The sequence below is a fragment of the Gopherus evgoodei genome, unplaced genomic scaffold, assembly GCF_007399415.2.
Source record: "Gopherus evgoodei ecotype Sinaloan lineage unplaced genomic scaffold, rGopEvg1_v1.p scaffold_35_arrow_ctg1, whole genome shotgun sequence".
Classification (NCBI taxonomy): domain Eukaryota; kingdom Metazoa; phylum Chordata; order Testudines; family Testudinidae; genus Gopherus; species Gopherus evgoodei.
This window is the reverse complement of record NW_022060027.1, coordinates 4,459,007-4,518,655: the sequence shown is the minus strand read 5'-3', so window position 1 is coordinate 4,518,655 and position 59,649 is coordinate 4,459,007. Positions and strand designations below refer to the sequence as shown.

The window sequence follows — 59,649 nt, the reverse complement described above, 5'->3', positions numbered from 1 at the left end:
GGAACATGGAGCAGCTGGGAAACTGATGCAACATCAGCATGGCTGGCTGGGGGGGCGCTTTCCCCAGGTAGGGGGAGGGGGCCTCCCATCCGGCCCCAGGGAGGGGACTGGCAGGTTTGGAGGTGGGAATGAGGCACGGAGCATTTTCTCTGGGGAAGGGGGGAACCAGGACTCCTGGGTTCTCTCCCTGGCTGGTGGTTAGAGCAGGGAAAGGCTGAGCACCAGGACTCCTGGGTTCTCTCCCTAGCTTGGGGAAGGGAGTGTAGTCTGGTGGTTAGAGCAGGGAGAGGCTGAGAGCCAGGACTCCTGGGTTCTCTCCCTGACTCAGGGAGGGGAGTGGGATCTGGTGGTTAGAGCAGGGAGAGGATGGGAGGCAGGACTCCTGGGTTCTCTCCCTGACTCAGGGAGGGGAGTGGGGTCTGGTGGTTAGAGCAGGGAGAGGCTGGGAGCCAGGACTCCTGGGTTCTCTCCCTGACTCAGGGAGGGGAGTGGGGTCTGGTGGTTAGAGCAGGGAGAGGCTGGGAGCCAGGACTCCTGGGTTCTCTCCCTGACTCAGGGAGGGGAGTGGGGTCTGGTGGTTAGAGCAGGGAGAGGCTGAGAGCCAGGACTCCTGGTTTCTCTCCTCAGCTCTGGGAGGGGAGTGGGGTCTGTTGGTTGGAGCAGCGGGGAGTTGGGCACCCGGACTGCTGGGTTCTCTCCTGCCTGCTGAGTGGGGGTTACAGTTCAGACACTAGGACAGTTCCACCTTATCTCAGTATCTTTCCTGCCTTCCACTGACGCTGCGTCCAGTAGACAGTCGCTAGGCAGGGGAATGTTAGTGTAGTCAAGGAAGTTGGCATAGGTGGGGCTGGTAATGGGGCCTGGCCTGTGTCACGCATGGCGCTCGGCGCTGGCCCTGGGAGCCAGGACAGGCTAGGGGAGGGGAGCAGGGTCTAGTGGTAAGTGCAGGGGCAAGGGCTGGGAGCTAGGACTCCTGGGTTCTGTCCCTGGCTCTTGGAAGGGAGCGGGGTCTAGTGGTAAGCGCGGGGGCAGGGGCTGGGAGCCAGGACTCCTGGGTTCTGTCCCTGGCTCTTGGAAGGGAGCGGGGTCTAGTGGTAAGCGCGGGGGCAGGGGCTGGGAGCCAGGACTCCTGGGTTCTGTCCCTGGCTCTTGGAAGGGAGTGGGGTCTAGTGGTAAGCGCGGGGGCAGGGGCTGGGAGCCAGGACTCCTGGGTTCTGTCCCTGGCTCTTGGAAGGGAGCGGGGTCTAGTGGTAAGCAGCGGGGGCAGGGGCTGGGAGCCAGGACTCCTGGGTTCTGTCCCTGGCTCTTGGAAGGGAGTGGGGTCTAGTGGTAAGCACGGGGGCAGGGGCTGGGAGCCAGGACTCCTGGGTTCTGTCCCTGGCTCTTGGAAGGGAGTGGGGTCTAGTGGTAAGCACGGGGGCAGGGGCTGGGAGCCAGGACTCCTGGGTTCTTTCCCTGGCTCTGGGCAAGGCCAATCAGCAAATTGCTCATTCACCATGAACACCCTTTGCCCCCTGCTGGAGGCCTGGGGTTTAGAGCCATAAAAAGCCACCGCCTTTCCCATCAGCCCTTGCAGCTCCCTTTACAGTCCCGGGCAAGTGGCCAGGTTGGGAGGGGCTGGAGCCCAGAGCAGAAAAGCCTCCTTGCGGGCCGGCTCAGGGCAGGTAATCCCTGATCAGTGCAGCAGGATCGGCCCCGGCAGCCTGCTCCCAGCAGGTCAGGCCCCATCCCCTGCCCCCTGAGCCAGCCAGTCCCTGCCCTGGGGCCGGGTGGGAGCCAGCGCCCCCTAGAGGAGACAGGCCCCTGCCCCATTCCCTGCCCCCCTGAGCCAGCCAGTCCCTGCCCTGGGGCCAGGTGGGAGCCGGCGCCCCCTAGAGGGGACAGGCCCCTGCCCCATTCCCTGCCCCCCTGAGCCAGCCAGTCCCTGCCCTGGGGCCGGGTGGGAGCCGGCGCCCCCTAGAGGAGACAGGCCCCTGCCCCATTCCCTGCCCCCCTGAGCCAGCCAGTCCCTGCCCTGGGGCCAGGTGGGAGCCGGCGCCCTCTAGAGGGGACAGGCCCCTGCCCCATTCCCTGCCCCCCTGAGCCAGCCAGTCCCTGCCCTGGGGCCAGGTGGGAGCCGGCGCCCCCTAGAGGGGACAGGCCCCTGCCCCATTCCCTGCCCCCCTGAGCCAGCCAGTCCCTGCCCTGGGGCCGGGTGGGAGCCAGCGCCCCCTAGAGGAGACAGGCCCCTGCCCCATTCCCTGCCCCCCTGAGCCAGCCAGTCCCTGCCCTGGGGCCAGGTGGGAGCCGGCGCCCTCTAGAGGAGACAGGCTCCTGCCCCATTCCCTGCCCCCCTGAGCCAGCCAGTCCCTGCCCTGGGGCCGGGTGGGAGCCAGCGCCCCCTAGAGGAGACAGGCTCCTGCCCCATTCCCTGCCCCCCTGAGCCAGCCAGTCCCTGCCCTGGGGCCAGGTGGGAGCTGGCGCCCCCTAGAGGAGACAGGCCCCTGCCCCATTCCCTGCCCCCCTGAGCCAGCCAGTCCCTGCCCTGGGGCCAGATGGGAGCCAGTGCCCCCTAGAGGGGAAAGGCGCCTGCCCCATCCCCTGCCCCCCCGAGCCAGCCAGTCCCTGCCCTGGGGCTGGGTGGGAGCCGGCGCCCCCTAGAGGGGACAGGCCCCTGCCCCATTCCCTGCCCCCCTAAACCAGCCAGTCACTGCCCTGGGGCCGGATGGGAGCTGGCACCCCCTAGAGGGGAAAGGCGCCGGGCCCCATTCTCTGCCCCCTGAGCCAGCCAGTCCCTGCCCTGGGGCTGGGTGGGAGCCGGCGCCCCCTAGAGGGGAAGGTCCTGTGCCCCATTCCGGATTCCCCCCCTCCAGAAGGGGAAAGGCCCCACCCCCTGTGCTAACTCTCTCTCTGCCTTGCAGACCAGACTCTGGTGACGCAATGGAGGGACGGGGCCCATCCACTGGGAAAGCTTTTGCTGCCCCCCAAGCTGACCATGCAGGGGGAGCCCCGCACACGGGAACCGATGGGCCGGGGGCGACAGAGCCAGCCCTCACGCTCAGCTCCCCCTGCCGCTTCTTCTTGGAGGGCGGTTGCCGCTTTGGTGCCCGTTGCTGGAACCTCCACCCCGGCGCCCCACCCGGCACCCCCCAGCCGTCCCCTGAGCCCGGCAGCAAGAAACCCTCCAGCAAGAAGCCCCCCATGAAGACAGCAGGGGACGTCATCTCCCGCATCCTCTGGGACCGCCAGCTGCTGCCCAGCGAGTTCACCGTGGGCCATCTAGACCGCTTCTCCGGCGTGCGGGAAGACGCCTTCACGGCCTTCTGCTGGGAGGACCTGGCCTCGGTCGGGCCAGAGGTACTGGCCATACCTCAGCACAGGATCCAGTACTTCAAATATCGCGACCGCGTGGTGTGGGACAAAGCCAGCCGGCTGGACGACGTCTTCGGCTCCACCGGCGGTGGCCGGACCATCCTGGAGGTGATGGAGGAAGAGGCCAGGCACCAGCAGGCCGTGGGAATGGGGGACGGCAGAGCCGGGGTGCTGGAGGAGGTTGTAGCTCTAGAGAATGAAGAGGAGGAGGAAGATGATGAAGCTGAGCCTGGAGATCAGAGCCACCCCCCAGCAGCCTCCCGCCCCACCCATTTCGTGGCCGTGCGCATCACCAGCCCGGAGCTGCGGGATTCGGTGGCCCGGCTCCAGGCGGCCCTAAGCCAGGCCGACCCTACCTTGGCCGAGTTCTGCGCCCCACTGGCTACCCTCCACCTCACCCTCTGCCTCCTCCGGCTGGACGGCGCTGGTGAGATGCAGGCGGCCGTCACTGCCCTGCGGGAGCTGCAGGCCGAGCACCGGCGCCTCCTGCCACCCGCCCCGCTCCTGCACTTCTGGGGCCTGGACACTTTCCAGCGCCGGGTGCTGTATGCTGCTCCTGCGCCCAGCCCGGAGCTGGCGGGGCTCGCCCATGCCCTGGAGCGGGGATTTGCCTGCAAGGGTCTGACCGTCGTCCCGCTCCTGGCCGATGATTGTTTCCATCTCACCGTGGCCAAAATCCCGGTGGGTGAGGAGCCGAAGCTGAGCCTGCCCCCGGAGGCCCCCGGGGAGGAGCTGGGGACCCAGGCCGTGGAATCGCTGTGTCTGTGCCAGGTGGGTGGGGGCAGACGAACCGACGGGTTTTACAGCACCCTTGTGGAGCTGGATCTGTACTGAGGGGGTGCCCCACGCCAGTCCCCAAATCCCAGCTCAGATCCTCTCAGCTGGTTGGGGGGGGGGGGAAGGCTGGGAGCTAGGACACCTGGGTTCTTTCCTCACTGCTGGGAGCGGAACGGGGCTTAGTAATTATGGGGCAGGCAGGGCTGGGAGTCAGGACTTCTGGGTTCTAGCCACAGCTCTGACAAGGGACAGGAGTTGAGTGGTTAGAGCAGGGATGTAGGGAGCCAGGACTCCTAGGTTCTAGCCGCAGCTCTCGGAGAGGAGCAGGGTTGAGTGGTTAGAGCAGGGGCATCTGGGAGCCAGGACCCCTGGGTTCTAGCCCCAGGCTCTGCTCCCCAATTCACCTTGCCCTCCATGCATATAATCCCCTTCTCTGGTATCTTCCAACTTTCCTGAACCCAGAGTCATTCAACCAAGCGGCAGCCACCGGGGAGGGTATTCCCAGCTGAGATGCAGGGCCCGGCTCATCGTACAACCTGCCTAGGGGCTGTTAGTCCTTTGCCAGCTGCCTCTCCCCCTGGCAATCCAGGGTGCCAGGCTCCTTCCGAGCAAGCTCAGCTAACGCAGGCAGAGGGTCCAGGCTGGGTCTGTTCCCCTCACCCCTGGGGGTTTGCCCACGGTGCTGGGTAGAATTTGATGCTCTTGGATCATTTTGCCCCAAACTGCGGCTGTTTCTTTTTAAGCAATTTTCTCTACAATCAACAGCAATTTTCACAGCTCCATTATACCCAAGCTGGTAACAGCCCAGGACAACCTGTACCAAGGAACTAACCCTTCTCAAGCAGCTTTCTCTTTGCCTCTCTCAATTCAAAGTGCTGTAGCTAGAAATGGTCTTTCATCAACATGTGCAGATGGCAAAAACTGGCATCCACAGTTGGGTCCCAATAAAAACATCTCACCCCTTCCAGGCTCTTGCTACGGATACGAACCCGCTGATCTGCAGGCTTTGCTGGTGCTAACAGAGGACTAGATTATCTGCTCTCGCTGGAGTGGGAATTAATTCACAGCAGGGGTTGGGACTTGGCTTCTCCAGTTCAGACTCGATGAACAACCAAGTGAGAGGTATATAGACACCTAAAGATGCAGAGGCCAGCAGCATTCACTAAACTAGCTTAGCAAAATGAGGGTGTGATTAAATTGGAATGTTCTTAAGGTTTCCTCTGAATACTGTGTGGGTACCTCAGTTTCCCCTATGCATTTCTTAAGTATCTAGGTGGTAGGAAAAGGGGGTGCGATTGTTGCAGAGCCCTAGAGGGCAGGCATGATGGTGTCTGCACAGAGAATGGACGATACCCTGTCTCCTGGCAACTGATGGCCTGGGCCCCCACCTCTGCAAAGGTGCCAACTGGAGGTGTTGGAGAATCAGAGATCAGGTGACCTCTTGGCTGCAGGAGACACAAAGGCCAGAGGAGGGGCTGGAGGGGTCTGGGCTCCCCATGGACCTGACTGAGGGGTCCTGTTCTCTGTACCTACAAGCTTTGTTTGGGACTGGGTTCCTGTCATCTAATAAATCTTCTGTTTTACTGGCCGGCTGAGAGTCCCGGTGAATCACAGGAAATGGGGGGTGCAGGGCCCTGACTCCCCCTCACTCCATGACAGACGGTTAAGCAAGTCCGGCACCTAGGGCCACTTTATGGCATATCAGGCATCTGCCTGCATCTTTCAGCATCTAAATCCCTTTGGAAATGTGGCCCCGAGTGATTTGCCCAATGTCACAGGCACTAGGGGCAAACGCCAGCATCCCAAGTCCCCCATGGGAGCCCCTGATCCAGCCTCAAAAGAGAGACAGGGGCCTGAGGCATTTCTTCCTACGTTTGTCGTTTTTATTAATGTTCAATTTCGAGAAAAATACTCCTCAAAAAAGGAAAAAGTTTCTGGAAAGAAAAAAAAGAGCATTTGAAATCCAGCTATTCATGCTGTCGAGTGCACATCAGAAAGTTACATATGTCCAACAAAACGGAAGGAAGGGGGAAGGCTTGGGAGGAGAATGAGACGCTAAAGAGACTATAGGAAGAAAGGGAAAAAAACTGAAAATAAAAAGACGATTAAACTGAGGGCGGGGAAAGGGGAGGGAATGGATCATTACCGAGTTACCTGTAAAGAAACTGAGGAAATAGGGGGAAAATAAATAAAATAAAAATCAACTAAAAACTGAGCATAGACAAAAAAACTCCAGGACATAGAAACGGTGAAACAGACGTGATTGGAAGATTTGCTGGCGACCGGTTGAATCCATTAGCGGAGGGATGACCAATTCCCGGCAGCTGCGTGGTCTGCATCACCCCAATTTCACTCTCTGCAGCAGGTTCCCCCAATTCTTACAATGTCTCTAAGCAACAGTCTCTGAGGTGGGGGGTGGGGGAGCCGATTGGGGCTCGACCTTTCGGCTTTTGTTCTCCGCCACTGCTCTTTCGGCTGCTTTCTCTTTTTGCCCAGATGTGCCTTTTGGCTTTCTTTCGAAGGCTGGCCAAAAAGCTCAGAAGCAGGGGTAAGAGAGAAAGAGAAAACTGAGACAATGTTAGTTTCAGATCAAGGTGGAAATATACACAATATCCAAAGGATCTACTCTTAAAAAACAAAAACAAAAAACAACCCCCCAACAATGTCAACAAAAGAAAACTCACACCCCGACCTGCTAAAGTTTATAATTAAAAAAAGTAGAAAAGATACTTTACAAAATACAATGGATTTATCTCCTTATTTACATCGGGGGGGGGGGGGGGGGGGGAGCTGTACAGCGTATCCTGAAGAAATATACACAGAGAAATCACATTTCCAAGAAAGGATCAGCATTGCACAGAGGAAATGGTTTCCTTGGCTTTTAAAGTGCCAGGAGGATCTAGACTCGAGTTCTGGAAAACATTTCCAGCCCGGCCGGCTCTAGACGTTTGCTTCCTGTTGCTAGGGTGGTTTAACTAGGCAGCCCAGCTAAGCTCTGGGTTTCTTTCCTTCCGGAGTTCACTTCGGATTGCTCCGGGCGGGAGGAAAGGAAAGTGTGTTGTGTTTCGTAGTTGATTCCTCCCGACACTCTTTGCACAGATCGCTGGGGGTAGGGGCGGTTCTTCGACGCAGCACACGCCCCGCCCGTGTTCGAAGACTGAGGCGGTGCGGGCTGGCACGGCCGAAGCGGTCACACTAGGTGAGGGCATTTGGCTGCGGAGGACAGGCTGACCCTCCCCACCCCAGCGCCCCCGGAGAACCAACGATCCGCTGGCAAAAGACTAAAGAAAAGCGTTAACATTGCGTGGGCCCCTGCCCGGCACGCCATGGAGGAGCTGTCCAGCGGCTGGCTGGCCGGCTTACCCTCGTCCGTCTGCGGGGGTGCGTGGGGGCAAGGGGCATTGCCCTGGTGGCTGGCCTGTGGCACACACCGAGCCACCATTACCCTTTGGTTGCGAATAGAGGGGTTTGGGGAGGGGAGTGTGTTAGAAGTTGGCCAGGACTGCTAAGCTCTGCCTGCAGTCAATCTTGGTTGCGTCGGTGCCCGTGTACACCAGGGACAGAGCGGCTAGGAAGAGCTGGCACTCCTCCGCAGCCTCGAAGGCCAGCTCGGACTGAACGTAGGAGACGGGGAGCACCGGGCGGAAACTGAAGGAAACAAAACGAAACAAATAAACAAAACCCACCAAGGAACGGGGGGGAAAAACGCAGCAGGAGGCAGGTTAGGACAAGCACAGACTGAACCACCACCTAACGGATCTCGGCCCCAGGGATGTAGCCAGTACACCCCTCCCCCTCATCATGCCCTGCCTCCCAGGTCTGATCCCAAGGGACTTGCCCCCCTCCCTCAACATCCTGCCCCATTAGATCTGACCCCACACCACCATTCCCCCCGGACCTGAGCCACAAACAGCCAGCCCCCACCTCCCCCCCCCAGTATCTGATCCCCCCACCCTTCCCAGACCTGACCCCCAGGCAGCACCCCACAACAGAGATCAGAGCCAAACAGGTAACTGCCTGCCCCAGACCGCTAGCTTCCACCCATCACCACCATCAGTTCAGTAGCCTGCACCCCCCACAGCAACTATCCGCATCCCAGGTCAGGCGGTGGGTAGCAGATACCTCCTTCCCCTCACACCCCATCTTCAGCCCCATGTCCTTAAGGAGCAATACGAGGTCCCTGGTTTTGAGAACAGGGAAGGCAGCTGCCGTGGGACACGATCTGACTGCTAGAATCTCCCTGTGTGGCCAGAAGACTCTCCTACAGTGGCCTCTTAGGCCACTCCCAACCCTCCCCACTCCTCTGGCCTCCCTCTCTAGCCTTGTTCCCCCGCCAGCAAGAATTTGCCTCCTCCACTGCTTTAGGCAGCAGCCTGGCCCCTCTGAATCTCAGCGAGGGCAGCCGAGTCTCCTCCGCTCTGGGAGGGAACCACCAGCGCTTTCCGAATCAGAACGGAGAAGGTTTCAGGAATCTGACCTCCACCAAAATGACACCATCCAGCACAACGGGATCCCCCCCCCTCCCCCAGTCCTGTCTGGGGGTTACGGCACTAGGACACCTGGATCTGCCACCCTTCGGCAAGGTGCCAATGTTGATCTTCCACAAATTAAGCCCCCCATGCCCGGAAGATTCGCTGCTGGGCTGCAATCCCCTGCCTCAGCACAAACCAGGACGGTCCCAGCTCCCTGCTTTGAGCCAAGGGCTGCCCCGCATCTGGGCATGGAGCAGAGACAAGTCCCCGGAGTGGGCCCCACTGCACACTGGCTACGTTCTACTTACCTGCTGGAGGGAGACGGCTGCTCAGGACCAGAGGGGCTGGTTAAAATTATGGACAACCCCCTCACCCCTCCCCCATACCCCTGAGCTAGGTCACCCCCCTACCAGCGTGGGATCCTTCCTAACCCCTGCCCTGTCTGGCCAATCGGACACAGCCGTACAGACGACCGGAGGAGAGGGAGAGAGGTGACTGGATGCACCCACATCTCTACCCTGATTGAGACAGGAGGTGCCTCCGGAGGCCAGCGCTCAGCCAGGGAGGGGGCACCTCGGCCCAGCCAGCAGGCAGGGGCTGAGGTTAGCGGGCAGCGCGCCCTCCCGGTCTGACATACGTTTTGATCATGGCTTTGAGCGCCGCTTTCCTCTCCCGCTCGGCGAACTTGTCGATGAGGTAGCCGGACATACAGGGCGCCTGGCGGTAGAGCCCAAAGAAACGGTGGTAGTTGGACAGGGCCCAGGCAGCGCGCAGGGCCAGTGCATGGGCCACGCAGGGGTCTGCCTTCAGCTCCTTGGTCAGGTAGGCCAGCTCCGTGGTGATGTCTGCAGGGGAGGGGAGGCAGGCGGTTATGGCGGCTGGCCACAGGCCCGTTCCCAGCCCTGGGGTTGCTGCAGAGCAGGTGTGGTCTCCTGGCACCGGCTGGGAGGCTCCCCATCTCCGATGGCCATTTTCATTGGTGTCCCTGGGACTCTATGGCTCGGAATCCCTGGGGAGTCCGCCAAGGCTCACCATAGAGCACCAGACTGAAGCAGGGTGAAGGGAGAGTGGCAGGTATGCAGGCAGCCACTCTAGGCACAGATCTGCAGCCCGGGGGGGACCCCACGCGAGGGCTGGGCAGCCCCGCTCTGTGGCTAAGGGCCGAGCTGGGAGAGGGATGACTCCCCTCTAGGGCAGGAGCTCTATGGTTAGGGAACGTGGGGCCAGCTGGCAAGGAGGCTCTGCGTATTCACACTGCGTGACCCTTCCCCTCCCGTTCCCGGCCTGCCCGGCTCGCTCACCGCCCGAGTTCTTGGTGAAGATGTAATAGAGGATGCGGTAGGCGGTGAACTCCCCCACGTTGCCCGGCAGGTTCTCCGCATAGAGAGACTTGAGCTGGGTCTGGCACTGGTTGAATTCCTCATGATCTCCCTGGGGAGAGACGGGAATTCCTGTCAGCGGGGCCCGAGTCACCCAAGGCCCATTATTGAGGGATTGGGGAGAGAACCCAGGAGTCCTGGCTCCCAGCTCCTCCTGCTCTAACCACTAGGCACCGCTCCCCTCCCAAAGTCAGGGATAGAACCGAGGAATCCAACTGGCTGCTCAAACTGACTTGTCCTTTTCTGCCCCCCTTAAACCCAGCCCATTCCACATTGCCCCCAACGCTCAGGTTTTATCTCAGCGGACAGACATCCACCCCACCTGCCCCCCAACAGCTACCCCCCCAACGATGGAGCGAGCAAGCAAGCAGGCGACAACCCAGACGCCCACCCCTCCTCACCTTCTCCAGTGCTATCCGGGCGTGGGTTTCGTACACCTCCACCGTGAACTCTGTGCGGATGCCCTGAACCTGCATGGAGCGGGGGAGAGGAGTTACTCCAGACACAAGCAGGGATCCCCATGGGACGCTGCCACCTTAAGAGCTCTGACTAGCTGCTCCCCCAGGGGTGCCAACAGGGCAGGCCAGCGAGGTGGGCAGCTGCAGGGAACGAGGACACGTTAACCCCATGGCCCAGGACTCAGCATGGGGGATCCGAGGGCCGGGAGGAAGAGGTTGTACACACCGAATATAGTGATACAGTAACACATGAAGCCACCTGTCTAGGAAGGGGGAATTCCTCTCCCGACTCAAGACAGGAAGTTGTTTGTAGCTGCCACCGATTTTGAATGAGGTCAAACAGCAAGTGAAGTACGGGTAGAGAGAGAACCCAGCAGTCCTGGCTGCCAGCCCTCTCTGTCTAACCACTGGACCCCACTCCCCTCCCAGAGCTGGGGAGAGAACCCAGGAGTCCTGGCACCCAGCTCTCACCCCTCTAACCACTGGACATCACTCCCCTCCCAGAGCTGGGGAGAGAACCCAGGAGTCCCAAGTCGCACCATGTCTAGCCCTTTAGGGCTTCTCTACATGGAGAAGTTAACCAACACGGCTATAGTAGGAGAATGACCCAGTGTGACTGGAGTCATGACTCTGTGTCCAAAGCGGCTCGTTTCCCCGTGCAGAGGGGCCCTTGGAGGAAGGGCCTCTCCCAAACCCATTTTTGCAGCTCAGCTCTCCATGGACCCCTCCTGGGAGAGCGGCGGCAGCTCACCGTGAGGTCCTGCCGGATGGATTTCATCTGCTCGCAAGCAAAGGCGTAATCCTGCTTCTCCTTCCAGTGCGATTTCACCATGGACAGGGATTTCTTCAGCACCTGGGGACGCAGAGCGCCTGGGTGAGTGGGGGATGCGAAAACGGCGACACCCAGGGGACAGCAGCACCCTCACCAGACAGGACAGCGTTAAGAGTCCCGGCTGTGACGGGGAGCGGCGCCTCAGCTCCCAGCCCCAGCGCTTCACGGGACAGCAGGTCGCGAAGCCAGGCTGGCCTGTGGGCTGGCTGATCGCTGCTTTGGAGGGGTGCGCCTTTGGGGGTGATGACCATAGTGCCAGGGGCTGCCCAGACCCCAACCCGAGATCAGCCCCTCATGCCCAGACCCCAACCCGAGATCAGCCCCTCATGCCCAGACCCCAACCAAGCTCCAGGGCTCACCCTCACCCAGCTTCCATATGTGGAGTGCTGCCTAGGCAGAGTCCCCACACTGGACTACAGCACAGATAAAGCCTGGGAGCAGAAACTGAGGCAGGAAACAGGGAAGTGACTTGCTCCCCCCAAGCATCCTGGACACCAGTCTGGTGCTTGGCCCACTAGCGCCCGACGGCACCAGCAGAGTACTGGGCCTGCCAGCTTTCATGTGGCACAAAGCATTAGCTCCTTGCCTTGCCTGTTCACCAGACACCCTCAGAGCTGCGATCTCAGCTGGGACACATCCTCGCTTCCCAGCATTATGGTCCCCCACCCCCCCACCAATCCCATCTGGGGCCCCGGGGCACTCCAGTAACCCCAGCGGAGGCTGCCCGCACTCACCGAGACAGGCCGAACGGTGGAGGGGTCTGGGGCGCATGTGAGCCGCAGGTAGTGCTTGGTGATCTCCTGACAGGTGCCCATAATCTTCAGCTCATTCCAGTCCAGGCTCTCCGAGCCGGCAGGGTCCAAGCTATTGACAGACAGGATGAGGGGCTCCAGGCGCAGCTTCTTGGAGTGGCCGTGCTGGAAGCGGGCCGCCCGCCGCTGTTTCTTGAACTCCTTCTCGGGGTCCTCGTAGTCCATGGCGTTCCGCCGGCGGTTGCGCTTGGAGGGGCCCTGGTCATGCCTGAAAGGGACATGGCCGGGAGGCTCGGCTCAGCAGCCAAGTGGAGGGGGCAGCAGATTTGCCCAGGGTCACACGGCAAGGGTGAGAGAGGAACTGGGATGGAACCCAGGAGTCCTGGCTCCCACCCCGCAACCACTAGAGCCCACCCCACTGCCGGGTAGAGAACCCAGGAGTCCTGGCTCCCACTCTGTCCTCGCTCCAACCCACTAGCCCCCATTCCCCACTGAGAACCCAGGAGTCCTGGCTCCCCACCTGCACTCAAACTCGGCTTCTCTGCACAGCAAAGCCATGGACTGACCTGAAGCTAAGCCAGGCTGGTCCCGAACCCAAGAGCCCCCCACCTAACCACTTCCTGGCTGGCGTGCCCAAGACCGGGATGCGGCAGGGTTACCTTTTACCCCTCTGCATCCTCATGCGGCCCCGGTCCATGTGGCCCCCTCGGCCGCGGTTTTTCGGCGTGCTCCTGCGGCTAGCCAGGCGGCAGTCGGTGCCGGAGAAGGAGCTGTCGGAGTCCGAATGGGAATCGCTGCCCGAAAGATGCAGGGTTAGAGCCCGATGCCAGCCCTGCCCCCTTCCCCCAAAGAGCCTGCCCACAGCAATCCTGGGGTCCCCTCCACTCCTCCCCCAAGAACCAGCCCAGGGCTGTTCCCCAACTGTCCCCGCCACCCCCAAGTCTCCTGCGTGTGTGTATGGGGGGGGGGTGTGAGAGCTCCCCCTGAGGAGAAGATGCACAGGCAGTTCTTCCCACTCTCAGAGCAATGGGCTCAGGCTCTCGGCAGACTCAGGCAGATGTTTCCCATGTTGTCTCCCCACCCACCAGGGCAGCAGGTTAATTTAGCTTTTCGGTGTCCTGGAGGGGCCCGAGGGGCTGAGCCACGGTGGTGTCAGGGATACCAGCTTGGCTACACCTCTTGGTCTGATCCAAGGAAAGGCTGGGGTGGGGAATACCAGGCTAGACAGGCCCAGGGGCCTGATATGGGGGAGTGGGGAAAGAGACACCTCAGGCAGGACAGGCCCCGGGGTCTGATCCTGTCTCTGATCACATCACGCCCTCGGGGTCTAGCTAGAGCATCTGAGGGGCTCAGCCCTCATGTATCTCGGTGTTGGTGAGACTCCCCGAGGACTGGCTGGGCCCCCACACAGCCCCGGCCCCACAGCTCCCCTACCTGCGCCGGAAGTGGCGGCTGGGCGAGCAAGAGGACGAGCGGGAGCGGGAGCCGGCACTGGAGGATGAGCTGTTCTCCTTCATGAAGACGTTGCGATTCCCGAATTTGGTGGGGAAGCTGTTCCCTCGGGCCCGGCTGGCCCCGCCACCCCCACCGCGCTGGGACTGGGAGCCCACTGCGCCGCCCCCACTGTTGCCCCTCTGCTGCTGCTGCGACAGGCTGGCGGGCATGGGGCCCCGGGGAGTGTGAAGCGAAGACACCTCCCAGCGCTTCTTCTTGGGGCTCTCAGCCATGCTGTCCCTGCCCAGCCTGGAAGGGAGAGCGCACGTTACGAGAGGTGCCGCTAGGGGGCCAGAGCTCAGCTACCTGCCTCTTGCGGGGCGCAGATCACCCCTGTTTTACAACAGTGCCTACTCCTGACAGTATCTGGAGAACACAGGAGTTCTGGCTCCCAGCCTGCCCTGCTCTGACCACTACATCCCATGCTCCTCCAAGAGCTGGGGATAGAACCCAGGAGTCCTGGCTCCCAGCCCTGCTCTGTTCTGCCCCCCGACCCTCACCCCACTGGCACAGTGGCTCACCCCGGCAGCGGCTCCCTGCTCCAGTCGATGGTGTAGGCCGTGCCATCTTGCAGCCTGGCTTGCAGCACCTCTTTCAGCAGCTTCTCCGTCCGGTCCTTGTCCTCCTCCGACTCGCAAGCGGTGAAGCAGCGCTGGACGTACTCCTTCATGTCCTGGGGCCAGTCCTCTGGTTTGCCAGCGGATGAGCTGTGGGGAAAAGGACCAGAACAGAAGCTAGATATTAGAGACCCATGATGAGCCACTGAAGCAGGATTTGGGATAGGAGATAAACTCCTGCAGTCCAGGGCATAGACCCGCCCTGAGCTGATGGGACTTATAGATCCCAAGATGGAGTAAACATCTGGATCAGGCCAGATGTTTCCAGAAGATATGGGTGTGACATGATGCCCCACATTCTTCACTGAGATATGGTCACGATATGAATATGGCATAACTAAGATGTGTTTTATGCAGCATGGGTCATGTGAGGGATCGGAAAAGTTCTGATTTGCTGAACAGGATTATCCAATTTGTATGCATGAATCACGTCTGTATCTGAAGTTAGGAATACCGACTATGTAACAATTACAACTGTGTGTACACCCAGGGAACACCCACCAGACAGTATGCAAACAGCCTGGATGGGCCCTTAGGAAGGATAATAGGACTTTTAAGATACTAATCTCCTGTCTTCCAGTTTCCTGGGAGGCTGCATTGACATTACAGGGTCAGGTGATCACGTCACCTGGTACTAGGCACCATCTTGGACTTCTAGTGTTTTTCCATTAAGAGGGGGTGGGTTCTTCTCCACTGCCTCCCCGCCCAAGGAGGGAGACTGCTGAAAACACCTGAAGAAACGAAGGACCTAAGCTGGGGGGAGGGAGGGCAGGGGCTGAGCCCAGGCGAGAAAGGTCTGGCCTGTAAAAGGAATCCCTGGAGATTTAAGGTGCAAGCAGCGCAGTTTACCTTCAAGAAACTGTGCAACCTGCTTGAAACAACATCTACAGTGAGAAATTATTATTTGTAGCCAGGATTCTTTAGTGTATTAAGCTTAGTTTACTGAGCAAATAAAACAAAACACGCCATCTGCTTTGTTCTGTTTGCTCTCTCTTAGAATCACTTACAATTTACCTTTTTCAGTTAATACACTTTTTTGCTTATTCTGAACCCTGGTTTGTGCAATTCATAACTGGGGAGGGGTTAAAAAGCTGTGCAGATCTTCCTCCATGTTGAGGACACGAGCGAATTGCATGAGCTTACGCTGTATAGATCTCAACATAGCACAAGACAATATAATTTGGGGTTTACACTCCACAGGGTCTGTGCACCAGAGTGCTGGGCAATCCCCCGAGCTGTCTTCCCACACACAGTTGATTGCAGAGTGTGTGATTCTACAGCTGAGTGTGTCCCTACCTGTGTGTGTGTGTGCATGCGAGAAGCAGGACAGGGTGAGGGAGCCCACGCTGGTTGAATGGGTGGGCTCAGTGGGACCCCAGTACGGGGGTCCAACCAGTCACAATGGGAAGTATTAACGCTGCTGGACAAAGCACTGGAAAGCCCCCAACTGGAGTCCCGTGTCCAATTTCGGGCACCCCTGGGTCTTTCCAAAGCCAGGAGGCACCGTTGTGATCATCTAGTCTGATCTCTTTAACACGGGCCGGAGAACTCCCTGGAAATAATTCAAGGAAGAGGAAACCAAGCCAGATGGACAGAGAAGGGTGCTAGGACAATCGGGGGCAGAGAGCTGATCTTATGAGAATATTTTGCCCATGGAGAGTTTAGGGGCACAGCTGGGACTCTAACTCAGCTGTCGCTCCCAGCCCTGCGTCACTTCCCCCTTTGTAGACCATCCCACCTCCCTTAGGGGCTGAGTGGGACTGATGGAGTGGCAGGGGAGCGAGACACGTACCCTTGGTTGTGATGTTTCTCCGAGTTCTGCTGCGACCCGAAGTTGCCATGCTGGTCCGAGGCCCCAAAGTTCTGGTTTGTTAGCACGAAGGGGCGTTTCTGGATATTGAATTTCAGTCCGCCGGCTCCAGGGGCTTCTGCTGAGACAAGAGAGAAGTTTACCGGATGGCTCAAAGCAGGAAGTGAATTCTGAGTTTATTAAATCCTTGGATTTGAGGGACTCACTTGAGATCAAGCACCCAAATTAGATACACGGGACCCCAACATCTGTCGGACTTGATTTAAGCCAATCCACCATCTCTCTAATTTTACTTGGACACAATCTCCTTCACTTCCTGTCCTGAACTGCTGTCGCCTAGCTGTGCTGATGCTAAAACCCTTGTATAAACAGCCCTATGTCCCATCCCAGAGGTGGCTTCACCTCCGCATCAGGCGAGGGACTCCTGTCCTGTGCCCCACTACCGAGGTGGCTGCATCTCAACACCAGGACAAGCATCTCTGTATAGTCAGTCCCATGCCCCACCCCAGATGTGGCTGCATCCAAACACAGGGCAAGCAATGCTGAGTTCTCACAGGAGGGGAGGGGAGGGGAGTGCTTCTGGAGAGAATGCAGAAGGTTAACACACTTGATGCCCCTTAGAGGAAAGTCTCCATTGCAGAGCATGCCCCCACGAGGTGGGAAGGAGGATTAGTTGTTTTGACAGACTGGGAATGAGCACAAAGCGCTGATAAGCTCTGAAGAGCTGTGTACGCAGCTCTGTGTTTATTACGTCTCTGTTTATGATCCCACGAGCTCATTTACGAGTCGAGAGATGCTCTTCCTCTTCCCCTGGGCTCTGAAAGTTACGCTGGGCCCCAACTCTCACGTCCACCACCAGTGGACAGGACAGGTCAGTGACAGGAACCTCATCAACAGCTGGGATGCTGCGTGAGCCAAAATATAGTCCCGCTCGCAATGCCAGAGTGGGACTGGCTCTGTGCTGCCAATGGGGTGAGTGACTGACCTGTGAGACCCACTCCAGTTCATCCAGCCACTCAGCTGAGGAGAGCCCAGGAGACCCGACCACCATCTCCCCAATCCTGCTTTAACCCCTAAGAGCTGCCCAGAGCTGGGAACAGAATCCAGAAGTCTTACCTCCCCATCCTAACCACTAGAACGCGCTCCCCCAGGATGGCTGGGTTCTGTTCCTGCCTCCCTGCCCCCTCCCCCAGACCCAGGGAAAGAACCCAGGAATACTGGCTCCCAGCCTCCCATGCTCTAATCCCTTAGTATTCCACTCCCCTCCCAGAGCTAGGGACAGACCCCAGGAGTCCTGGCTCCCAGACCCCCTGCTCTAATCCTTTGACCCCCTCCCCCAGCCTGGTACCCAGGAACAGCCATTGGCACCCAGGGCCAAGACTCACGTTTCATGCGGTTCCACAGCTGCTGCCCCTTCTTGGGCTTGGGTCCCTCTGAGTAGGCGTGCTGGCTATAGGAGGCGCCGGAGTTCTGCTGCAGGTGCTGGCCCCCGGACGAGCCGCCCTGCTGCTGGCCCATGGCGCCCCCGGGGTGGTTGCCATGCTGTGGAGGAGGCTGCGGGGGGTTGGAGGTGGCCATCTGCTGCTGTTGGCTGGGGTAGGCCATGGCTTCCTCCATGCCAGGGACCGGGGGCTGGAGGGGAGAGAGAGAGACTCTCAGTGGAGGGTGGCACACGACTGCCCGGCACAGGTGTCAAGGCCCGGTGAGAAGCAGATTATGGGTAGAGGTGTAGACAACTGGCCCATCCCCCTCCCAGATACACCAGTGTAGCCCCATGGCCTTCACGGGGGGTGGGGGGGAGGGAGAGAATGGGACGACTGGGCAAACAGCCATTTTCAGCTCGTTGTCTTAAGAACTGGAGAGCAGCCAAGGGTTATAGAGGCTTAAGAGGAAAGGTCTATACTTCAGTTTCTTGCCTGTTGTCATACAACCAGCAGGTGGCAGCCCTGACACCCAGTCCCTGTGCTCTACCTTACCCCACTCCCAGAGCTGGGGAGAGAACCCAGGAGTCCTGGCTAACAGCCCCCTCTCCCCCCAACCACTGGACCCCATTCTCCTCCCAGAGCAGGGAAGAGAATCCAGGAGTCCTGGCTCCCAGCCCCTGCCTCGCTCTAACCACTAGACCCCACTCTCCTACCAGAGCTGGGGAGAGAACCAAGGAGTCCTGGCTCCCAGCCCTCATCTCTAACTAGACAACACTCCCACCAAGAGTTTCAAACAGAATCCAGTCACTTCTCACTCCCAGTCCCTCCTGTTCCAACTCCCAGGGAACATGGCACCTCTGAGCCAAGGACTGAACCTAGGTGCTCCATGTTCTAACCACTAGACCACAATCCTGACATGACTTTTGGTCCAAAAGGCCGGGCAGCATGACCTCTGAGCACTCTGCAAGGGCTGGGACATTGGGACCTACCTGGTTCACGTTCCCTTGGTGCTGGCCTGGACCTTGTGGCTGCTGGGCCGCCGAAGAGGAATACGACCCCGTGACCCCGTATTGGTTGGGGAAGCTGTAGCCTGGGTAGACGTTCTGCAGAGAAGAGCCCAGCCCCACAGTCTCAGGACACAGCACTTAGCCAGCATTTGTAAAACACTTGCCAACTCCCCCCCCCCTCCCCACACACATGCCCCGCCCCCCGCAAAAGACATTAAAGCCTCCCTGCACGTCCCAACGTCAGCTCCCACCGCCTCTCATGAGCTCATGCGCTGGGGCTACAATCCAGGGCTCCTAAGAGATCACAGACACACATCAGGGGATAAACTGCTCACCATTGGGTAACAGTAATTATAGGGGTATCCGAAGCTGTACGGCTGGTACCACTGGTAATATTGCTGCTGCTGCTGCATAGCGTTTGGGTCTCCTTGCTGGGAGGCATACTGCAGAGAAACATACGAGATCATCAGGAAAGGCTGTCTGTTACAGAAGTGGATGGGTAGGGTTCTGTAGCCTGCTTTGTGCAGGGGGTCGGACTAGATGATCACATTGGTCCCTTCTGACCCTAGAATCTATAAGGCAATGTCTAGGGAGCGCAGACTGGACCCCACTAGCCTCGTGCAGTGGCCATGGTTAGTCTTCTGTCGGCTATCCCAGGGTGCACTGCACCGGGTACCAGACCTCTGGATACGAGCTGCTGCTGCGGCAGCAGGGGATGGCAACCCAGATTTTTCCCAGCATGCACTGATGCCCAATAAGATAGTGTTGTGTGTGTGCGCACACACAACACTGTCGACAGAAGACTCCATCTAAACCCAGCGTGTGGACACAACCCAACCAGGTCAGATGACAGACTGGAAGCTCACTGGGGGCTTTTTGTTCTGGGGTTGTTCAGGAGCTCACACGACGGGACCCCGATTCATGGCTGTGGCTCCCGAGAGCGGCAGCCACGCAGATAAAGAAGAGTGAATGTGTCCAATCAGCAAGGTACAATATGTAGTCATCTCAAGTGGTTTGAGGTGATTTGTGGTAATAGACGGGGGCCCAGCAGCGCTTGGAGACAGTCGCTGCTCTAGAGAGTTTAATGATCTAAATGGACAAGACAGGCAGAGGAAGAGGACTGGAGGGTGATTTCCCCAGGTTCACCCAGCAAAGCCAGGTCTCCCAAGTTCCAGTCCTGTGCTCTATTGACCAGGTTACGCTGTCAGCTCAAGTCACATAACAAACTAAGTGAAACAGCAGGGAAATGAATCCTTTGATCCTTCTCTTGGGAGCTGGGGTGGGGCAAGATCTCCCGGCACGCTGGCTCCCAGGAGACCAGAATCCCACGAAAAAGCAGGGGGCCTGTTACCTGTGTGTTAGCCAGTCCGTTGCTGGAGCCCTTGCTGGTCCCAGAGGCGGCATTGGCTTTGCTGATACTAGCCAGCGCCTGCCTGGCTTTCTCCCACTCAGGGTTCTCGTGCGCCTGCCCCTCCATGGTGTTTTCCCGGGCCGCGCTGTTCCCTAGATTGTACTGGGGAGCCCTGGACGTGTCAAGAGAAAGTCAAAAGTTACGCTTGGAGCCTGGGAATCCCTCTGCCCTGGCTGCACAGGTACGGGTCAGCCCCATGCAGTGGAGGGTAAAGCAAGCTGCAGTTTTAGCTAAGAGTAGAAGGGAGGCAGGAGTGCCACCAAGAGGACAAATATAGTGATTCTCTTGGCAGTCACTCTACTGCACACACCTCATAACTCTGCTGCTGTGCCCTCCGCCTCCACTCTAGGGGCTCCTGCTCACACATGGTAACTAATGAGGACACACTATGATGCTTATCTGCCCCTGCTTCCCGCTGTAGTATCTAAGCACTTTGCAATCTTAATGTATTAATCCCCACAGCAGCTGCACGAGGCTGGGCAGGGCTATCACTCCCATGCTACAGAGGGGAAACTGAGGCAGAGAGGCTAGCAGGGAAAGAAACCCGAATCATTAGGTCCATCTTGCTCTGGGAGTCGTGCCTCCATAACCCCCCACAGCCAAACATGATTTGGCCACTAGGAATTGGACTGATACATTCATTTCACACAGATCACCAAACTGCTAGAGGGGAGCAGCCTTCACTCATGGGATCCGGAGTCAAACTTAGATGTGTCTAGCTCTGTCCCTTACTGCCAGTGCCTGCCGTGAAAGAGGCGCATACGCTCAGATAGCCACACCAGACTCAATGGGACTATTGCACTAGATGGCCGGGAGCGACTTTATGATGACACAAACAAGCTTTCGTCTTCACAGGTAAGTTAGAGGGCAACATTACAGGGTGTTATACCTCTGCCCTTCCCACCTGCATTTTGCTCATTAATCCACCTGCTGCCACAACTACTTCTATGCATCAAACCTCTGAGTGACTTCAAAGAGTTGTCAATTTAGTCTTTTAAAACAATAAAAAAGGAAATCATGCTTCCCACTTCAAAATGACACGGCTTACTTTCAGTTGTCCAATATCTGGCAAGCCCCAGGGCTTAGAAAACACCCAGCTAAACCATGAAGAAAACTATACAGTCATCTTGCTTGGCCAGGGAGGGGATATTTTAGGAAGCTGAGAAGAATGCCCCTAAACTGGTCAGATTTCATACCAATGTTGTATCTCCTTTTGCTTATAATGAAGGCGCTAAGAGGTTTTATGGCAGACATTCATGTCTTGTCTACCCAGTTCTTTCCTGGAAGACTCCATGGTTGACTGGATAAAAATCAAAGATTATTTTTACAAAATCAGATTTTGATTATTTAAATTTTAATAGGATTTACTTTTTAAAAATAAACCTGTTTAAAAGGAAATCTGAATTTAATACGGGCTATGTTAGGCCTAAAGTAATTAAAAAATAAAACTGCTGAATCCATGAGCTTCTACCAAAAACCTTTGAGTTAAAGGCTGCTTTTCTATACAAAGAAAGAATCTGTGGAAAAACATCTGACTTTTGACAGCAAACTTTATATATGGCACCCCAGTAATAACTAAGCAATATCTCATTCACCTTTTTCCAACATATTAAAAATGTACAATTAACAATCTGACACTATAAAGCTATATAATTGTTTAAATAAGTGTCTACAGATATACTGCACGCCCAAAGATAGCAAAACGATGTACCACATTGACTACATTTTAATGGTTCTATCAACCAATGAGAATGCACCTTTCATCAGAAACTAACTGAAGAACAAATGGAAAAGTTGATTTAAATGGATGGTTTAAATGCAGGCTTTCCACCTGGTGATTCAAATCATGACTGATATCTATCCATCCGGCTGGAGAACTGGCAGGACTATGACATCACAGGTACCAAGGTGACATGAGGAAAGTTAAGGCTTTGCAGGATTCTAAGCCAAGGGCTGGGGAAGATTGTCAGACTCTTTTTCCAACACTGATTTAACTCAAACCTGATTGTTAGGAGAAAAAAAACTCTGAATCTTTATCCAACGCCCCATCCTCTTGGCTTCATAAAAAGGGTTTTGACCCACATCATGATGCAGCACAAGACCCAGTGGCTAGAGGTTAAAGCCAAACAAATTAGAAATGAGTCACAAACATGTAACCGTAAGGGTCAGTGGCCAATGGAAAAACTTCCACAGGTTGTGCTGAATTGAATTCTCCATCTCTTGATGGTATCAAATCAAGCCTGGATGCCTTTCTGGAAGATGCTTTCTGGAAGATGCTTGTTTAGTTAAATGCAAGTTATTGGGGTCAGTACAATGGGAATTATGAGAAATGCTATGCCCTGTTAAACAGGAGGTCAGGCTAGATGATTTAATGTTCCTCCCGACCTTAAAAGTTTGCTAAGCTATGGCTCGCTTGCCTACCACATAAACCTCCCCCTCAAATACAGGTAAATCCCAACAAACAGTTAACAGTAAGAGATTTCTTTATACATCACAAAATAAGAAAAAAGAAACACCCTCAGTTTTCCTCCTACCCCCCGACAACTTTTAAAACCCACAACACCTTGGTATGCAGCAAAACGGGTCACATCTAGTTTTGAGGCCTTTAAAAAAGGAACTGAAAATGTGTGTCATTTCCACTCCAGGAAGGTCCCATCCTGCAGTGAGCTCAGCGTGGGCCCTTCCAATGAAGTGGACAGGGGACTCATTCGGCCAAGTGGTTTTGCCTGCGGAGAATTCATTGCAGGACTGGAGCTCAGAACTTTACAGTGCTGAACCCAGCCATGCAAATCACGAATGTTACACTTAATACCAACGTCTGCCAAACAACATTAGCCTATTTGACTAACACGAATTTGACAGGTTCTCATACTAAGGCAATCTGCTTTGGGCTATATTTCTAAGCCTTTCACTTAATGTTTTGACAGAGAAACCACCCCCTAAAATAATGTGAAATCCACAGACCTCTTAAAAGGTTTTACTGCGGCTCTTTAGTGATGAGCTCCTTAATTTGCTTCTGGCTTCCTTGGTCACTCGGACTGGCTCTTTCAGATTTGTGCTCAGAATTTTTATCCTCACACCCTCAGTACTAACAAACATTTCAACTTACTGAAGCATTTAAAGGGGTTCACCTATCTGCTCTAGTCATACTTGACATAACAAAGATGCAGAAGACTTGTTCAGACACACAAGCCAGACCACTTTGATACTGGTATAATTAAAACCGGTGCATTAATCTTCCCTGGCGTGGATGCAGTTATCAAGGTGTTTATAGTGGTATAGCTCATTCCCACATGACGGAAATCAACTTTACTGGTATACCTTTATACTGGTGTAGCTGCATCCACACAGGCATAACTATTTCAGCAATATCAATTGTATCCCTAACTGAAACAGCTATACTGTACCAGCAAAAAAAACCCAAATGAACTGTGGCTTAACTCACCAGTGCTCCCCCCAACATTTCTTCCCCCCCATTTTCAAAAGCCATGAGAAAAGATGGGCTTTTCTATAGTGCAACAGAAAAAGAGCCTCAACAAGGTCAGAGTCCCATACAGCACATGCCAACTCTTGCCTTAAAAGAGTCGACATGCTCTTCCAAGTCATTTTAAAATTATAGCCACACAAGATGAGGATGATCCTGTGCACAGTTACTAGCTCTTGCTTCAGAAGGAGCACAGTCAGCCACTGTGTCCGGCTCGCTACAATGCACAGAGAACAAGGACCCATTCCAGTCCCTTCTGAGTCACTAGCTTATGCTCTGAAATAAAAGATTCCTTTGTAGCTATTTGGTGACAAGACAATCCAGCCCGGCTAAGTGACTAGGGCATGTGGCAGCCTGGGAGAATAAGCGGCGCTTAGTTTGCTTTGGCCCATAAATCCAGGCTTCTGTCAAATGAAGACAGTCAGGGTTAGAGACATTTCACTGCTTCCTCTACTCCCCTTCCCCACAAAAACGTCAATGCAGCAGCATATTACAGAGCAACCTCTGCTGTTCCCACCCAAGCACCCAGCATGCAATGATCACCATTCAGAGGCGCGCTGGTCGCCTATGTTGGTCGCCATCGTTCAGTCGCTGGAGGGGGGGTTATGGATGTCGCTCCCCGGCCCGGCTCCGTAGACAGCACGCAGCCCCCGGGGGCGCGCCCCTCTCGCAGTGCCGGGGGGCAGCGCAGACGGTCGCAGCAGCCTCACGCCTGCGCCCCCTTGGGCAGGAACCCGGGGGCGCTCCCCGTCTCTCTGCAGGGGCAGCAGGGGGGCCCGCTCGGGGGCAGGAACTCAGGGCGCCCAGCCCCACTGTCCAGGGCAGCAAACCGCTCCCGCTTCAGGCACCTTCTTAGGAGTGCAGACCCCCCCCCGGCCTACCCCTCTCTCTGCCCCCCCACCCCCGCCTTGCGCTCAGCCCCTGGCCACGGGGCCCGACCAGGCCTCCAGCCCGATTCCCCTACACCCCGCCCTGCCCCCCACCCCCGATCCCTGCCTGCCCCCGCGGCCCCCCAGGCCACAGCCCCTCGCTAGGGCGTCAGCCCCCCCTGCGCCTCTAGGCCTCAGGCCCCGCCGCGGCCCCAAGGGCCCTGCCCCGCCGGCTCCCCGAGGCCCCCCCGCTAGGCCGCGGGCTCCGCTCCAGGCCCGGCCGAGTCCCGCGGGGCGCGCACTGCGCTGCGGGGGCGGGGCGGGGGGTGTCTCGCGCGCCGCGCTGGCTCCGTCCCGCGCTCTCAAGATGGCGGCGGCCTCCCTGGTTCGTTCTTTTTTTTTTTTTTTTTTTTTCCCTCCCGCTCGCGTCCTTCCGGGGCGCCTCGCGCGGCACGTAGCGTGACGCACGCAGACCAGAGCGAACGAAGCTCGACGGCGGCGGGATGACGTCACGACGCAGGGCCCTCCGCCCTCGTCTTTCCTCTCCGTCCGACCAATCGGGAGAGAGGAGCTCGGCTTGGAATGGCGAACGGGGATGGGAGGCGGGGCGCGTCGGGAACAGCCAATGAGGGCAAAGAAGGTGGGTGCCAGGGGAGGGATGGTGGCTTAGGCGGGACACATCCCTTCAAAGGCGGAAGCAATAGAATGTGGGAGGGGCTCCGACCTAGGAGATGCCTGGGTTCTCTCCCTGGCTTTGGGAGAGGAGTTCAGGGTGGTGGTTAGAGCGGGGGCTGGGAGCCAGGACTCCTGGGTTCTCCCCCCCTCCCTCCCAGCGCTAGAAGGGGAGTGGGGTCTAGTGGTTAGAGTGGGGGCTGGGAGCCAGGACTCCTGGGTTCTCCCCCCAGCGCTAGAAGGGGAGTGGGGTCTAGTGGTTAGAGTGAGAGGGCTGGGAGCCAGGACTCCTGGGTTCTCCCCCCAGCGCTAGAAGGGGAGTGGGGTCTAGTGGTTAGAGTGAGAGGGCTGGGAGCCAGGACTCCTGGGTTTTTTCCCCAGCTCTGCAACAATCACCAAGTCCACTATACAATAAGCAGATGTTGGTTTGGTTCTTTTTAATTGCTCATCATGTGGTAAAGGTGGTGGGTTTGGGGGGGTTCTTCCACGTTTTGTTTTTTGGTTGTCATCCTCGCTCACTCTCTGCCGTGCGCATGCATAGGGTTCTGGGGGAGCTTAAAAGCCTCTAAAAAACCTCCCTTGGTTGGCCCCTGAGGCAGGGAGGCAGAATTGTGTTTATAAACAGAGGGATTAAGATAAGAAAGGGCTGTTCTGATGTTTCCTAAAGTTAAATGATCTGTTCCAAGCTTGGTGAACTGCAAAAACTGAGTCACCCAAATGATAGAACAGGGGTCGGCCCGTCAGAGTAACCCGCTGGCCGGCCAAGAGACATTTTTGTTCACGCAGCAGGCACGGCCCCCCACAGCTGCTAGTGGCTGCGGTTTGCTGTTCCCGGCCAATGGAAGCTGCGGGAAGCCGCGGCCAGCACGACCCTGCGGCCTGCTCCCCCTCATGCAGTTCCCATTGGCCGGGAACAGCGAACCGCGGCCACTGGGAGCTGCGGGGAGGCCATGCCTGCGGATGGTCAACGTAAACAAAATGTCTCGTGGCCGGCCAACAGATTGCCCTGACCGGCCATGTGCTGAAGGTTGCCGATCCCTGTGATAGAAAGTAATTGTAGATTTTTCTACAATTGTTTCAATTGTTAGACAAAGGAAATGCAGTAGATCTCATCTACCTGGGTGTCAGTGAGGCATTTGGCACAGTTCCACATGAGAAATGATTAGTTAAATAGAAGAAGAGGGGGATTAATATGAGAAGTGAAAGGTGGATAAGGAAGGGGTTGAAGGGGAGCCAACAATGGGTCACCTGAAAGGTGAACTGTCAGGCTGGAGGGAGGTTACTAGTGGAGTTCCTCAGGGATCGGTTTTGGGACCAGTTTTACATTTTTCTTACTGACCTTGGCACAAAAAGGTGGGCGTGTGCTAATAAAATTTGCGGATGACACAAAGTTGGGAGTATTGCCAATACGGAGGAGGACCGGAATATTATACAAGAAGATCTGGACGACCTTGTAAACTGGAGACCCCCTCATACCCAGAGAGAGTGAATGTGAAAGGATGGGAAGGGAAGTTGGGAGTAATATTAAATAGGGCTCCTGGGTGCTTTCTGTGGTTCTGGGAGGGCAGTTGGGGCAGGGAGCCAGGACTCCTGGGTGCTGTCCCTGGCTCTGGAGGAGGGGAGTGGGGTCTCGTGGTAAGGGCTGGGAGCCAGGACTCCTGGGTCCTCTCCCTTGCTCTGGAGGAGGGGAGTGGGGTCGAGTGATGAGGGCAGTGGGGGCTAGGAGCCAGGACTCCTGGGTTCTCTCTCTGACTCTAGAGGAGGGGAGTGGGGTCCCATGGTGAGGGCTGAGAGCCAGGACTCCTGGGTTCTCTCCCTTGCTTTGGAGGGGAGTGCAGTCTAGTGGTGAGGGCAGTGGGGGCTGGGAGCCAGGACTCCTGGGTTCTCTTCCCAGCTCTGGGAGGCATGTGGGGGTTAGAGTAAGGGGCTGGAAGCTAGGACTCCTGGGTTCTATCCCTGGCTCTGGGAGGGAGGTGGGAGCCACGACTCCTACGTGTGATGGTGGCTGACCTGCTGCCAGCATTTCCCAAAGCTTTGGGCCTCAGCTGAGCACTGACAAATCCATCCACTCCTGGGGTGCTCGGCTACTAACACTGCATTTAGACTTGATGCAAGTTGCTGCCGGCATTAATCTCCCTTCGAATTTCTTTCTCCCCATAGTTTTTGTTTCCTGGCTGTAATAAAACGTTTGCTCAGGATCTGTGACAGGGATCACACACACACACCCCCCGCCCATCGCCAAGGCTGGTGAAACATGGACATCACAACGCAAAGACATTGCTAATTGCCCCGCGAAGAGGCTACCCGCAAACCCGCTCGTCCCAGCCGCTTGAAATTCTGGAAGGAACTAAAACCAGCTGCCGAGAATGTTTTTCTCTGGCCAGGTCTACGCTACAGACCGATACCGGTATAACTACATTGCTCGGGGAGGGTGTGTGAAAAATCCACACCCCGGAGCGACGCAGTTACGCCCACCTAACCCCCGCTATGGGGCCAGAGCGAGTGGCCTCCCAGAGGGGGCTCATGGAGGCAGCCAGGCGGGCTGGAGGCTCAGAGGTGCAGCCCCAGGAGGTGGTGGGGCCTGAGGGCCTAACCCCAGAGAGTGAGTCTGACTCTCGGGGGGGCTGTCACACCAAAGGACTCCCAGGGGCCATAGGAAGCTGAACGAGAAAGGGGCCTAGAGCTCGGAGGGTTGGCCAGGACTCCTGGGTTCTATCCCGGCTCTGGGAGGGGAAGGGGTGGGAGCTAGGGCTCCTGGGTGTGATAGTGGCCAAGCAGATGCCAGCTTCCCCCTGCCCCCCACCATGGGCTATGGAGTGTTAACAGCAGGGACCAGCCTCCACGTGCTCCCACCCAAAGGGTGGCCCCCACTGGGGGCAGAGGGGCATTCAGATTCAGGGGCCCCTTCAGCCTCAATTCTGGGGCCCCGTTTGTGTCAGTCATGATATGGATTGGCCTCACGGGGCAGCGGCTGAACTCATTTAACCTGGGGCCGGGTGGGAGCAGCGCCCCCTAGAGGAGAAAGGCCCCATTCCCTGCCCCCCTGAGCCAGCCAGTCCCTGCCCTGGGGCTGGATGGGAGCCGGCGCCCCCTAGAGGGGACAGGCCCCATGCCCCATTCCCCACCCCCGAGCCAGCCAGTCCCTGCCCTGGGGCCGGATGGGAGCCAGTGCCCCCTAGAGGGGAAAGGCCCCATGCCCCATTCCCTGCCCCCCTGAGCCAGCCAGTCCCTGCCCTGGGGCCAGGTGGGAGCCAGCGCCCCCTAGAGGGGAAAGGCCCCATGCCCCATTGCCCACCCCGAGCCAGCCAGTCCCTGCCCTGAGGCTGGATGGGAGCCAGGCCCCCTAGAGAAGAGGCAAATCAAAGCGTGCACGCAGCTCCCTGTAAAATAAAATTTCCCTTTTATTTCTCGTTCCGCTGGATTGAAGGCTCGTTAGTGGCCGAGGCTCTAATTGGGACGGCAGGCGGGGTCCTCCCCCGAGCTCGTGCCAGTCACCTCTCTCCTCTGCCTACAGGTCTCTGCTCTACAGCCTGGGGGCCGACCCCTGCAGCAGGGGGGTTAGATGTTAATTGGGGCTGGTGCCCGGGGCTGGCCGGGCCCCGTGTTGCTGCTGGGCTCACTTGTCTGGTTGGCCACTGCTCTCTCTTCTGGTCCACTCGTTCGCTCTCTCGTTCCCTCCTTTTCGGCTATGCTTTTTCACTCCTTCGGTCCTTTACTCTTCCTCGTCCCAACCCCTCTCCTGTTCCTCCGTTCGCTCCTTTTCCATCTTTTTTCCCGCCTGCTTTCGCTCTGTTTTTTTCACACTTCATTCCTTCACTCTGTCTCTTTCACTCTCCCTTTCAGTTCAGGCTTTGATTTCTTTTCTTTCATTCTCCTTTGTTCTTTTCCCACTCATCCATCCGTTCATTCTCTCCTTCCACCTTTCGCTTCCTTCTGGCCTTTCATTCTTTCCCTCCTCCTTCTTTCACTGTTTTTTCACACTTTTTCCTTCCCTCTTTCTCTCTTCATTCTTTTTTCCCCACACATTCCTTCTCCTTAATTTATTCTTTCAACTCTTTTTGCTCATTCATTCATTCGTTCATTCATTCTTTTTAATTTCTCCATTCTTCCCCCCATCCATTCACTCTACACTTTCACTTCTTCTTTCCTTCCCTTTCACTCTCATGCTCCTTCCCTCCTCTGTTCATCCTTTCTGCTCTCACGCTCATACTTCCACTCCTCCATTCATCCTTTGTGCTCTCTCACGCTCATTCTTCCACTCCTCCATTCATCCTTCTGCTGTCCCCATTTTCTCCCCCCTGGGATTCTTATGGGGAAACCCTCCTCCTTCATCCCACCCTCCCTTCTCAGGGGCACAGACCCCTGGCATCAAACCCAGATAGACGGAGGGATGGGTCAGCAGGGGGTGGCCGGGGGGGGGGCAGCCCCGGTCTCTCTCCTTCCCCCCGTTTGGTTCTGTCGGGCCCAGCAGCACTCGGCCGTGGGGGGCAGCCGGTCCATGTGTTAGTCAGGGGTGGGGGCCGTGGGTCAGATTCTAGGTCAGGAAGTCCATTCGGTATCGGGGGCCCGGTTCCTCTTGGCTGGCGCCGACATAAGATGCCTGCATGCTGGGTGAGTACTGGGGGGTTGGGAGAGATGGGAGAGATGAGAGACAGGTGGGTGGGATAGACTGGAGGGGACGACGTGATGCTCTGTACCTCAAAGCAGCCTCCTGGGACCCCAGCGTTCACCCTGGGTTGGGATTAGGATGTTTGGTATCATCATCTGAAGGCCTGTCCTGTTGGGCTGCGTGTCTTACCATTGTGCGGCAAGTTACAAAGTTTTGCTCTCTGTGTGCGACTGATAATGTGTTGTGAGATGGGGAGGTTGGGGACCCTATCCCTGCCCATCCTGCTAACAGGAGCGGCACCAGGATTTCTGGCGCCTTAGGCAGAATTCGGGGGGCGGCATTTTGTGCGCTCCCTACGGGGCTCGCGGGAGCTTCCGGTTCCATTCCCATTGCGCCGTCGAAGAAGGACCCTCTGCCGAAATGCCGCAGGTGACAGCGGCCGTCATTGAGCTGCTCAATTGCCTGCTGCTGTTTTCCAGAGCACGTCGGCAGAAGGTCCTTCTTCGGCGGCGCCATGGGAGCGGAACAGGAAGCTCCCATGCGCCCCGTGCGGAGTGCACAAAATGCCACCCCCCGAATACTGGCGCCCTAGGCGACCGCCTGGAGTCGCCTAATGGAAGCGCCGGCCCTGCCTGCTAATAGCCATTGATGGGACCGATCCTCCAGCAACTTATCTAGTTCTTTTCTGAACTGCTCGACCAATGGGGGCTGCCTGACCCGTGCGGATCTTTCTAGCAGCTGGAAGCAAGTATGAAAAAGGGACCAGGACGTCCTCACTTGGCCTCTCTCCTCCCCCATCTCCACACCCAGAAAATGGTCCGGAAGACAAAAGCTTTGAGCTAGAAAGACTGGTCCCAGGCTGGAAGGGAACCCGGCCTGCGTCGGGAGGAGCTGCGAGCTGCCTGTTAGAGGGAGAGGTTGTTCGATTCAAATCTTGCTCAGACGGTTACACTGAGACGCGTTTCTAGTTTTATTTCTTAGGTAACTGACTCCGCTGCCGAGAGTCACTGACTCTCCGTCTTGCTGGAGTTAATAAACCTGATTGATGTTTTACCCAAACCAGCATGGATCCACTCCCCCTTTTGCCGGAACGGCAAACTAACTAATTAGCTTGCACCGTCCGAGGGAGTGCCAAGCAGTGGAAGACGGAGTATTTCTGGGGTGCCAGGCTGGGGCAACTGGCTGGGGTCCCTCTCTGAGAGGTTCAGGGAGCCGTCATGCTGTGTTGTTGGGATGTGGGGGGCTGCACATGCTGCTGGCTGAGTAATCGCTGCACCTACAGGGGGTTTGCAGCTCGTCACCGGGGTGATACTGAGACACCCCAGGCCAGTGAGTTAAGGGGGCACGGCGGTCCCACAGTGCCAGGTTGTGATCCTCCCTGCCTTAGGAGTGGGGGCACAGGCTGGGAAGGGGGGAGACTTACCGAGGGGGGCGGGGAGTGCCGGTCGAGGAGGGGCACGCTATCATATCGAGGACTGCCACTGAACGAACCGCTTTGATTCCTGCCGAGGAGAGCGAGACGGGTGCTAGCGGGGGGGGGCTCCTGCCCCCCATCTCCAAGAGCCAGGCCCCCGAACTGGAGTATATGTGACATCACTGTACCCACATCTCCCCACCCCCACCCTGAGTCTCTGCTCGGTCGTCGAACCCAGGGCTGCCCACTGGTGATGGGGGCGGGGGGCAGAGAGAAACAGCTGGATGTCTTGGTTTAATTGGAGGTGAAGTGGGGCGGGAATCTATTTAAGATTCCCAGGCCAGCCGGGATACCAGGGCCCATGGCTTTGACCCAAGGCAGCAGCCGGGATACCGGGCTAGAGGGGCCCATGGCTCTGAACCAGGGCAGCAGCCGGGATACCGGGCTAGAGGGGCCCATGGCTCTGAACCAGGGCAGCAGCCGGGATACCGGGCTAGAGGGGCCCATGGCTCTGACAGGGCAGCAGCCAGGATACCGGGCTAGAGGGGCCCATGGCACTGTCGCGGGGCAGCAGCCGGGATACTGGGCTAGAGAGGCCCATGGCTCTGAAGGGCAGCAGCCGGGATACTGGGCTAGAGGGACCCATGGCTCTGAACCAGGGCAGCAGCCAGGATACCGGGCAAGAGGGGCCCATGGCTCTGTTGCGGGGCAGCAGCCGGGATACCGGGCTAGAGGGCCCCATGGCTCTGTTGCGGGGCAGCAGCCGGGATACCGGGCTAGAGGGGCCCATGGCTCTGTCGCAGGGCAGCAGCCAGGATACCGGGCTAGAGGGGCCCATGGGTCTGATTTGGTCTGAACAGTCCTAGAGGCCCATCCCACATTAGCTGGTATTGTTATAATTAACCCTTGAGTTCTGGGCAGAGTAAACCCAGAAACAACAGGAGAGTGGTGGTGGTGGTGGGGGGGTGTTGCCATATGCCCCCCAGTGGTGGCTCGGGGGATAGCTTTAACAGCAGAGAGGGACAGAGATTGGCTGGAGGGGTGTGTATGGGAGGTCGGGGCCCACTGATGGTTGGGGAGCGTCTCCTGGACTGCCCCCCACCCCATCCATCAAGGCAGGACAGGGGGCAATATGGAGGAGGCACCCATCATTGCCAGGCCCAGCTCAGCACCGGGGCACCTGACCCTTAAGTCCCAGGCAGGATGGGGTCTGGTGAGTGCAGGCGCAGCTGAGCCAGAGCTGTTGCAGGGGCCGGTGGGGAAGGGGACGGTGGGATGGCTGGGGGACAAGACTGATAGATTCGGGAATGAGGGAGAGAGGGAACGGAGGGAGGGGTACCTGGGAGGGGATGGATGGATGGGGTGTAATGGGGATGGACGGGTGCTTGGATGGACAAACGGAGAGACAGATGCAGTGGGGACAGAGAACCACAGCGGGGCCAGCTGGCTGGTGGGGTGGGACAGACAGACACAGGGTGGGGAGCGAAGGATGGACGCCCAGCACCTGCCGGGCCCTGGCTGCAGTCCATGGGAGGGAGAAAGGGGGGCTACTCACATGTACTGTGAGACGGGGGCGTTGGAAATGGGTGGGGCCGAGAGGCGCAGGCTGGAGCGGGGCGGGGGGCTACGTGCCTGAGGGGTGAAGGGGTCGTCATCCTCCGTGTCCTCGTACTCCGTGTCCCTGCCAGCCGGAGGGGAGGGGGTGTTGGTGGGGGGGCTGCTTGGCGATGCCCCCCCATGACATGTTCCCTTGCCTGCCCCCCAGATGCCCCGCCCACCACGACTGTCCCCGCCCCCTGTCCAGATGCCCCGCCCCTGCCAGAACCCCCCTTTCCCCCAGCAACCTGCTGCCATGCCACAACAGGCCCCACCCCCACTGCAAGCAGTCCCGCCCACCCCAGATGACCCGCCCACTCCCTCCACTCTGAGAAGCTCCACCCACCTGCCCCAACCATCCCCATCCAGCACCTCAGACGCCCCGCCCCACAATGTGAGTGGCCCCACCCACCACAAATAACCCTGCCCCCTCACCCCAGATGTCCCGCCCCCTATACCTGCCTCCTCCCCACCCCTTGCTCTCCGCTTGGCTCCACCCAATCAGAGACCCCGCCCCCTGCACCGTGCCCCGCCCACCTGCTGTGGAACCTCTCCCAGGCGCGGGGCAGGCTGCAGACGGCCATGGTGAAGGCGAGGGCCGAGAGGAGGGAGAAGAGCAGCAGGAAGAGCAGCCCCTCCATGCCGTCGTAACAGAGCCCCTTGAGCGCATCCACGTAGTCCTGGGGGAGAGACAGCGTCACCGGCTCGCAGGGGGCGGAGCCTAGGGGCTATCACAGCCCAGGAGGGCGGAGCCTGGGGAAGCTACCACAGCCCAGGGGGCGGAGCCTAGGGGCTATCACAGCCCAGGAGGGCGGAGCCTGAGGAAGCTACCACAGCCCAGGGGGCGGAGCCTAGGGGCTATCACAGCCCAGGGGGTGGAGCCTAGGGGCTATCACAGCCCAGGAGGGCGGAGCCTGGGGAAGCTACCACAGTCAGGTTTGGGGGGGTGGGCGTGGGGGCGGAGCCTGGGGAAGCAACCAGACCTGGGGGGGATGGAGCCTGGGAGCTACCACAGCCTGGGGGGGAACAGCTTGGGGGAAACTACCACAGTCTAGTGGGATGGAGCCTGAGGGGAGCTACCACAGCCTGGTGGGGGGGTGGACGCAGGGACAGAGCCTGGGGAAGCTACCACAGCCTGGAGTGGGGGTAGGCGCGTAGGTGGAACCTGGGGAAACTACCACAGCCTGGGGGGGAACAGCTTGGAGGAAGCTACCACGGCTCAGGGGGGTGGAGCCTGGGGAAGCTACCACAGCCTGGTGGGGGGTGTGTGTGGGCGCAGGGGCAGAGCCTGGGGAAGCTACCACAGCCTGGACCGGGGGTAGGCACGGAGGTGGAGCCTGGGGAAACTACCACAGCCTGGGGGGGAACAACTTGGGGGAAGCTACCATGGCTCAGGAGGGTGGAGCCTGGGGAAGCTACCACAGCCCAGGGGGTGGAGCCTGAGGGGAGCTACCACAGCCCGGCAGGGGTAGGGGGGTGCAGGAGTGGAGCTTGGGGAAGCTACCACAGCCTGGAGCAGGGGTGGGCACGGAGGTGGAGCCTGGGGAAGCTACCACAGCCCCGTGGGGCAGAGCCTGAGGGGAGCTACCACAGCCCAGGGGGGGTGGAGCCTGGGAGCTACCACAGCTCAGGGGGGGTGGAGCCTGGGAGCTACCACAGCTCAGGGGGGTGGAGCCTGGGAGCTACCACAGCTCAGGGGGGCTACCATAGCGGGGGGAATCCTGCCAGAGGGGGGCCCAGCCGCGGGACACCCCCCGGGGGGGCCGGAGCCGATACCTTGTGAAGTCCCCGGCAGTTGAGCAGCGCGACCAGCTGGTGGAAGTTGCTCTCCGTGGAGTTCAGGGTGCCCTGCACAGAGACCAGGTTCCTCTGGGGGAGAGAGAGAGAGAGGAGGGGATGGAACCCAGGCGTCCGGGCTCCCAACCAGTCCCCCCACCCCCTGGCTTTAACCCCTAGCCTGCACTGACCTCTGCCGCAGGGAATTGTGGGATAGCTTCTCTCTCCAGGCCGTGCAGCTGGGAGTGGATGCTGGACAGCGCCCGCTGCGACATGGTCAGCCTCTGGGGGGGTGAGAGCAGGATTGTGGGGCGCAGACGGGGGAGGGGTGCACCCCCCCGGCTCCCGCCCCAGGAGCTGCCGGTCAGCAACAAACCAGTTGCACGGCGGTGTCTGGCGCCCTCTAGTGGTGAGTTCAGGTAGCAGTGTAAGAGCCCCCCCTTAACTGCCCCCCAGCCCTCCTGGTGCCCCTCATTCCTGCCCTGCAGCCCCCTGCCAGCCCAGCCCTGGGCTCCCCCTAGCTCTGCTAGTGCTCCTCACTCCCGACTCGCAGCCCAGCCTGGGGTCCCCCGCCCCACACACTCAGCCCCCAGAATCCATGGCCCAGGCCTCCCTGCTGGTGGTGCTGGCGTGCTCCTACCCACCAGGCCCAGGGCCGAGCCCCAGAGAGCTTGGTTCACGGGTGAGGTGTTGGGATCTCACCTGCTGGAAGGGGTTCGGGACGTCCTGGCTGCAGGTGAGATAGTACTGGAGGATTTCTGCCGGGGGGCAGGGATGGGGGGTGAGAGAAGGAAGGGGTTAATAATGGGCCCCTCTAGTCTGGTCTCCCCTCCCCCACCCCCATCAGACCCATGGGCCCATCTAGCCCAGCCTCCTGCCCCGGTGCCTACCTGGGCTCAGTTCTGTCTTGGCCTGGGTCAGGTTCAGGACGAAGCCATCTGGGTCAGAGCAGAAATCGCTGAGTCCCTTAGGGAGGGAGGGAGTTATTGTTACTGATGCAGGGTGGGGGGAATTGGTTGGATCACAGAGACCCCCTTGGGTGCTGCCAACTGATGTGCCAAGACTACTTCTGTCCCTGCTTTCCCTGCCAGCTCAGGACCCCAGCACCCTGTCTTGCTGAGCCAGCCACGCCCATCTGCTCCAACACAGACCCAGGGTCTCACCTGAACTCACCCCCAGAGCTGCAGGTTTACCTGAAAGCAGCTCACAGACGTGTTTCTGTCTTTAACACGCAGATGCCCAGCTCCCAAAGGAATCCAAACCCGAAATAAACCCGTTTTACCCTGTATAAAGCTTATGCAGGGTAAATTCATAAATTGTTCGCCCTCTATAACACTGATAGAGAGCTATGCACAGCTGTTTGCTCCCCCAGGTATTAATACATACTCTGGGTTAATTAATAAGTAAAAAGTGATGTTATTAAATACAGAAAGTAGGATTTAAGTGGTTCCAGGTAGTAACAGACAGAGCAAAGTGAATTACTAAGTAAAATAAAATAATCCCTGCAAGTCTGGGTCTAATAGAGTAAAAAAACCGAATACAGATCAAATCTCACCCTCAGAGATGTGCCAATAAGCTTCTTTCACAGACTAGACCCATCCTGGTCTGGGCCCAATCCTTTCCCCTGGTACAGCCCTGGTTAGCTCCAGCTCAGATGGAAGCTAGGGGATTGCTCATGATGGCTGCAGCTTGTTCTGTTCCACCCACTTCTAGATCTTTGGCCCAAGGCGGGAATCCTTTGTCCCTCTGGGTTCCCACCCCTCCTTCTCAATGGAAAAGCACCAGGTTCAAGATGGATTCCAGTTCAGGTGACATGATCACACGCAGGGCCGGTTTTAGCAAGTGCAGGGCCTGATTCGTACTCACCCGGCGGCGCTCCAGGTCTTCGGCGGCACTTCGGCAGCGGGTCCATCACTCGCTCCGGGTCTTCGGTGGCACTCAAGGACCCGCCACCGAAGACCAAGAGCGCTGCCGGGTGAGTAAAAATTAAAAAGGCGCCAGCGTGGGGCCCTCTTAGGCGTGGGGCCTGATTCCAGGGACTGGGGCGAATCGGCCTAAAGCCAGCCCTGATCACATGTCCTGTGAGACCCCCCAAGCCCTCATTCCTCCCAGCCTGACTCACAGGAAGGCACCTGCAACCAGAGCCCTCCACAGTCAATTGTCCTGGTTGCTGGGAGCCATCAAGATTCCAAACCACCTTTAATGGCCCCCACTTTGCATAATTATAATAGGCCCTGAGAGTGATAGTTCATCTTTCTAGTCCCAGATACAAGAGTGATACATTCCTACAAACAGGATGGCCATACTCAGTAAATCATAAGCTTTGTAATGATACCTTACAAGAGACCTTTTGCATGAAGCTCTGCCGGTGCCCCTCACTCCCGACCCACAGCCCCTGCTAGCCCAGCCCTGGGCTCCCCCCACAGCCCTGCCAGTGCCCCTCACTCCCGACCCGCAGCCCCTGCTAGCCCAGCCCTGGGCTCCCCCCACAGCCCTGCCAGTGCCCCTCACTCCCGACCCGCAGCCCCTGCTAGCCGAGGCCTGGGCTCCCCCCACAGCCCTGCCGGTGCCCCTCACTCCCAACCTGCAGCCCCAGGAGGCAGTGATCTCCTGGCGAGAACGGGGCTGAGACCCACAACCGCCCCCCAAGCCCTTCACTCACCACAGCTGCTGCCATCTCCAGCCCCAGGGAGCCCCAGCTCAGGATGAGAACGAAGAAACTCATCACAGTCATTCTGGGGGGTGGGGGGAGACAGTAGAGTCAGCATCTGGGAAAGGCCCAGCTCAGACCCTCCCCCAACTTGTGGGGCAAAGAGAAACAGCCTCTCAACCCAGCCCCTCCCAGAGCCGGAGAGAGAACCCAGGCATCCTGGCTCCCAGCCGCTCCCTGCTCTAACCACTAGACCCCATTCCCCTCCCAGAGCTGGGGAGAGAATCCAGGCATCCTGCTCCCAGCGCCCCGCTCTGCTCTTACCACTGCACTGCATTCCCCTCTCACCACAGCCCCCCAACTCCATGCCCAGGCAGGGGGGCTGTGAAGCAGGACTAGGGGAGGTGGGACAAATGGGGAGGTTGCAGGGAGGAGGGAGGGATCTGTGGGGGTGGTGAAGGGAAGAGGGGGGCCTGTGGGTGGAGAGAGGAGGGGGCGGTGGGGGGGATCAGGTCCCAGTGAGTGCAGGTGCCCCACCCGCCAGGTCCCCCCAACTCACCCGACCACCAGCCACTTGCTCTGCTTGCCGAGCCCCAGCAGGGTGAAGAGGCAAATGACCAGGTCCAGCAGCAGCAGCAGGAGATACGCCAGCCACCTGCGGGGGAGGGGTGAGCCCAGGGTGAGCCCAGCCCCCTCCTGCCGACCCCCCCACCAGCCACCTGCGGGGGAGGGGTGAGCCCAGGGTGAGCCCAGCCCCCTCCCGCCGACCCCGCCACCAGCCACCTGCGGGGGAGGGGTGAGCCCAGGGTGAGCCCAGCCCCCCGACTCCAGAATCCCCCACCAGCCACCTGCGGGGGAGGGGTGAGCCCAGGGTGAGCCCAGCCCCCTCCCGCCGACCCTGCGACCAGCCACCTGCGGGAGAGGGGTGAGCCCAGGGTGAGCCCAGCCCCCCCCACCAGCCACCTGTGGGGTAGGGGTGAGCCCAGGGTGAGCCCAGCCCCCCGCCGACCCCGCCACCAGCCACCTGCGGGGGAGGGGTGAGCCCAGGGTGAGCCCAGCCCCCCGCCGACCCCGCCACCAGCCACCTGCAGGGGAGGGGTGAGCCCAGGGTGAGCCCAGCCCCCTCCCGCCGACCCCCCCACCAGCCACCTGCGGGGGAGGGGTGAGCCCAGGGTGAGCCCAGCCCCCTCCCGCCGACCCCCCCACCAGCCACCTGTGGGGGAGGAGTGAGCCCAGGGTGAGCCCAGCCCTCCAACCCCCCCACCAGCCACCTGCGGGGGAGGGGTGAGCCCAGCCCCCCTTGCCCCCTCCATCCCCTGCCCCCCACCCATCACCCATGGGGGAGGGGCAGCTCTCTGATCCCCCCCCGCACCCGCCTGTTCCCGCCCGTCTCCCCCCTGGTCTCACCTGTAGTCCTCCAGGAAGGCCAGGCCGTGGGCCAGCTGGCTGGGACTCCTCCCCAGGGCCCCCCAGAAGGGGAGACCCACCAGGATCTGGGCCACGGCCTCGGTCTGGCGCCGCGTGTTGCGCACGACAGCCACGAACTCGATGCGGGGGGCCAGCGCCTCCTCCAGTTGCGTCAGGTCCCCCCCCACAGCCCCCGACAGCAGCCCCAGCGTCTGCCGCACCTAGGGGGAGGGGCCCGGGTCGGGTGCATGGCGCACACGTGTGTCACCATCACACCTCCCCCCAAAATGTGTGTGTCACCGTCATGCCTCCCCCATGTGTGTGCCACTGTCACGCCTCCCCTCCACGTGTTGAACACTCTCACTCCTCCCCCATATGCGTGTGCTAGTGTCATGCCTTCCCCACACGCATGTGTCATGGTCAAACCTCCCCACACACGTGTGTGCCACCATCATGCCTTCTCCATATGCCTGTGCCACCATCTCGCCTCCCCCACGTGTGCCATTGTCACGCCTCCCCCACACGTGTGTGCCACTGTCATGCCTTCCACACACACATGTTATGGTTGCGCCTCCCCCCACACGTGTGTGCTGTCACCCCTCCCACATGCCTACCTGTTGCCACATGCCTCCTCACGTACTTCCCCCACATGTGTACACAGTGTCCCCGTGCAGGCTGGGGGTCAGGACACGCGGAGGGGGCATAGGGTGGGGGAGTTGCTCCCTGGGCAGCTAGCAGGGGGTGCAGTGAGGCTCTGGGAGGTTTGGGGGGCTGTGGGGAGTTGGGGGCAGGGGGCTCGGGGGCCTCACCAGCGTGTCCACGCCGTGCAGCATGTGGTTGGTGCTGGGGCCACAGTGGGAGGTCAGAGGTCAATAGGGGGCATGGGAGGGATGGGGGCATGGAAGTACAGGGGGCACGGGGCAGTGGGGGGTACAGGAGGGAATGGGGGGCACAGGGAGGCTCACCAGGGTGTCAGTGCCCTGCAGCATGAGGTTGGCGATGGGCTGGGGCTCAGGGGGAGGTAGGCGGCAGTGGGGGGCACAGGGGTATATGGGGGGCACAGGGGTATATGGGGGGGCTCACCAGCGCGTCAGCACCCTGCAGCATGAGGTTGGTGTCAGGGGCTGGAGGGGGCAGCGGGAGGTAGGGGGCAGTGGGGGGCACAGGAGGAAGTGGGGGGCAGTGAGGGGCACAGGCGGGCACGGGGGGACTCACCAGCACATCAGTGCCCTGCAGCGTGAGGTTGGCATTAGGGACTGGGGCGCAGGGGGAGGTAAGGGGTACAGGGGGGCATAGGGAGCAGTGGGGGGCACAGGGGGGCACAGGGGGCTCACCAGCACGTCGGCACCTTGCAGCGTGAGGTTGGCGTTAGGGGCTGAGGGGGCAGCTGGAGGTAGGGGGCAGTAGGGGTCACGGGGGCAGTGGGGGGCACGAGGGGCTCACCAGCTCGTCGGGACCCTGCAGCGTGAGGTTGGCGTTAGAGGCTGAGGGGGTAGCTGGAGGTAGGGGGCAGTAGGGGTCACAGGGGCAGTGGGGGGCACGGGGGGCTCACCAGCTCGTCGGCACCCTGCAGCGTGAGGTTGGCGTTTGGGGCTGGGGGGCAGCGGGAAGTAGGGGGCAGTAGGGGACAGAGGGGGAAGTGGGGGGGCAGTGAGGGGCACCGGGGGCTCACCAGCACGTCGGCGCCCTGCCGCTTGAGGTTGGCGTTAGGGGCTGGGGCACAGGGGGAGGTAGGGGGTAGTGGGGGGCAGGGGAGCAGTGGGGGGCACAGGGGGGCACGGGGGGCTCACCAGCACGTCAGCACCCAGCAACGTGAGGTTGGCATTAGGGGCTGGGGCGCAGGGGGAGGTAAGGGGAACAGGGGGGCACAGGGAGCAGTGGGGGGCACAGGGGGGCACAGGGGCCTCACCAGCACGTCGACGCCCTGCAGCGTGAGGTTGGTGTTTGGGGCTGGAGGGGCAGCAGGAGGTAGGGGGCAGTGGGGGCACAGGGGGGCATGGGGGGCTCATCAGCATGTCGGTGCCCTGCAGTGTGAGGTTGGCATTTGGGGCTGGAGGGGCAGCGGGAGGTAGGGGGCAGTGGGGGCACAGGGGGGCATGGGGGGCTCACCAGCACGTCGGCGCCCTGCAGCGTGAGGTTGGCGTTTGGGGCTGGAGGGGCAGCGGGAGGTAGGGGGCAGTGGGGGCACAGGGGGGCACGGGGGGCTCACCAGCACGTCGGCGCCCTGCAGCGTGAGGTTGGCGTTTGGGGCTGGAGGGGCAGCGGGAGGTAGGGGGCAGTGGGGGCACGGGGAGCTCACCAGCACGTCGGCGCCCTGCAGTGTGAGGTTGGCGTTTGGGGCTGGAGGGGCAGCGGGAGGTAGGGGGCAGTGGGGGCACAGGAGGGCACGGGGGGCTCACCAGCATGTCGACGCCCTGCAGCGTGAGGTTGGCGTTTGGGGCTGGAGGGGCAGCGGGAGGTAGGGGGCAGTGGGGGGCACAGGGGGGCACGGGGGGCTCACCAGCACGTCGGCGCCCTGCAGCGTGAGGTTGGCGTTTGGGGCTGGAGGAGCAGCGGGAGGTAGGGGGCAGTGGGGGCACAGGGGGGCACGGGGGGCTCACCAGCACGTCGGCGCCCTGCAGCGTGAGGTTGGCATCCAGCAGCGCGGCCGTGGCCTGCCCGACCCCGTCGTTTGTCTCGCTGTTCCCGTAGAAGCCGATGCCAATTCCTGCACTGGGGGGGGGCACATGGGGGGTTGGTACCAGTGGGGGGAGCAGTCCCAGCGCCCCCCCAGCTCAGCCCCATCCCACTGGAGCTCCAGCCCCCTGGGCAGCCTCAGGCTTGGGGGCAGGGGAGTGACCATGGGGCAGCAGCTGGGGAGAGCGGGGGGGGGTGATTGATAAAGGCCCATGAGCTTCTTAGCATAGAGAGGTGAGGGGGGGCAGCCGGGGGGCGCCGGAACCAGCCAGCCTGGGATCCCGCCCCCCCTCACACCACAGGCCCATCCAGCTGTCACTCCCCCCTGCCCCCCCCCCGGAGCAGCTGGTTCCTGACAGCCAGACCCGCCCCCCACCCAGCTATCAGCATGTGGCGGGGGGGGGGTAATTACAGCCCTGTGGATAACGAGACACCCCTCGAGCTCCGGGGTAACAGCCGCTGATCAGCCCCCCACGGACTGTCCTGGACCCCTCAATACCCCCATACATCCCAACCCCCCCATGCTCCCCCAGACTCCTCCATCCCCCCATAGCTCCCATCCCCCCACACCCCAGACCCCTCCATCCCCCCATAGCTCCCACCCTCATACACCCCCAGATCCCTCCATCCCCCCATACCTCCCAGCCCCCCACACCCCAGACCCCTCCATCCCCCCATAGCTCCCACCCCCATGCACCCCAGACCCCTCCATCCCCCCATACCTCCCATCCCCCATACACCCCAGACTCCTCCATCCCCCCATAGCTCCCACCCCCATACACCACAGACCCCGCCATCCCCCCATACCTCCCATCCCCCATACACCCCAGACCCCTCCATCCCCCCATAGCTCCCATCCCCCCCACCGCAGATCCCTCCATCCCCCCATAGCTCCCACCCCCCCCACCCCCCAGACCCCTCCATCCCCCCATACCTCCCATTCCCTCCACACCCCAGACCCCTCCATCCTGCCATACCTCCCATCCCCCACCCCCCAGACCCCTCCATCCCCCCATAGCTCCCACCCTCATACACCCCCAGATCCCTCCATCCTCCTATACCTCCCAGCCCCCCACACCTCAGACCTCTCCATCCCCCCATAGCTCCCACCCCCATACACCCCAGACCCCTCCATCCCCCCATACCTCCCAATCCCCCCCACGCCCCAGACCCCTCCATACCCCCATAGTTCCCATCCCCCCACACCGCAGATCCCTCCATCCCCCCATAGCTCCCACTCCCCCACCCCCCAGACCCCTCCATCCCCTAATAGCTCCCACTCCCCCACACCCGACCCTTCCATCCCCCCATACCTCCCATTCCCTCCACACCCCAGACCCCTCCATCCCGCCATACCTCCCACCCTCATACACCCCCAGATCCCTCCATCCCCCTATACCTCCCAGCCCCCCCCACCTCAGACCCCTCCATCCCCCCATAGCTCCCACCCCCATACACCCCAGACCCCTCCATCCCCCCATACCTCCCAATCCCCCCCACGCCGTAGACCCCTCCATCCCCCCATAGTTCCCACCCGCATAAACCCCCAGACCCCTCCATCCCCCATACCTCCCATCTCCCCACATCCCAGACCCCTCCATCCCAACCCCACCCCTCCTTCATAAATCCCCAGACCCCTCCATCCCCCCATGGCTCCCATCCCCCCACACCCAGACCCCTCCATCCCCCCTACCTCCCAGCCCCCCCACACCCCAGATCCCTCCATCCCCCCATAGCTCCCACCCCATACACCCCCAGGCCCCTTCATCCCCCCAGACTCCTCCATCCCTACCCCACCCCACCCCATAAACCCCCAGACCCCTCCATCCCCCCATAGCTCCCACCCCCCATACACTCCAGACCCCTCCATCCCCCCATACCTTCCACCCCATACACTCCAGACCCCTCCATCCCCCCATAGCTCCCACCCCCATACACCCCCAGACCCCTCCATCCCCCCATACCTCCTAACCCCCCATACTGCCCCAGATCCCTCTATCCCTCCATAGCTCCCACCCCCACACACTGCAGACACCTCCATCCCCCCATACCTCCCATCCCTCCCCACCCCAGACCCCTCCATCCCCCCATAGCTCCCACCCCCATACATGCTCAGACCCCTCCATCCCCCCATACCTCCCATCCCCCCATGCCCCCATTCCCCTCCATCCCCCCATACCTCCCATCCCCCCCACACTCCAGACCCCTCCATCCCTCCATAGCTCACACATCCATATACCCTCAGACCCCTCCATCCCTCCCATCCCCCCATGCCCCCTTTCCCCTCCATCTCCCCATAACTCCACCCCCCATTCACCTTCATCCCCCATTCCACCCCTCATGTCTCCATCGTCCCCCAGACCCCTCTATCTCCCTCCCATTCATACACCCATCCCCCACCCCATGCCCCCATCCCCCCAGACTCCTTCATCCCCACCCCCCATGTCCCATCCCTCTCAGTCCCCACCCTCTTGTACCTCCCAGCCCCTCCTCCTGCCGCCCTCCCCCCTCCATCCATCTCCCCCCCCCCGCCATCTGTCTGTGTTTGGGCTGGCTCCCAAAATCCTGCTGCCATGGCAACCGCCCCCTCCCCGCGGGGGAGGCAGCCCCATTCTCACGGTAATGAGGCCCCTTCCTTGCAGGGCAGGAGCGATGGGGGGGGGGATCGGTGCGGGGGATGCCAGTTTCTTTCCCCATTACCAAGCCAAGCTGGGTGGGAGGGGGGCAGGGAGAGAACCCAGGTGTCCTGGCTCCCAGCCCCGCCCCCTCTAACCACTAGACCCAACTCCCCTCGGTAGCAATGGGGCCGGGCGCTCTGGGGTTTGGTCCCTCCCCGTCCGCGGCCCGGCTGCTCGGGAGCCGGCCTGGGTCTGTGCGCAGGGGAGTTGGGCTCCTCTCCCCCCAGCCAGCCCCCTGGCACACAGAGGGGCCCATTGTCTGCTCCTTGAATGGCCCCAGGCTGGGGTCTCAATGGGGCCCTTCTCCCCGCAGCCTGGCTCATTCTCAGGGGGGTGCCAGTGACCCCCAGCGAGGGGTGGGGTGGGGCTGGGATGATGGGGGAGCGACCCAGTAAACCAGCCCGGAGAATAGAGAGTCTGGTGAAATTCACCACAGTGTGAAGGGAGTGGTGTCTAGTGGTTAGAGCAGGAGGGGCTGGGAGCCAGGACTCCTGAGTTCTCTCCCCAGCTCTGGGAAGGGAGTGGGGGCTAGTGGTTAGAGAGAGGGGGGGCTGGGAGCCAGGACTCCTGAGTTCTCTGCCCAGCTCTGGGAAGGGGAGTGAGGGCTAGTGGTTAGAGTAGCGGGGCTGGGAGCCAGGACTCCTGGGTTCTCTCTGTGGCTTTGGGAGGGGAGTGGGATCTAGTGGTTAGAGCGGGGGGGGGGGGAGCCAGGACTCCTGGGTTCTCTCCCTGACTCTGGGAAGGGGAGTGGGATCTAGTGGTTAGAGCGGTGGGGGCTGGGAGCCAGGACTCCTGGTTTCTCTCCCTGACTCTGGGAAGGGGAGTGAGGGCTAGTGGTTAGAGCAGGGGAGCTGGGAGCCAGGACTCCTGGTTCTCTCTGTGGCTTTGGGAGGGGAGTGGGATCTAGTGGTTAGAACAGGGGGGTTGGGAGCCTGGTCTCCTGGGATCTCTCCCGGGCTCTGATGCGGGAGGGGGACTGGCTGCGTTTTTGTCCCATGAACTTGGCTTTCTGCCTTGGCGCCCGGGGTTGGGAAGTTTTGTTTCCCATCCTCCCCCATGTGGCAGTGAAGGGGGGGAGGTTGGCAAGCGGGGGGCGAGAGGACCATGCGGGGACCCAGCCATGGTGGAACAAAGAGACAAAGGAGCCAGGGGACCCTGGCCAGGGCCGGGGCCAGAGGGAGAAAAGGGACCTGGCTTCCTATAGTGCTGGGAAACAAGCAGCTCTTTATGGCAGCTGGGGGGCAAGGGGGTGGGGGGCACCGACAGCCAGTGCCAGACAAAGCCAGGACAATGGGGAGTCTGATGGGCCCAGGGGCAGGCGGGCGGGGGGGGGGGGCCAGAGAGAATGAGAAGGAGGGGGGAGGAGGAGGGGGGAGAAATGTGGGGGAGGGACAGGGGAGGACAGATACCAACCTCAACAGCCTCCTCAGCAAAGGCTTAGAGAATGGTGGGGGGGCAGGGTCTGGCTGGCTCAGGGGGGCAGGGAATGGGGCCCGGGGCCTGTCCCCTCTAGGGGGCTCTGGCTCCCACCTGGCCCCAGGGCAGGGACTGGCTGGCTCAGGGGGGCAGGGAATGGGGCCCAGGGCCTTTCCCCTCTAGGGGGTGCTGGCTCCCACCCGGCTCCAGACCAGGGACTGGCTGGCTCAGGGGGGCAAGGAATGGGGCCTTTCCCCTCTAGGGGGCGCTGGCTCTCATCCAGCCCCAGGGCAGGGACTGGCTGGCTCAGGGGGGCTGGGAATGGGGAGTGGGGTCTGTCCCCTCTAGGGGTCGCTGGCTCCCATCCAGCCCCAGGGCAGGGACAGGCTGGCTCAGGGGGGCAGGGAATGGGGCCCGGGGCCTTTCCCCTCTGGGGGGCACTGGCTCCCATCCAGCCCCAGGGCAGGGACTGGCTGGCTCAGGGGGGGAGGGAATGGGGCGTGGGGCCTGTCTCCTCTAGGGGGCACCAGCTCCCATCCCATGCTGGAACCATCGATGAAGTGAGTTTGTTGAGGCCTCAGCCTACCTGCCCCAGCCCCCTCCCATTCTCACACAGGATGGGGGGCTCTGACCCCCCCACCCATCCATCTCCCCCCTTGCCCCTTCCCTGGGTCCCCACCAACAGATGACGATGGCGGCCACGCAGCTCCAGGTGATGCAGCAAACCCTGTGCGGCTTGGGCTCGTCCTCGTCCTCCGGGTCGCAGCAACAGAACCGGATCAGGTAGACGCAGATCAGAACGAGGCTGATGGCCAGGCAGAGTCCGGCCACGCTGGCCAGGAGCAGCAGGGCCTGGGGGACGAATGGACAGACGCAGATCAGCCAATGAACAGGCCCCCCGCCCAGCTCTGGGAGGGGAGTGGGGTCTAGTGGTCAGAGCAGGGAGGCTGGGAGCCAGGACTCCTGGGTTCTCTCCCTGGCTCTGGGAGGGGAGCAGGGTCCAGTTGTTAGAGCAGGGAGGGGCTGGGAGCCAGGACTCCTGGGTTCTCCCCTCTATTTCCAGGTGGAGGTGCCTGGCCCTGTGGCGATCTCTGCCCCCCAGGGCCCAAAGGGGGCAGATCGGGTCATGTCCCGCTATTCCCCCAGCCAGCCCCAATCTCCACCCCCAATCTCCACCACCCCACAGTCTCCCCCCAGCAGATTACCGCTTCTCTCAGTTTGCTCCAGGCTTAGACAGTGAAACCGCCCCCAGTGAAGCTGCGTGGGCCAGGCCTCCACCCCACAGCAGCTGGCAGAGTGCGGGGGCGGGGGGGTGGGGCGCTGCGGGGGGGAGGGGGGCCCTGTGAGACATTTCTCAGCCTGCTTCTGCTGGAGAGCGGCCAGGGTTTGACAGTCTGAGAAATACAGCTCATCTGGCTGCCTGTCCCCCCCCATGCACCCTCCATCCCCCTCCCCACATACCCTGTGTCTGTTCCCCCCACATGCACCCTCCATCCCTCTCCCCACAAAGCCTGTGTCCGTCCGTCCATCCGTCCCCATCCCACATACCCCGTGTCCATCCATCCATCCATCCCCATCCCCACCCCTCCCCACATATCCCGTCTCCATCCATCCCCACATACCCCGTGTCCGTCCGTCCATCCATCCCCACCCCTCCCCACATACCCCATGTCCATCCATCCATCCATCCCCACCCCTCCCCACATACCCCGTGTCCATCCATCCATCCATCCCCACCCCTCCCCACATACCCCGTGTCCGTCCATTCATCCATCCCCACCCCTCCCCACATACCCCGTGTCCGTCCATCCATCCATCCCCACCCCTCCCCACATACCCCATGTCCGTCCGTCCATCCATCCCCACCCCTCCCCACATACCCCGTGTCCGTCTGTCCATCCATCCCCACCCCTCCCCATATACCCCGTGTCCATCCATCCCCACCCCTCCCCACATATCCCGTGTCTGTCCGTCTGTCCATCCGTCCCCATCCCACATACCCCGTGTCTGTCCGTCCATCCATCCCCATCCCCATCCCCCCCACATACCCCGTTTCCGCCTGTCCGTCCATCCGTCCCCATCCCACATACCCCGTGTCCGACCGTCCATCCTTCCATCCCCATCCCCACCCCTCCCCACATACCCCATGTCCATCCGTCCGTCCATCTGTCCCCATCCCACATAACCCATGTCCGTCCGTCCATCTGTCCATCCATCCTCATCCCCTCCCCACATACCCTGTGTCCATCCATCCATCCCCATCCCCACCCCTCCCCACATACCCCGTGTCCATCCATCCATCCATCCCCACCCCTCCCCACATACCCCGTGTCCATCCGTCCGTCCATCTGTCCCCATCCCACATACCCCATGTCCGTCCGTCCATCTGTCCATCCATCCTCATCCCCTCCCCACATACCCTGTGTCCATCCATCCATCCCCATCCCCACCCCTCCCCACATACCCCATGTCCGTCCATCCATCCATCCCCACCCCTCCCCACATACCCCGTATCCATCCGTCCATCCATCCCCATCCCCTCCCCACATACCCCGTGTCCGTCCATCCATCTGTCCATCCATCCCCATCCCCTCCCCGCATACCCCGTGTCCATCCATCCATCCATCCCCACCCCTCCCCACATACCCCGTGTCCGTCCATCCATCCCCATCCCCTCCCCACATACCCCGTGTCCGTCCATCCATCCATCCCCACCCCTCCCAACATACCCCGTGTCCATCCGCCCATCTTTCCATTTATCCCCATCCCCTCCCCACATACCCCGTGTCCATCCATCCATCCCCACCTCTCCCCACATACCCCGTGTCCATCCGTCCATCTTTCCATCCATCCCCATCCCCTCCCCACATACCCTGTGTCCATACATCCATCCCCACCTCTCCCCACATACCCCGTGTCCATCCGTCCATCATTCCATCTATCCCCATTCCCTCCCCACATATCCCGTGTCCATCCATCCCCACCCTTCCCCACATACCCCGTGTCCGTCCATCCATCCATCCCTATCCCCACCCCTCCCCACATACCCTGTGTCCGTCCATCCATCCCCACTGCTCCCCACATACCCCATGTCCGTCCGTCCATCTCCACCTCCCCTCCCCCGTACCCCGTGTCCATCCATCCATCCCCCACACCTATCGCTCCAGCGAGGGGTGTGTGGGGACGGACGGACGGACACAGAGGGTATCGGGGGGCAGGGGGTGATGGATGGACAGACAGACAGAGGAGCGTGTCTGGGGATGCAGAGACAACCCAGTGCCATTTACTTTGTCCTGGCAGGTGGCGGGGGCCCGTGGGGCTATAGCCCGTTCCCAGCTGGCAGCGGGGGTGAGAGGCAGGCAGAGGCCCATGGGGCTGTGTGTGGGGAGAGAGGGAAGGGTGGAGGGGATGAAGGGATGCATGGGGACACAGGGATAGGGAGGGATGGGGGGTGGGGAGGGAGGGAAGGATGGGGTCTGTGTGGGGAGATGGCGGGAGGGATGAGGGGTGCGTGGGGATGGAGAAGAGCATAGGGACGGAGGGAGGGGTGCATGGGGATGGAGGGGCATGGGGGGCATGGATGGGCAGGGATAGAGGGATGGGGATGGGGGTGTGGGGAGGGAGAGGACGGATGGCTGTGAGGTGTATGTGGAGATGGAGGGAGGGATGGGGGCTGTGTGTGGGGATGGAGGGGCTGTGCATGAGGGGGATAGGGGGCTGTGCATGGGGAGGGATGGAGGCTGTGTGTGGGGACAGAGGGAGAGGTGCGTGGAGGGAGATGGGGGACTGTGTGTGGGGATGGAGGGAGGGATGCATGGTGAGGGGGGTGCATGGGGGAGATGGCTGTGTGTGGGGATGGAGGGAGGGGTGCATGGTGAGGGGGGGTGCATGGGGGGAGATGCGGGGCTGTGTGTGGGGAGGGATGGAGGCTGTGTGTGGGGATGGAGGGAGGGGTGCGTGGAGGGAGATGGGGGGCTGTGTGTGGGGACGGAGGGAGGAGTGCATGGTGAGGGGGTGCATGGGGGAGATAACGCCTGTGTGTGAGGGGAGATGGGGGGCTGTGTGTGGGGATGGAGGGAGGGGTGCATGGTGAGGGAGGGGTGCGTGAGAGGAGATGTGGGGCTGTGTGTGGGGATGGAGGGAGGGGTGCATGGTGAGGGAGGGTTCATGGGAGGAGATGGCGGCTGTGTGTGGGGACGGAGGGAGGGGTGCATGGTGAGGGAGGGGTGCATTGGGGGAGATGGTGGCTGTGTGTGGGGATGGAGAGAGGGGTGCATGGTGAGGGAGGGTTCACGGGAGGAGATGGCGGCTGTGTGTGGGGATGGAGGGGGGGTGCATGGTGAGGGGGGTGCATGGGAGGAGATGGCGGCTGTGTGTGGGGACGGAGGGAGGGGTGCATGGTGAGGGCGGTACATGGGGGGAGATGGCAGCTATGTGTGGGGATGGAGGGAAGGGTGCATGGTGAGGGGGGTGCATGGGAGGAGATGGCGGCTGTGTGTGGGGATGGAGGGAAGGGTGCATGGTGAGGGGGTGCATGGGGGGAGATGGCGGCTGTGTGTGGGGATGGAAGGAGGGGTGCATGGTGAGGGGGGGTGCATGGGGGAGATGGCAGCTGTGTGTGGGGATGGAGGGAGGGGTGCATGGAGAGGGAGGGGTCTGTGCATGGGGAGAGATGGGGGGCTGCACGTGGGGGTGGGGGCATGAGTGGGGGGGCGGGCGGCTGAGCGGCTGCACCCTGCCTGTCTCAGAGGCAGAGGCGCTGGCTCGGCGGCACGGGGGCCCCCGGTGACCTACATAGCAGCGAATCCAGAGCTCGGCTCCTGGTTCCGCCTGCCAAGGGATTCACCAGCTAATGTGGCTCCCGCCCCTGGCCTGGCCCCCCCTGATGTCCCCGCAGGGAGCCAGGCTGCTCGGGGTCCTCGAGTGACCCCCTAGCCCACCCCACTGCTGTGAAGCCAACGCTCCCCAGTGAGGACCCCTCCCAGGAGCTCATTAGAAACGGAGCCCCACGCTGTACAACAGGAACATGCTGCCAGGGACGGGCCCCGCCAGCCCAATTCGCCGGCCCCCGTTCCCGGCGCACCTCTGCGCAGGACGGATCCCCTGACCCCCCGGGACCCCGCCAGCCTGGTATCCCCCTGATTCCCCTGGACCCAGCCAGCCCAGTATCCCCCCGATGCCCCAATCCCCCAGGCCCAGCCAGCCTGGTATCCCCCCAATCCCCCCAGGCCCAGCCAGCCCCGTATCCCCCCGATTTACCCGGGCTCAGCCAGCCTGGTATCCCCCCGATTCACCCGGGCTCAGCCAGCCCGGTATCCCCCCGATTCCCCTGGGCCCAGCCAGCCTGGTATCCCCCCGATTCCCCTGGGCCCAGCCAGCCCAGTATCCCCCCGATGCCCCAATCCCCCAGGCCCAGCCAGCCTGGTATCCCCCCAATTCCCGCAGGCCCAGCCAGCCCGGTATCCCCCCGATTCCCCTGGGCCCAGCCAGCCTGGTATCCCCCCGATTCCCCTGGGCCCAGCAAGCCCAGTATCCCCCCGATGCCCCAATCCCCCAGGCCCAGCCAGCCTGGTACCTCCCAATCCCCCCAGGCCCAGCCAGCCCGGTATCCCCCTGATTCCCCTGGGCCCAGCCAGCCTGGCATCCCCCCAATCCCACTGGGCCCAGCCAGCCTCGTATCCCCCTGATTCCCCTGGGCCCAGCCAGCCCAGTATCCCCCCGATGCCCCAATCCCCCAGGCCCAGCCAGCCTGGTATCCCCCCAATCCCCCCAGGCCCAGCCAGCCCGGTATCCTCCCAATTCCCCTGGGCCCAGCCAGCCCGGTATTCCCCCGATTCCCCAGGCCTAGCCAGCCTGGTATCCCCCCAATTCCCCTGGGCCCAACCAGCCCAGTATCCCCCCGATGCCCCAATCCCCCAGGCCCAGCCAGCCTGGTATCCCCCCAATCCGCCCAGGCCCAGCGAGCCCGGTATCCCCCCAATTCCCCTGGGCCCAGCCAGCCCGGTATCCCCCCAGTTCCCCTGGGCCCAGCCAGCCTAGTATCCCCTCAACCCCCCATTGCCCCAGGCCCGGCCAGCCTGGTATCCCCCCAATCTCCCGAGGCCCAGCCAGCCGGTATCCCCTGGATCCCCCTGATCCTCCAAACCCTCCCCCCAGATCAGCCCCCTGGGCTCAGCAGCCTAGAGAGGAGAAGGACCCCCCCCCGCTGGTCCCTAGAGAGGGGAAGGGCCCCACACCCCCCGCTGGTCTCTAGAGAGGGGAAGGGCCCCACATCCCCTGCTGGTCTCTAGAGAGGGGAAGGGCCCCACATCCCCTGCTGGTCCCTAGAGAGGGGAAGGGCAGTGACTGGGCTCCCCAGCAGCAATTCACTCAGCAGGGGTGGGGAAGAGGAGAAGAAATATTAATTAAAAGCAAAGGGAGGGGTGTGGGGGGAGGGATGAAGGGGTGGGGGGGAGGGAGGGAGTGGCATGAGGGAGGGCAGGAGGGATGGAGGGGTGTGAGGGAGGGAGAGATGGAGGGGTGTTGGGGGAGGGAGGGATGGCGGGGTGTGGGGGGAGGGATGGAGGGGCATAGGGGAGGGAGGGAGGGATGGCGGGGTGTGGGGGAGGGAGGGATGGCGGGGTGTGGGGGGAGGGATGGAGGGGCATGGGGAGGGCAGGAGGGATGTAGGGGTGTGGGGGAGGGAGAGATGGAGGGGTGTGGGGGGAGGGATGGAGGGGCATGGGGGAGGGAGGGAGGGATGGCGGGGTGTTGGGGGAGGGAGGGATGGATGGCGGGGCGTGGGGGGAGGGAGGGAGGGATGGAGGGGTGTGGGGGAGGGAGGGGTCGATAGGCAGGATTAAAGATCATAAACAAGCTGCCTCCCGCCTGTTACGCAGACAACTCCTGACACACATTAATTCCCAGCTAATCTGCATTTTGTTTTTTTAAAAAAAAAGAGGCGCATTTTTGATATTTGCATCTCGTAATCCCCAGGACAGGATTGGGGGTGGAGGCCAGATTTGGTCTTAATCTGCCCAGAGATAGATCCCCAGCTGGTGTCAATCATCCCTTGCTCTGTCAGAGACAATGGGGCCAGACCCCTAGCTGGGAAGAGGAGGAGGGGTGTCCATTGGCCATCGCTCCATCGGAGGCAATGGGGCCAGACCCCTAGTTGGGGGGGCTGGGAGGAGGTCAATCAGCCATCAAGGGATAGACTCTGCCACTTCCCTTGGTAGCTTATTCGGATGAGGCATTTTGACTCAGTTAAATTACACCCTTCCCCAGCCCCCGCTGTTCAAAACTGGAGTCTTCTTCCCAGTTTGAGGGTATCTGGCTTCCAACCCTTGGGTCTTCTGCCTTCCAGGTCAAAGAGTAGCTGATACTTCCTCCCCGGGAAGGTCCCTCTACATCGTAATCAAGTTACCTCTTGATCTTTTCAATCAGCAAATTTTATTTTTTGAATTCACACTTCGTTACTTCTGTTTGAGTCTTAATTCGATATAAAGGCATTGAGCTGGGGCAATGCCTCAGATGGTTCGACTCTCAAAGCAGCCAGCGCAGACTTTCAGAGAGGCCACTCTATAGGCAATTTTGTACCTGGAATGCATTTGTTATAGATCGGGGGTACAGCATCAGTATCAAAATCAAACTGCCTAGGTCTTTCCCTACCAGAGGGAGGTCTCAGAACTTCCTGGTCGCCGATGTGAAAGAGCCTGCACACACGTTGTTTCCATCCTAACCTTGTAGCGAAGATCTTGGCTAAAGCCTGAAGTCTGAGGTTTAATAGCCCATTGTTAGATCTCAAAGCACCTGACCAAGGAGGTCAATGTAATTATCCCCATTAACTGAGGCAGTGTCCTGTCCACAGTCCCCCAGCCAGGAATAGCTATAGCAGTATAAGCAACCCGTATTCCTGCAGCCCCTCCAAGGAAGAGGTATAGTGGGACCATGATTGTGCGTAGACAAGTCTTTGAAGATGGTCTTCAGAAGCGCTGAGGAGTTTCGACTCAGTTGTGTTAATTCACTTGCACTAATATGATGGAAGAAAAGATCTAGTAGATCAGACTCCAAGGAATGGAGACTCTACCTCATCTCTAGGGGAGCTCTTCCACAGATATTTCTCATCTGGATTGATCTTGCTTTAGCTTTTCTGGGATGCTGTGTCCAATTCTGGCCTCTCACGGGCAAGAATGAGGAACCTGAACTGGACCAGTTGCTAGGATGTTCCGGAGACCGGACTGTCGATTTTACGAGAAGAAACTCAAAGAGTTTGGCATGCTTAGCTTAAAAAGGAGGCTGGGAGGGGATCTGATCGCTTTCAGGGGGGCAAACGGCAGGGAAGGAGAAGGTGTGTTGAAACCGAAGAACAGTGCCTGGCTCAGGAACAAATGGGCATGGATAAACTGAGGCTGGAAATTAGAAGGAAGTTTCTAACCATCTGGATCAGCCTAAGTGGTTTGAAGATGGAGCTGTACATCTATGAATGGGACGGCAGGATGATGTTGCTGACGATAGCAGGGGACTGCACTCTGTGACCTTCCCAGTCCTGCGTCCTTCTGAATTTCTAGACTGTGGAAAAGTCACCCCTTTTGGCTGGGCCCAATCAAGTGAGCTCCTCGAGTCTCTTTGCTTGTTCACATGGAGATGCTATTCCCGAACCAGGTTGGATGTGCCGTCGCTATATCGGGATGACTCCCAGTGTGAGGACATGTTTATACCACAATCAAAGGGGCCCATATTTTGGTTCAGCTTGGTCCAGCAGCCCAGCTGATGGCATCTTGCTCCTATGCTCAGGGTCTGACTGATCACCAGCTTTGGGGGCAACATCCCCCAGCTTCCTCCACAGTCTTGGCGGGTGGATCATCTGGGCTCAACTCCCCTAATTCATCCCCTGCCAGTGTCAGGGCTGTCTCGGGGTTTGCTTGCTGTTAGGGCGCCTCCTCCTGGCTGCTCTAGGAATTAGTTCCTTCCAGGTCTGATGCCCCCTTCCGTCACTCAGTCGTGCAAACCACAGTCTCTCTCTCGGAGTGCTCCCTAGTCATGGCTTGGCCCTCCGTGCTCACAACACACTTTCCCCCTCCCGGGGTATCAAAGTCAAACAGGATGAAACATCCTACAACCCAGCCTGTGCCCCTTACCTGGTGGTTGGTAGGGGAGCCTGGGCCCACCCTTCACTCCAGGAACCAGCTTGAAGACCCTCTTACTAGTGTCCAAGGTCTGCAGCATCCTAGTCAGGGGTTGCTCAGGTCACTTAATTCCCCTCAGCTGTGGGACTATCTGAGTAACTGGTCCCTTCTCAGATAGCGTGGGGCAGCCCCCCACTTCAGAGGGGCATTTCCCACTGTCTCTGTTTGGAGCTGCAAAATGTGAATCAACTGTGGATAATGGCGTTCAAAGCAGGGATGAACGTGACCTGTGCTCAGATGAGGTGTGGGGATGTCTTTCTAGGATGTCCACCGTGCATCGGATTATTTCGTACAAGCTCATCTGGTCAATTGCCCCACGTGTTATCCTAGAACTGTGGGGCCGGAAGAGATCTTAAGGGGTCATTACATCATCTCCAAGTCAACTTGGATCAGCTCGTTCCACTTGTTCTTAAAACCCTCCAAGGACCAGCCCCGAGACGGGTTTTACAGGCACATTGGCTCAGACACCTTGCCCGGATAATTCAGAGTAAGGTTTGAGAACTCCATGGCCACACGGTCTAAGAACCCTGCGTCCACACAGTTTTCATCCTAATCTCGTAGCTGCGAGCTCGGTTTAAGCCTGAGGTTGAGTGGCCCAGATGGAATTTGGATCCTTGTTAATGACAGCTCTGGATATTGTTGGTGCCCATCTAGGCTTCCTAACTTGCCAAGATCCTGGCCCCTACACCACCCGGTGGCAAGGAGTTCCACAGGCCAATGATGCCTTGCCTTGGATCATGTGTGAAGTCACCACCATTTAATTTCACGGGACGCTCCGTGCAAATGTTCTCCAGGCCTTGGGGCATCCTCATGGCTCTTCCCTGCAGGAATCTCGCTGGCCTGGATTACGCAGGGTTACTTGCAAATCTAGGTGTCTGGGAATCAGGCCAGATGGGACCCCTCTTGAGAGGAGATGGCAGGTTCAGGGACTCAGGAACTAGGGGGCGGCTCAGAGATACACAGGAAGTTTTTTGGGGGGATGGAGGTAACATGTTAATGTAATTCTATATCTAGCTAATGTCACCATCTGAGTGGTTGAGTAGTTTGAATGGAGATGGAAAGACAGATGGATGGAGGGATAGGGATGGAGGTAGAGGAGTGTAGGGACGGATGGCCAGATAGACACAGGGATGGGATGGATGAGAAGCAGGGATGAGAATGGAGATAGAGGGATGGGGATAAATAGATAAAGGGCTGTGTATGGGGCTGGATGGATAGAGGTGAGTGCATGGGGACAGACAGGTAGCTCTGGGGATAGATGGACCTACAGACAGCGCGACCCCACCACTGTAGGGAGAGGAGCTGCCCCTGTTGGTGGGGCCCCAGATGGTAACATCTGAAGTAGGGTATGATGCCCCCCCAGCCTCCCCCCAGCACACATAACAGGTGGCTCCCAGCATAACAAGAGATTAGACACACACCCCTCAGTCAATTACCCCCCACCCCTGCTGGCCCCACTGCCTGGCCAGACCCAGGACACAGACATGTCCCCTTCACCCCCACTTGTGCCCACTCTGCCCCCTTCCCAGCTCTGCACTCCCTCTGCCTTCTTGTCTGTCCTGGCATTGGGACCAGGATCACCTTCACTTCTCTTGATCCCTCGAGCTGCCAGTCTCTCTCCCTCTCTATCCTTCTCTCCTCGGGTCCTTACATGCTCCAATCTGTCCATCCCTCTCCACCCTCATTTTCTTCCTCCCTCTGTCCATCCCTCTTCTCTTTCTGTCTCCCTCCCTCCTCAACTCCTCCATCCCCTCCCGTCTCTTTCTATCCATCCTCGTCCTCCAGCACTCACACTGCTCCATCCATCTCTCCTCCATCCCTCCTGTCTCCTTCTATTCATCCCGTTCCCTCCAATACTCACACTGCTTCATCCATCTCTCCTCCATCCCTCCATCCTCTTTCTATCCATCCCCTTCCCCCAACACACACACTGCTCCATCCATCTCTCCTCCATCCCTCCATCCCCTCCTGTCTCTTTCTGTCCATCCCCCTTCCTCCAACACGCACACTGCTCCATTCATCTCTCCTCCATCCCTCCACTCTCTTTCTATCCATCCCCGTCCTCCAACACAGACAGTGCTCCATCCATCTCTCCTCCATCCCTCCTGTCTCCTTCTATCCATCCCCTTCTTCCAACACACACTGCTCCATCCATCTCTCCTCCATCCCTCCTGTCTCCTTCTATCCATCCCCTTCCTCCAACACTCACACTGCTCCATCCATCTCTCCTCCATCCCTCCTATCTCCTTCTATCCATCTCCTTCCCTCCAGCACTCAGACTGCTCCATCCATCTCTCCTCCATCCCTCCTGTCTCCTTCTATCCATCCCCTTCCTCCAGCACTCACACTGCTCCATCCATCTCTCCTCCATCCCTCCATCCCCTCCTGTCTCCTTCTATCCATCTCCTTCCCTCCAGCACTCACACTGCTCCATCTCTCCTCCATCCCTCCTGTCTCCTTCTATCCATCCCCTTCTTCCAACACACACTGCTCCATCCATCTCTCCTCCATCCCTCCTGTCTCCTTCTATCCATCCCCTTCCTCCAACACTCACACTGCTCTATCCATCTCTCCTCCATCCCTCCTGTCTCCTTCTATCCATCTCCTTCCCTCCAGCACTCAGACTGCTCCATCCATCTCTCCTCCATCCCTCCTGTCTCCTTCTATCCATCTCCTTCCCTCCAGCACTCAGACTGCTCCATCCATCTCTCCTCCATCCCTCCTGTCTCCTTCTATCCATCCCCTTACTCCAGCACTCACACTGCTCCATCCATCTCTCCTCCATCCCTCCTGTCTCCTTCTATCCATCCCCTTACTCCAGCACTCACACTGCTCCATCCATCTCTCCTCCATCCCTCCATCCCCTCCTGTCTCCTTCTATCCATCTCCTTCCCTCCAGCACTCAGACTGCTCCATCCATCTCTCCTCCATCCCTCCTGTCTCCTTCTATCCATCTCCTTCCCTCCAGCACTCACACTGCTCCATCCATCTCTCCTCCATCCCTCCTGTTTCCTTCTATCCATCCCCTTCCTCCAGCACTCACACTGCTCCATCCATCTCTCCTCCATCCCTCCTGTTTCCTTCTATCCATCTCCTTCCCTCCAGCACTCACACTGCTCCATCCATCTCTCCTCCATCCCTCCTGTTTCCTTCTATCCATCTTCCCTCCAGCACTCACACTGCTCCATCCATCTCTCCTCCATCCCTCCTGTCTCCTTCTATCCATCCCCTTCCTCCAGCACTCACACTGCTCCATCCATCTCTCCTCCATCCCTCCTGTTTCCTTCTATCCATCTTCCCTCCAGCACTCACACTGCTCCATCCATCTCTCCTCCATCCCTCCTGTCTCCTTCTATCCATCCCCTTACTCCAGCACTCACACTGCTCCATCCATCTCTCCTCCATCCCTCCATCCCCTCCTGTCTCCTTCTATCCATCCCCTTACTCCAGCACTCACACTGCTCCATCCATCTCTCCTCCATCCCTCCTGTCTCCTTCTATCCATCCCCTTCCTCCAGCACTCACACTGCTCCATCCATCTCCTCCATCCCTCCATCCCCTCCTGTCTCCTTCTATCCATCTGCTTCCCTCCAGCACTCACACTGCTCCATCCATCTCTCCTCCATCCCTCCTGTCTCCTTCTATCCATCCCCTTCCTCCAGCACTCACACTGCTCCATCCATCTCTCTTTCTCCCTCCTTTTTTCTTTCTTTCCATCCCTCCCTTTCAACCTGCTTCTGTCCCTCTATTCCTCCGCCCTCCTTCGTACTGCTCCCCCACACCCCCCCTTACCTGCTGGTACTCCCTGTCCTGGGGGGCGAAGCTGCTCTCCACCACCTCGAACTGGAAATTGGTGCGCGGCACCTGGTGGAGCAGGTAAACCCACCACGACGCCTGGTACCCCTGGGGAGCCCCCATAGTCCCCTCTGGGCGCACGTGAGGGGGACCCTCTCCCCGGACGCCTGGGTCCCCTGGCTCACCGCCTCGGGCCGCCCATGGGGCTGCGGGGGCCGGAGTGGGCGCAGGGGCGCCCGGCGGGCAGGGAGATGGAGAGCGAATGAGCGAGCGGAGGTTTGGCTGGGGGGGGGCGAGAGGATATTATGCATGGGGGAGAGATGGGGGGGTGTATGAGGGAGGGGCAGTGCCCCCTGGTGGTGACATCCTGGAACTGCCAAGCTATTCCCCCCCACCCCGTCCCTAGGGGACCCCTTTAAATTAACCCTTCGCTTCCCAGTCCATGGGGGCTACAGCGCCCCCTGGTGGTGACATCCGGGAGCTTCCTAACTAGTCATTAAATCCGCCCATAGGGAGGGGGCGGAGAGAGGGAGCCGCTTTAAATTAACCCTTCATGTCCCAGCCCATTGGGAGGGCGGAGCCTGGGGAAGGGACAGCACCCCGTAGTGGTGAGCTGATATAATTCATCAGCTGTTCAGTCTCCCCCCTCCCATAACAGGGACCCTTGAAATTAATTTAACCTTTAACCCTTTAAATTAACCCTTAAATTAACCCTTCGCTGCTCCATCCACTCCCAGATCCTCATGACCCTCCTTCCCCGTGCTCCTTATTATCATTCATTACCAATACTTGCCTTGCCACTGCTCCTAAATGGACCGGGCCAGGGCTGCCCCGCGCCAGGCGCTGTACAGACACAGAATGAAGAGACGGTCACTGCAGTGGGTGGAGACAAATGGATTGACCCTGGGGGGCAGGGAGCACAAAGAAACAGGCTGGTCAGTTTGAGCAGCAGCTGTCCCAGCAAACCAGCTGCCCTAATACCTGTCACCATTCACGTATGTGTCCCGGCAAAGGGGCGTTTTGGAAGCCTGGGACGTGCCAAGTCCTTGGCCTTATGCAAAATCCTATAGCAATGAGTTCCACAGGCCAATTGCGTGTTATGGGGAAAAGTGCTTCCGTGGCTCAGTTTTTAATTGGTCCCCTTGAATCTCAGCGCCATTGTCTCCCCGCCCCCAACCCACTAGACCGGGGTGGGCAAACTTTTTGGCCCGAGGGCCACATCTGGGCATGGAAATTGTATGGCGGGCCATGAATGTTCATGAAATTGGATGTTGGGGTGTGGGATGGGGTAAGGGCTCCGGCTGGGGGTGTGCAGACTCTGGGGTGGGGCCAGAAATGAATTCAGGGTGCGGGAGGGGCCTCCAGGCTGGGGCGGGAGGTTAGGGTGCAGGGGTTGCTGGCTCTGGGGTGGGGCTGGGAATCAAAGGGTTTGGAGGGCAGGAGGGGGATCAGGGCTGGGGCACAGGATCAGGGGTGCAGGCTCTGGGCGGCGCTTACCTCAAGCAGCTCCTGGAAGCAGCAGCATGTCCCCTCTCCAGCTCCTACGTGGAGGCACAGCCAGGCGGCTCTATGCGCTGCCAAGTCTGCAGGTGCCGGCCCTGCAGCTCCCATTGGCTGCAGTTCCCAGCCAATGGGAGCTGCAGTCCTGGCGTTTGG

General features: G+C 59.8%; 3 protein-coding genes across 7 annotated transcripts; 1 reads left to right on the top strand and 2 right to left on the bottom strand.

Annotated features, from left to right (window-relative positions):
* Positions 1-605: 605 nt before the first annotated feature.
* Positions 606-4,216, top strand: LENG9 (leukocyte receptor cluster member 9). Of its 3 annotated transcripts, none has more exons than XM_030544867.1 (2): positions 606-938; positions 2,901-4,216. In XM_030544867.1, exon 2 carries the CDS (start codon positions 2,920-2,922, stop codon positions 4,183-4,185), a length of 1,266 nt encoding a protein of 421 aa, XP_030400727.1. In that variant the 5' UTR covers positions 606-938; positions 2,901-2,919; the 3' UTR covers positions 4,186-4,216. The 3 variants fall into 3 exon arrangements, with proteins under 3 accessions (XP_030400727.1, XP_030400729.1, XP_030400728.1); XM_030544869.1 differs by lacking the exon at positions 606-938 and adding an exon at positions 1,626-1,664; XM_030544868.1 differs by lacking the exon at positions 606-938 and adding an exon at positions 1,629-1,716.
* A 1,770-nt stretch (positions 4,217-5,986) lies between these two features.
* Positions 5,987-24,151, bottom strand: LENG8 (leukocyte receptor cluster member 8). Of its 2 annotated transcripts, none has more exons than XM_030544792.1 (15): positions 23,812-24,151; positions 19,725-19,896; positions 18,709-18,816; positions 18,356-18,469; positions 17,328-17,574; positions 15,925-16,063; positions 14,037-14,222; positions 13,456-13,764; positions 12,681-12,815; positions 12,004-12,289; positions 11,189-11,290; positions 10,381-10,449; positions 9,902-10,031; positions 9,238-9,445; positions 5,987-7,776 (listed from the first exon to the last, which is right to left on the bottom strand). In XM_030544792.1, exons 1-15 carry the CDS (start codon positions 23,847-23,849, stop codon positions 7,614-7,616), a joined length of 2,406 nt encoding a protein of 801 aa, XP_030400652.1. In that variant the 5' UTR covers positions 23,850-24,151; the 3' UTR covers positions 5,987-7,613. The 2 variants fall into 2 exon arrangements, with proteins under 2 accessions (XP_030400652.1, XP_030400653.1); XM_030544793.1 differs by having other exon boundaries at positions 15,925-16,060; positions 23,812-24,150.
* Positions 24,152-28,192: 4,041 nt separating this feature from the next.
* TTYH1 (tweety family member 1) lies at positions 28,193-58,251 on the bottom strand. 2 transcript variants are annotated; one of them, XM_030544838.1, is made up of 14 exons: positions 57,991-58,251; positions 45,711-45,883; positions 40,862-40,973; positions 38,262-38,482; positions 37,414-37,509; positions 36,867-36,939; positions 35,095-35,170; positions 34,907-34,962; positions 34,396-34,488; positions 34,205-34,297; positions 32,966-33,108; positions 32,388-32,513; positions 30,842-30,920; positions 28,193-29,427 (listed from the first exon to the last, which is right to left on the bottom strand). In XM_030544838.1, exons 1-14 carry the CDS (start codon positions 58,114-58,116, stop codon positions 29,344-29,346), a joined length of 1,551 nt encoding a protein of 516 aa, XP_030400698.1. In that variant the 5' UTR covers positions 58,117-58,251; the 3' UTR covers positions 28,193-29,343. The 2 variants fall into 2 exon arrangements, with proteins under 2 accessions (XP_030400698.1, XP_030400699.1); XM_030544839.1 differs by having other exon boundaries at positions 29,349-29,427; positions 32,465-32,513.
* Between the last annotated feature and the right edge of the window lie 1,398 nt (positions 58,252-59,649).

Bases quoted from the DNA above. Each gene is read 5' to 3' on its own strand.
- LENG9 (XM_030544867.1), top strand. From the start codon at position 2,920: ATGGAGGGACGGGGCCCATCCACTGGGAAAGCTTTTGCTGCCCCCCAA.
- LENG8 (XM_030544792.1), bottom strand. From the start codon at position 23,849: ATGGCGACCAACATAGGCGACCAGCGCGCCTCTGAATG. The intron at 11,291-12,003 runs GTGAGTGCGGGC...CTGCGTCCCCAG, and splicing joins CCACCGTTCGGCCTGTCTCG to GTGCTGAAGAAATCCCTGTC. The intron at 10,032-10,380 runs GTGAGGAGGGGT...GTCTCTCCCCAG, and splicing joins CCCGGATAGCACTGGAGAAG to GGAGATCATGAGGAATTCAA.
- TTYH1 (XM_030544838.1), bottom strand. From the start codon at position 58,116: ATGGGGGCTCCCCAGGGGTACCAGGCGTCGTGGTGGGTTTACCTGCTC. The intron at 35,171-36,866 runs GTGAGTGAAGGG...TCCCTCCCTAAG, and splicing joins TGGAGATGGCAGCAGCTGTG to GGACTCAGCGATTTCTGCTC. The intron at 34,963-35,094 runs GTAGGCACCGGG...GCCCCCCGGCAG, and splicing joins CAAGACAGAACTGAGCCCAG to AAATCCTCCAGTACTATCTC.